The sequence below is a fragment of the Camelus bactrianus genome, unplaced genomic scaffold (assembly GCF_048773025.1).
Source record: "Camelus bactrianus isolate YW-2024 breed Bactrian camel unplaced genomic scaffold, ASM4877302v1 HiC_scaffold_27, whole genome shotgun sequence".
Lineage (NCBI taxonomy): Eukaryota > Metazoa > Chordata > Mammalia > Artiodactyla > Camelidae > Camelus > Camelus bactrianus.
In genome coordinates, this window is record NW_027413941.1 from 386,770 (window position 1) to 447,717 (window position 60,948).

The 60,948-nt window shown below is 40.3% G+C and overlaps 2 long non-coding RNA genes across 2 annotated transcripts; both read right to left on the reverse strand.

Annotated features, from left to right (window-relative positions):
• Positions 1–29,109: 29,109 nt before the first annotated feature.
• On the reverse strand, positions 29,110–35,391 carry LOC141576729 (uncharacterized). The gene is made up of 3 exons (XR_012505133.1): positions 34,831–35,391; positions 31,484–31,556; positions 29,110–30,112 (listed from the first exon to the last, which is right to left on the reverse strand). It is a non-coding gene; the product is annotated as an uncharacterized LOC141576729 (long non-coding RNA).
• Positions 35,392–36,770: 1,379 nt separating this feature from the next.
• On the reverse strand, positions 36,771–45,932 carry LOC141576727 (uncharacterized). The gene is made up of 4 exons (XR_012505132.1): positions 45,382–45,932; positions 42,046–42,118; positions 40,107–40,674; positions 36,771–36,843 (listed from the first exon to the last, which is right to left on the reverse strand). It is a non-coding gene; the product is annotated as an uncharacterized LOC141576727 (long non-coding RNA).
• Between the last annotated feature and the right edge of the window lie 15,016 nt (positions 45,933–60,948).

A 60,948-nucleotide genomic window follows, 5' to 3' on the forward strand; every position in this document is an offset into this window, starting at 1 on the left:
TATGCTAAAGGAAATAATGAAAGGTTTACTCTAAATAGAAAATAAGCAGAGGACAAGGGCAAAGATGGTGGAGTAGAAGGACACTTGTAGCTCACCCTCTCCCACAAATACACCAAGACTGATATCCATGAACCCACCCATCCAATCAGAACAATTGCTGAACTTTGACAGAACATTGCCTTCTTCAAAAGACAAAATACATTGCAAATTGAGTACGAGAAAAGAAAAAAAAAAAAGAAGAGAAAGGAAAATATTGGGGAACTGGTCCTGCAGGGAGAGAGTGACAAAAGAGAAATAGCATTCATTTGCTAGGTCTCCTTCACTCCAAAGGAGAGGTCAGTGGGATGGAGGGGAAGCTTCCAAGGTTTGGATCTGGATGGAATGGCCTTTGACTGACAGAACTAAGTTAAGTGGGCACAAAGGATCCCTGTAATCCCCAGGCATAGACATCAACCAGCAGGGTTGGGACAGGACAGGCTGCCCGAGCCAGGAAAAGGACATGGGCCAACTCTACAGAGGCAAGCTTGGGGGACTTCAGTGAGCTATGTGCCATAGCTAGGGGGATATACAGATCAGAAAAGCCTGGGTCCCTCATAAAATACACACACACACACACACACACACACACACACACACACACACACACACACACAGCAACACTGCAGGTGTGCCCTAGGGAGAGGGGCACTGTAGCATTTGTCTCTGCAGACCCATGGAACCATTATTGGTGTATCCTTGGGAGAAGAGAGGCAGGGCTTAATGACAACCACCATATTCTCCAGTGTGCAGCTCCCAAGTGAAAGTGAGGTTGAAACCTGAAGTTATACCTAGGGTTTGGCAACCTCATAGGTGAGAGTGAGATTTGTTTACAGCCCCAGACAGAGGGAAACTTTCTGCAAAGGTGCCTCGGTGGACTCATGCTTCTAAGATAAATGAATAAGAAGCAGAAATTTGGCACAGAGCAGGGGCAAGGGCTAGTGAGGCCATTTTCCCTGATCCAGGGACATGACTGTTGGGCCTCTAGAACCAGTGAGTCGAATTCAGGCAGCAGGGTGAGGATAGGGTCGGTGACAACAACAGAACAAAAAGTAGGGCCCAGTAAATAGCCAGGGCATGCTCTTGCCACCAGAACGCTGGCCACAACCCCAACCAAAGTGATAACAGGCAAAAGGGAATGAAGGAAGACTTGGCAACTACCCATAAGTAAGAAAGAACTCTCAACAAAATTATAAGGGCACACAGTCTATAGAGAAATATATCAATATTTTTTAAATTTTTACTTTAATTTATTTATATTTTATTCATTAACAAAATTTTTCTTTAAAATATTTTTATTAATTTTTAAAATTGATTTCAATTTCATTTTTATTTGTTTTGTTCTTCTGTTATTGATTATACACTGTTTTCAATGTTTCATTTTGCATTTCTTTTTCATAGTTTTATTTCTGCATCCACTTCAGATAAATAAATGAATAAATAAAACCTTTCAGGACCAGAGTAGATAACTGATACTTCATAATCCATAGTGCCAAAGAAAGATAAGCAAGATAAAGAAGCAAAGAATCACTCCCAATTAAAAGAACAAGAGAAATTCCCTGAAAGAATAATCAATAAAACAGAATTTGATAGTCTGCTACATCATTATTTCAAAAAATGACTGATCACAGTACTGAAGGAACTAAAACAAATTGTGCATAGAGACAGAGAATATGTCAAAAAAAAGAAATTAACACTATAAAAAAGAGCCACATAAAATTGGAAAACCCATTTATTGAAATGAGAGCTAGTGGGCTAGATAATGCAGAGGAACAAATAAGTGACTTAGAAGACAGGAAAACAAAATCACCTAATCAGAACAGCAGAGAGAGAGAAAAAAACAATGTAAACGATATAAGTGACCTATGGTATAATATAAAGTGTGTCAATCTATGCATAATTGGGGTCTCAGAAGGAGAAGAAAGAGCAAAAGGGATTGAAAAGGCATTTAAAGAAAAAATAACTGAAAACTCCCCAAACCTAAAGAAGCAATCAGATATCCAAGTACAGGAAGCACAGAGGGTCCAAAACAAGAAGAAACCAAACATAACCACACCAAGACATATTATAATCAGGATGACCAGTTTTCTACTGAAAGGAAAACAAAGTAATTGGAAAGGTGATAACTACAATGAATAACAACAGGATAAACATGAAATTGTAAGAGAGACGTCTAAATCATTAAGAATGGGAGAGGGAAGCAAGAAAATTAAGAGTATTTTTCTTTTTTTCTTTTTCTATTTCTTTTGGCAGGATGGTTTGAACTTATATCACTATCTGTTTAAAACAAACAGACATAGTAATGGGTTAGTATATGTAAAAACCAGAGTAACCACATGACAAACACTTACAACGGAGACACACACAAAATAAAACAGAGATAATACAAGGAAAATTATCAAACCACAAAAAGAAAAAGAAAGAAACAAAGAGGAAATACCAGATCAACTGCAAAACCAAGTTCAAAATGGCAATAAATACAAGTCTATCAATGATTACTGTAAATGTCAATGGACTAAATGATCCAATAAAAAGACAGAGTGGTATATTGGAAAATAAAACAACAACATACCATATGCTGTATACAAGAGACACACTTTAGGGAGAAGAAGAGACATAGAGTGAGAATGAGAGGATTGAAAATGATATTCCATGCAAATGGAAAAAAAAAAACAAAGTAGGAGTAGCAATACTGATTACAGAAAAAATAACTTAAAAACTAAAGCCATAAAGATAAACAGGGCACTATATAATGATTGAAGGCAAAATGCAAGATGAGGATAATATACATGTTAACATAGAAGAACAAAACATAAGAGAACCTAAATACATAAAGTGAATACTAACAAATATAAAGAGAGAAATCTATGGGAATACAATCATGGTAGGAGATTATAACACCCCATTCACATCACTTGACAGGTTCTTCTGACAGAAAGATAAAAGTAACACAGCAACTAAATGATACAATGGAACAATTAGACTTGGTTGATATTTTCAGAATATCACATCCCCCGAAATTACAATATACATTCTTTCCAGTGCACATGGAACACTTTCTAGGATGGACCATGCACTTGGGCACAAAAGAAGACTCAACAATTTTAAGAAGATAGTAATTATTTTAAGCATTTTTTTCTGAACACAATGCCATGAAACTAGAAATCAACTACAGCAAAACAAAGGAGAAAAAAACAACAGCATGATGATTAAACAACATGATACTAAGAAACCAATGGGTCAATGATAAAATCAAAGAAGAAATTAAAAAATACTTTGAGACAAATGACAAAAATCACAACCACACAAAATCTATGGGATGCAGCAAAAGCAGTCCTAAGAAGAAAGTTCATTGCAATAAAGGCATTCTTCAAAAAAGATAAACAATCTGAAATAAGCAACCTAACCAACCAACTAAAAGAATTAGAAAAAGAAGAGCAAACAAAACCTAAAGTCAGCAGAAGGAAGAAAACAATAAAGATCAAGGAGGAAATAAAATAGAGATTTAAAAAAATAGAAAAAGTCAATCAAACAAAGAGATGGTTTTTTGAAAGAGTAAATAAAATTGACAAACCTCAGGCTTAGCTCACAAAGAAGAGAAAAGACAGAGCACAAATTATCAAAATAAGAAAGGAAAATGGAGAAATTACAACCAATACCACAGAAATTCAAAATATCATATGAGAATACTGTGAACAACTTTATGGAAAATAAATGAATAACCTTGAAGAAATGGACAAGTTTCTGGAAACACACAGTCCACATGACTGAATCAAGAAGAAATTGACCACTAGAACAAACCGATCAATAGAAATGAAATTGAATAAGTATTAAAAAAAGAACAGAATATTTACATAAACTCAGAATATTTACATAATCTCAAATTAATAGATGCTTAAAAATAGTGGGTGAAATTTTGATGAAGAACAGAATATTTACATAATCTCAAGTTACTGGTTAGTCAGAAAGGAAAAAAGAACTTTATAGGGAAGAAACCTAATAGACACCACCTAATGCAGTGATGAACTTAGCATCACCCATAAGTGGAAAAACTGACATCTTGTGCCATCTAAAGTAACACTTTGGGAAGAACATAGCATCACTGATGCCTGTTGTGCTCCTGCTAACAATACATGACATGGAACTAGTCATGAGGTAATATCAGAAAACTATAAAATGGACACTATAAAATTAATGACATGTGTTCTTCAAAAATCATAAGATCATGAAAGAAAGGAAATGCTGAAAATTGTTCCATACTAAAGGATAATAAAAGTACAAATCAAATGAATACTATTTTTCAATATCTGAGCACAGATATTAGATATTATAGATATAATATTAGACATTATAACTCCTATAAGAATAAAAAGTCATGATTAAAATTTTAAAGGAAGATATGCAAATGTCTCATCCAATAGAAAATAATAAGAAAGAACTTACTTTAAAAAAAAAGGAATGGAAAACCTGAAGTTGAAAAGTATAACTGAATTTAAAAATTTGCCAGAGAAATGATAATGTTAAGAGAATGACAGAGAAGACATTTGGAGAAAATCTTTTCAAAAGGCACATCTGATAAAGGACTGTTATCTTCAATATACACAAAACACTTAAAACTCAACAGTGAAACAAAAATACCTGATTAAATGTAGCCAAAAGTCATTAACAGACATCTCAACAAAGAAAATACACAGAGGGCAAATAAACATATCAAAAAATGTTCCGCATCATATGTCAGTAGGAAAAAGGAAACAAACCTATTAGAACACCCGAAATTCAGGACACTGACAACACCAAATCCTGGTGAGGATGTGGATCTATAGCACTTCTTATTCACTGCTGATGGGAATGCAAGATGGTAGGGAATCTGTGGAAGACAGTTTGGCATCTTCTTAAAAAGCTAAACACTCATGCACAATATAATCCAGCAGTTGCACTCCTTGGTATTTACCAGAAGGAGTTGAAAACTTATGTCCACACAAAAAACAATATATAGATGTTTAGAGCAACTTTATCCATCATATCCAAATCTTGGAAGCAACCAAGATGCTCTTCATTAGGTAATGCATAAACAAACTGTGGTACAGCTGGAAAACAGAACAATATTCTATGCTAAAAACAAATGAGCCATCAAGGTATGAAAAGACATGGAAGAAATTTGAATGCCTTTGTTTTTTTTTTTTTTTTTTTTTTTGAATGGCTCTTACTAAGTGAAAGAAGCCAATTGGAAAAGGCTACATATTGTATGATTTCAACTATGTGATATCTTAGAAAAGGCAAAACCATATGGACAGTAAAAAGACTGATGGTTGCCAGGGATTTTGGATGGGAGAGCTGAATCGGCAAGCAATGAAGATTTTGAAGCTGGTGAAAATAAACCATTTGATACTATAATAATGCATGTATGTCATTACACATTTGTCCAAATCCACAGAATGCACACCAAGAGTGAAACTTAATAAAAACCATGAGCTTCAGGTGATAAAGATGTGTCATTATTGGTTCATCAACAGTAACAGATAGAAACGTCCCCCATCAGAGTGGCCTAATAGGGAAGGTTGTGCAAGTATGGGGACAGGGCATATGGGCAATCTCTGTACCTTCCTCTCAGTTTTGATGTGAGTGTAAAACTGCTCTTGGAAAACATCTATTTAAAGTTTTACTAGTCATAACCACAGAGAATATATGCTTTACAGGAAAAGGAGTCCTAGGAGGGAAGCTCATACTAATACAGGACTTCCTCAAAAAAGAAGAACAATCTCAAATAAACATTCTAACCTACTAGCTAAAAGAATCAGAAAAACCAAGAGCAAACAAAAGCAAGTCAGCAGAAGAAAGAAAATAAGAAAGATCACGGAGGAAATAAATAAAGATTAAAAAACAATGGAAAAAATCAATATACCAAGAGCTGGTTTTCTGAAAGAGTAAACAAAATTGACACATCTCTGGCCAAGCTCATGAAGAAGAGAAAAGAGGGAGCAGAAATAAACAAAATAAGAGAGGAAAATGGAGAAATTACAAACAATACCACAAAATACAAAATGTCATATGAGAATACTATGAACAACTATGAGGAAATAAAATGGATAATCTAGAAGAAATGGACAAGTTTCTGGAACCATAGAGTCTACCAAGACTGAATGAAGAAGAAATTGACCACTTGAACAAACCAATCAGGAGAAATCAAATTGTATTAGAAATAAAAGGCTTACCTAGAAACAAAAGTCCAGGACCAGAAGGCTTCACTGAGGAATTCGACCAAACATACAGAGAACTCATAACAGTCCTTCTTGAACACTTCCAGTAGACTGAAAAAGAGAGAGTACCCCCAAACTCATTCTATGAAGCCACTATTAGCCTGATACCAAAAACAAAGGTACTACCAAAAAACAACATTATGTACTAATATCACTGGTGATCATAGATGCAAAACTCCTCAACAAAATATTAGCAGAGTTCAACAGCACATAAAAGAGATCATACACCATGATCAATTTGGATTCATCCCAGGAACACAAGGATGCTGCAACATACATGAATCAATCAATGTAATGCATCTCAACAAGAGAAAGAAAAAAACACACACACACAATCATCTCAATAGATGCAGAAAAATCATTTGATAAAATTCAACACTAATTTATGATAAAACACATTACCAAAGTGGTTATAGAGGGAACATATCTCAACATAATAAAAGTTTTTTTTAAACTTTTTAAAATTGTTATAGTCATTTTACAATGTTGTGTCACATTCCAGTTTAGAGCACAATTTTTCAGTTGTACATGAACATACATATATTCATTGTCACATTGTTTTTTGCTGTGAGCTTCCACAAGATCTTGTATATATTTTCCTGTGCTTTATAGTGTAATCTTCATAAAGGACAAGGTTGTCACTCTCACCACTTGTATTCAACATAGTCTTGGAAGCCCTAGCCACAGCAATCAGGTAAGAAGAAAGAAATAAAAGGGATCCAAATAGGAAAAGGAAGAGGTAAAATTGTGACTATATGCAGATGACATGATACTGTATACAGAAAAATTTGAAAGTTTCACACAAAACTTCTAAAACTAATAAAAGAATTTGGCAAGGTAACAGATACAATCTTAATGGACAAGAATTGGTTGCATTTTTTATCCTAATAATGAATCATCAGGCAAAGAATTTAAAGAAACATTCCCTTTTAAAATAGCACCCAAAGTAATAAAATATCTAATAATAAATTTAATCAAGTAGATGAAAGTTTTATAAATGAAGGACAATGAAACTTTGATTAAGGAGATTAAAGAAAACCTGAAAAAATGGAAAGATATCCCATGCACCTGGATTGGAAGAAAAATATTGTTAAAATGCTCATACTGCCCAAGGCAATTTACAGATTTAATGCAACCTGTATTAAATTAACTAGGACATACTGCACAGAAATAGAACAAATCATATTAAATTTTATATGGAATCACAAAAGACACAAAATTGCCAAAGCATAGCTGAAGGAAAAGAATAAGGCTGGAGAAATAACCCTCCCAGATTTCAGAAAATACTACAAGCTACAGTAATCAAAACAGCATAGTATTAGTACAAAAACAGAAAAATGGATCAATGGAACAGGATAGAAAGCCCAGAAATAAACCCAGAAAATTTTGGTCAATTAATCTTCAACAAAGGTGGCAAGAACATACAATGGAATAAACAGAGTCTTTTCAGCAAATGGTGTTGGAGAAACTGGAGAGCAGCATGTAAATCAATGAAGTTAGAATACTCCCTTACACCATACACAATAATAAATGCAAAATGGATTAAAGACTAAAACATAAGACAAGACACAGTAAATTTCCTAGAAGTAATCATAGGCAAAACATTATCTCACATGCATCTCAACAATGTTCTACTAGGGCAATCTACCCAAACAATAGAAATAAAAGCAAAACTAAGCAAGTGGGATATAATTAAACTTACAAGCTTTTGCACAGCAAAGAAAGCCATAAACAAAACAAATCGGCAACCTATGGAATGGGAGAAAATATTTGCAAAAGATGAAACTGAATGGCTTGGTCTCCAGAATATATAAACAGCTCATATGACTTAATAAGAAAAACAAACAACTCAATCCCAAAATGAGCAGAAGACCTAAACAAGCAATTCTCCAATGAAGACATATAAATGCCCAATAGGCTCATGAAAAAATGCTTAAAATAACTAATTATCAGAGAAATGTAAATCAAAACTACAATGAGATATTATCTCACACTAGTCAGAATGGCCATCATTCTAAAGTCTACAAATGAAAAATGCTGGAGGTGGTGTGGAGAAAGGGCACCCTAATACACTGTCGGTGTCAATGCAGTTTGGTGCAGCCACTGTGGAAAACAGTATGGAGATTCCTAAAAAGACTAAAAATGCAAATAACTTATGATGCAACAATCCCACTCCTGGGCAATTGTACAAAGGGAATGCTAAATCAAAAATACGTCTACACATCCTACAGCCAGCATAGTACTCAATGGTGAAAAACTCAAAATCTTCCCACTAAAATCTGGAACAAGACATGGTTACCCACTATCACCACTCCTATTCAACATAGTCTTGAAAGTCCTAGCCACAGCAATCAGGCAAGAGAGAGAAATAAAAGGGATCCAAATTGCAAAAGAAGAGGTAAAATTGTCACTATATGCAGATGACATGATATTATATATAGAAAACCCAAAAACTACTAGATATTATCGCAGAATTCAGCAAGGTAGCAGGTTACAAGATTAGCATTCAAAAATAAATTTCATTTCTTTACACTAATGATGAATCAACAGAAAAAGAATGTAAAGAATCAATCCCCTTTAAAATAGCCCCCAAAGTAATAAAATACCTAGGAGTAAATCTAACCAAGGCAGTGAAAGACTTCTACCCAGAAAACTATAAAATACTGATGGAGGAAATTAAATAAGACAAAAAAAATGGAAAGATATCCCATGCTCCTGGATTGGAAGAATCAATATTGTTGAAATGGTCATATGCCCAAGGCAATCTACAGATTTAAGGTGATCCTTATCAATTTACCCAGGACATATTTCACAGAAGTAGAACAAATCATAATAAAATTTACATAACGTTGTTTAATAAAAGCTATTTTTGACAAACCTACAGCCAGCACAATACTCAATGGTAAAAAACTGAAAACTCTCCCACAAATATCTGGATTGCAGTTGGACCAAAAAAAAAAAATTATTAAGAAGAACATGATTAGAACAGCTGGTACAATTTGAATATGAACTGTGGCATACATAATAATACTGAATCAGTATTAAGTATCCTGATTTTGATAAATATATTGTGATTGCATAAGAGAAATCTATATCTTAAAAAATAGTCACTGAATTTGAGACACGATTTCTATAAATTATACTCAGATCATTCAGAAATAGATATGCCCAGGAGTGGATCATGCGGAAAGTCTATTTTTAGTTTTTTGAGACATATCCATAATGTTTTCCATAGTGGCTGTACCAAGCATATGATCTAGCAATCCCACTCCTGGGTATATATCAAGAGGGAACTCTAAATTGAAAAGATATATGCACCCCAATGTCCATAGCAGCACAATATACAATAGCCAAGATGTGGAAACATCCTAAATGTCCATTGACATATGACACTATAAAGAAGCAGTGTTATATTTATACAACGGAATACTATTCAGCCATAAAAAAGAATAATATAATAACATGGATGGATATAGAGATCATCATTCTTAAGTGAAGGAAGCCAGAAAGAGAAAGAATATATATGGTATCACTTATATGTGAAATCTAAGAAATGAAAGAAAAGGAACACAGTAATGAACTCATCTACAAAGTAGAAACAGACTTGCAAGCAAAGTAAATATTCTTATGGTTACTGGGGGAAAGCGAGTGGGAAGGGATAAATTTGGGAGTTTGTGATTTGCAAATGTGGGCCACAATATATAAAAACTGGATTGAAAAAAACAAATTTCTTCCATATAGCACAGGGATCTTTATCTCCTTCTGCTTCTTTTCCAATTTGGATCTCTTTTATTTCTTTTTCTTGCCTGAGTGCAGTGGCTAGGCCTTCCAAGATTAAGTTGAATAGAAATGGGGAGAGTGGACAACTTTGCCTTTTCCCAGATTTTAGTAGGAAGGTTTTCAGCATTTCACAATTGAGTTCTAGGCTGGCTGTAGGTTTGTCATAAATAGCTTTTATCATGTTGAAATATGCTCCCTATAAGCCCACTTTGGTGAGAATTTTTATCATAAATTGGCATTGAATTTTATCAAATGCTTTTTCTGCATCTATTAAATTCAAATAAGAAATTATATGGAATCATAAAGACCTAGAATTGCCAAAGAATTGCTGAAGGAAAAGAAAAGAGGCTGGAGGAATAACTCTCCGAGACTTCAGACAATACTACAGAGCTACACTAATCAAGATATTATGGTATTGGTACAAAAACAGACATATGGAATACTGGAACAGAATAGAGAGCCCTGAAATGAACCCACAAAATTTTGGTCTACTAATCTTCAACAAAGGAAGCAAGAATATTCAGTGGAGTCAAGAGAGTCTCTTCAGCAAATGGGGTTGTTAAAACTGGACAGCAGCATGTAAAGCAATGAAGCTAGAACACTCCCTTACATCATACAAAAAAATAAACTCAAAATGAATCAAAGACTTAAACATATAACATGATACAATAAACCTCCTAGAGGAAAATATAGGCAAAACATTATCTGACATACAGCTCAAAAATATTCTCCTAGAACAGTCAACCCAAGCAATAGGCATAAATGAAAGAATAAACAAATGGGACCTAATAAAATTTACAAGCTTCTGCACAGCAAAAAAAACCATAAGTAAAACAAAATGACAACCTAGTGAATGGGAAAAAAATTTTGCAAATGAAATTGACAAATGCTTGATCTCCAGAATATATAAGCATCTCACACAATTTAATAAGAATAAAAACAAACAACCCAATCCAAAATGGATAGGAGACCCAAAATAAGCAATTCTCTAAGGAAGGCATGCAAATGATCAATAGGCACATGAAAAAAAGCTCAATATCACAAATTATCAGAGAAATGCAAATCAAAACTAAAATGAGGTATCACCCCAAACAAGTCGGAATGGCCATCATTCAAAAGTTCACAAATGACAAATGCTGGAAAGGCTGTGGATAAAAGGGAACCCTCCTACACTGCTGGAGAGAATGCAGTTTGGTGCAGCCACTGTGGAAAACAGTATGGAGATTCCTAAAAAGATTAGGATTAGACAACATATGACCCAGGGTACCACACTTGGGCATATATACAGAAGGAACCCTACTTCAAAATGACACTTGCACCCCAATGTTCATAGCAGAACTATTTACAATAGCCAAGACACAGGAAGAGCCTAAACGTCCATCAACAGATGACTGGATAAAGCAGATGTGATATATTTATAAAATGGAAAACTATTCAGACATAAAATCTGACAAAATAATACCAATTGAAGCAACATGGATGTTACTGGAGAATACTATTCTGAGCGGATTAAGCCAGAAAGAAAAAGAAAAATACCATATGAGATCACTTATATGTGGAAATATATGTATATATATATATAACAGAGACAGACTCATTGACATAGAATAAAAACTTCTGATCAAAGGGGAATGGGGGTGGGAAAGGACTGGGATATCAAAATGTAGAAAATATACACAAGACTGTACTGTGTAGCACAGGGAAATATATACAAGATTTTGTGTTGGTTAAAACAGAAGAGAAATGTCAATGAATGTATATATGCACATGCATAAGAGAAAAATGGTGCTCTACACTGGAATTTGAAACAAAATTGTAAAATGATTATGAATCAATAAACAGTTAAAAACAAAAAGAAAATTTAGTGGATGAGATAATAGCATGGCTAAAGACAGGAATTGGCAGACTAGATAATGAAGAAGGACTTAAAAGTGTTTGAGAAGACATGAGGACACAAAACTGTCAGTAAAAAGATGACATATAAATTCAAGCGTAAACCAATGCAAACATTGCTGTTGAAACATGGGAAAAGACAAAGAATGCAAGGTTAGGACATATAGGATTCCCAGATGAAAAAGAAAGATTATAAAAGAATAAGAAAAAAAAAAAACAAAAAAAAAGGGCTGAAAATGTATTAGAAAAATATCAGACTGAAATTTGCTGAAAGCCAAGAAACAATCATCTATACGAAATCAGGAAGCAAACAGCTTCCAAAGCAGGCGGAATCCCAATAGACTTACAAGCAGCTGTATTATCATTGAAATCATCAAAGTTCATGATCAACCCAATGATTTTAAATACACCTAGAGTAAAGCAACTTAGTCACAACAGAACCTCCAGAGGGGTTTTAGCTGATATCCCGACAGAAATATTGAAGGACAGGAAGGAGTGCCAAGAAATAGACCAAATCCTGAATGAGAAAAAGCTGCAAACTAGCGTAGCCTATGCCACAAGACCACGCTTTAAAATAATGGCAGAAGTAGAGAAATTCACAGACCAGCAAAACTTAAAACAATTCAGCAGTTCTAACCTTATCCTAAAAGAAAGATTGAGATTTCTACCCTGAATAGAAAAGAAGCAAGACGAAATGGAAATAAGAAAACCGTCATTGGAAATGCAAGAAGAGCTATGACTTGCAGAGAATAAACAAAAAGAAGGCAAGGAGGACATCAAAACCCTAAAGATGGGATAGGGTAGCAGGAAAACATTGGTGAGATTCAGCACTATACTAAGTGAATCAGCTTATATGACCCTCTGTTTGAAGCAAACGGAGAGATGCATGGCCTAATGTGTTTGCAAAACAAAGAACAAGCAAACAGACAATCAAACAAACAAACACCAAAACAGTACGGTTGGATGATATATATCCAAAGAACCATGATAATTCAAAAGAAAATACTCAAAGGGATGTCAAAGAGCTTTCAGCACGCATCAACGCAGTATTGCTGCTTGCATGTACTCAACAGACTTGTATTCAGAAAACAGATGCGTGCAATAATATTCAAAAATACTGATTCATAAGAGGACATCGTGACCTAAACCAAATGCCTATTTTGAATAAAATCGATTCGTATTCCATGATATAGATTTACTAGTCTTCCAATAGGAAGAATGAATGCCCTATTCGACCCTACATAGAGAATAAATGGCATATGCCTTTAACAAAGACAAGTAGCTCTACAAAACTGCACTAAGAGCAAAAGAGACAGACAGTAAAGTGTACATTATGATTGGATTAATTTCTAGGAATTTCAGCCGCCATGAATCAAATGGATCCATTTTCTGGGACTGTGGGTGTTTCAGCCGAAAAGCAACAGACGGATGTGTATTCTGGGTGAAAGGCTATTACACAAACATAAGATTCCTTTAGTGGGGTCTTTTTGTACTTTTAACTGTGAGAAAAGTTAAAGATGTGTGGAACCATAAAATTAACATGAACACACTTCCCTATTTTGTACTGTGTATAGAGTTCTGAACTAAAGGAAAGAGGGTAGGAAAAAAAGGACCATGGGACGCTATTGGAGAGAATCACTTTTATCTTAGGAATCTCTCGTCTGATGCAGCCCCTCCCCCAACACTGGAAAGATGCAGCAAATATTGGAGATGGCAGTTACCGGTTGATTTCCAGATGGAATATTGGTGTGTTCAACCAGGCTTGTTGTGGCTGTTGGATCCAAGATAACTGGACAGAGCTCTGTGGGTGGATCAGTGTCATGAAGGGACTGCCACCCTCTGTGGAGCTTGGCTTAGGTCTAATTTTGGAAAGATTTGTAAGTTCGAGATACTGCTGCTTCCCAATGGCCTGAGATCACGGGTCAGTTTCAAGAAACTGAAAAGACAGACTGTGGAAGATCTGCCCATCATCAGCATACCGGTGAGGCTGTGAGGTACTTTCAGACTTGCCCAGTGCTGTAGAAGTCGACTTTAATGGAGACACGAAGAGAAGCTTGCAGAAAACCTGGCTGCACAGATTGAGGAGACGTGCAAACACATTGATGAGAGTTGTTCTGCTACAATGGAGAATATTGGCATGAAGACTTCTTTAGAGAATACCAGGCTTGAAAGACTTTCATGAGTCATGTTGAGCCTCACTGATACTAGCAGAAACCTGTGGAGGGTCAACGTTTACTTGAGGAAGGTACTCAATTCTCTGCTCCAAGAAGTGGTCCAAGATTCCTGACGTCTAAAAGAGAAGAAATGGCAGGGATGATAAAACCGCTCATGTTCTTGGAAGGGTTTGTGAGAATCCACATATCCCAAGGGGCATTTAAAAATCACACAGACCACAGAGCATGAGGCCCTGGTAAGCTTTCCCCGGGGTTGGGCCTAGATATCAAGAAATTGCTCTTTCCTCCCCTCCACTCAGGCATCCATTTCAAAGGATCAGCACTTGAGTTGCAATGAAGCCAGTAGGAGAAAAGCAAGCCACTCCTACGTACAGTGTTCCTCCAACTTCACACTTTGTGCACAACACTTAATTCCTCAAAGATCAAATACTGTAGGCTATAATAGATAGGAATAGAATACACAGCTCATAAAAAGAAATGATGAACTTAGCCTAGTTTCAGCAAATGCTGGGGTTACGTCTACCTTGGGGTGAAGGGAGTGTGGTAAGTGAGGGGAATCTTTGACTGAATTTGATATATATTAGGCCTCAGTTTTTCTAGACAGTATAGGTAACAGTTATGTCAGTTAGTGAAGTGAACTGTAAAAGTCACCATAGACATGTAAGGACACATGATATGTGGACCATCTTTTCACTTCATTGAAGCCCCAGGTGCAGTATATCATGTTGGTGCATAATTTGTTGGGTTAAACTGCTTTACCCAACATGATCAACCGTTTGTTCTCATGGTTGATAGAAGAGCACCTTGTTCTCAATAGCAGAGCAAAACTGCAGCAGTTTTCTCATAGCTATAACTCCTCTAGGAGTTTTGGAACCAAGAATACACATAAATATGGTGTTTTAGTTTAATTGGGTTTCCCTAGAGAGAAATGTTCCCCCTTGAAATGACAACATTGGCCTGTATGTGTCATTGGGAGGAAAGTGCAGCACATGCAGAAGGGAAACCCAGGATGGGGGTTATTTCATGGTTCCAATAGTTATTTCATGGTTCCTGTTGATGTTGTAGTTATCAACAGTAAAGATTTGACCTGTCCCCTTCATCATTTTGGACTGCTACTGTACATTCTATCTGTCTATTTTTCCCTTAGACCTGACAAAATTGTAAAAGAACTTCACAAGTCTGGCTTGTAATTAGATTTAGTATGTTTCAAAATCTAACTTCATTTTCATATGAATCCCAAAATATGTAAATAAATTCTATTAACCTTTTGAAAGACTGCAACTGAGGTATTAACACAATGTCAAAACTGTAGTCTTCGGACAAACCCTCCCACCATGGCTGTATAGAAAACAGAGATAAGCAAGAATCACATTTCTGTGAGTTATATATAGAATGTGTTGATTTCTCGATGCCCAGTTGGCAGGGTATTAGTGCCAACTATGCTCACTCGTTCCCATGTACACAGCAAGATAAACATCCACTCACGAAGCCCTTGGTTCAGGACACATGCTGAAGAGTGGTCCCTTAGTTCCAAAAGAGAATGAGGCCTCAGAAAACCTGGGAGGAGGAGAAGGCAAAGTAGAGAATGGAAATCAGTGCAGTACCTGACGTCTGGTGATGGAACAGCAAAGGTGAAACTCTGTTTTACTTGGACACACAATCTCAAGCGGAAAGGACACATGGGATTGAAAGCGATGCGCTGAGTTTTAGAAGCATGCACAGAAAATACTTGGCTGACAGAACTCAAGGAAATCAGCACAAAATATCCCCACAATTGATTCTGAGACCAAGATCCGAGCTGCCAAGTTTGAGCTAGCATTGGCTGTGGAAAATGAGGTATAAGGCTATGTATGATGTCACACGCTGTGTCTCAGGGATCCGGAGTGTGTTGTGGATTGTGGTTTGCCCTACCAAGAGAGGAAACTGACCTTAGACCCCAATGTGAAAGCAACCAACCTGTGCGCAAAGTTGAGTTTATCGAAATGTCCTATGGCCACATTCACTGCATCTGCAGGCCAAGGGAACAATTTGACATTTGCCAATAGAGCACGAGTGGGGCTCAATTAGAGAAATCATGCATCTGGTCTGAGGGATCCAGGGGTCCTTGGGGTTGAAATCAGATTGCAAAGTGTTAGGATCAGCTAGTTTCCTAGCCTGGACTGGGATTAAGTTTTGGTATGAGGCAGAGGATGCAGGACATCGCTGTGTTTGCCTTTGTGGTCCCAAGCCACAAGTATGAGAGAACAAAGGTTAGTTGTCTAGGTCCACAGCATGAGAAGATGAAGCATTTCATTCACCATTACCTCCCAAATGCAGATGCTACATTTTGGATAGTACTGAAATTGTACGGCACCGAGGACAACTTGGTGGGGCTGTGGGATAATGGCAGCAGGCCCTGATGCATGACATCCTTAGATATGTTTCCACAGGTTTTTCTGTAGACAGAGAAGCTCTGGGAAGAACTGGTAAAATTGGGACATTCCCATAGAACTAGAAAGGACAAGTGCACTAACAATATTCTGTTTTGAAAACACTCCAAAATGACATACAAAAGCCTACAGAGCTGAAAACATTTAGATGCTCCATTTCCACAAGAGGAAGGGTCCTGTGCACTTTCAGAAAAGTGACATAAGCATAATAAAAGGAGATTATTCTAAATGATGCGTGTATGGTGTGTTCATCACAAGAAAGGTATCACCAGTAAATAGAGGTATACCAGACAACACACACAGGAAGACGAAATGGCTTCAATGTCAAGGAAAATTTGTCTTCAGGGAAATATCATGGGATTGGGTACACCAAATAGACTAAAAGTTTCACTTAACCAAGCCTTACAAGTCTGCATTAGATACCTGATAGTACTTGACCAATAGAGATAAAGATATGGTAAAAGAAACAGGAAGTAACAATTTCAGTTCCAAAGAGATTGAAGGCCAAAAAAAAAGCTTTGAAACAACTAGATTTTGAAACATTACTAGAGAAATTATTGAAAATGGAGGTGAGAGAAACAATAAAGAACAACAATGTCTCAGAATCACAAAAGGCAGAATATCAGAAAAGGGGAAGAGAACCTCTAAGATGAGCCAAATAAAATAAGTAAACTCAATGTATAAGATAATAGCAGGTTAAAAGACAGTCCTGAGCAGTCTAGATAATGCAGAGCGACTCGTGAATGTCTGTGAACAAAGGGGAACAGAAATCCCTCTATCAGAAGATGACACAGAAAAGCTAGTGTAAACCAATGCAAATATTGCTGTTGAATCCTGGGGTAAGACAAAGCATGAAAGACTAGGATTCTTAAGAGTCTCAGAAGGAAAAGCTGGGTATACAAAACAAAAAAAAAAAACCTCTGAAAAGATATTTGGAGAAAAATCTGACTGAAATTTGCTGAAAGCCAAGAAACAATCATCTATACGAAACCAGGAGCAAACAGCATCCAAATTATGTGGAATCCCTATAAACCTACAAGCAGCTGTATTATTCAAATCATCAAATTTCATGATCAACCCAGTGATTTTAAATGCACCTAGAGGAAAGCAACGTAGTTACAACAGAAAGACCATAGGGGTTTCAGCTTATACCTCGACAGAAATATTGCAGGACAGGAAGGAGTGCCAGGACATAGACCAAAACCTGAATGAGAAAAATCTGCATTCTAGGGTAGCCTATGCCACAAGACTGCCATTTCTGATAACGGCAGATCTAAAAATTTCATAGACCGGCAAAACGTAAAAGAATTCAGCAGCTCGAACCTTATCATTAAACAAAGATTGAGAATTCTACCCTTAATAGAAAAGTAGCAAAATGAAATTGAAATAAGAAAACCATCATTGGAAATGCAAGAAGAGCAAAGAGTTGCAGAGAATAAACAAGAAGAAGGGAAGGAGGACATTAAAACCCTAAAGATGGGAGAGGGATGCAGGTAAACATAGGTGATTTTCAGCACTATACAAAGTTAATCAGCTTATATGACTCTCTGCTTCAAACGGAGAGATGCGTGGCCTAATGTGTTTGCCAAACAAAGAACAAGCAAACAAAAAATCAAACAAACAAACAAACACCAAATACTATGGTTGGCTGACATATACCCAAAGAAACCATGATAATTCAAAAGAAAATACTCAAACGGGTGTCAAGAATCATTCAGCACGCATCGATACATTATCGCTGCTGGCATGTACTCAAAACACTTGTATTCAGAAAACAGATGCGTGCATTAATATTCAAAAAGTTGATTCATTAGAGCATATCGTGACCTAAACCAAATGCCTATTTTGAATAACATTGATTCGTATTTCATTATATAGATTTACTAGACATCCTACAGGATGAATGAATCTCCTATTCAACCCTACTTAAGAATAAATGGCATATGCCTATAACAAAGAAAAGTAGCTATACAAAACTGTACTAAGAGCAAAAGAGACAAACATTAAAGTGTACATTAGGATGGGCTTCATTTCTAGGAATTTCAGCCCCCATGAATCAAATGAATCCATGATCTGAGAGTGTGAGAGTTTCAGCCAAAAAGCAAGAGACAGATATGTATTCTGGGTGAATGGCTATTACACAAACTTAAGATTCCTATAGTGGGGTCTTTGTGAACTGTTAACTTTTAGAAAGGTTAAAGACGTGTGGAACCATAAACTTAACATGGACACACTTCCCTCGGTTTGTACTGTGTATAGAGATCTGAACTAAAGCAAAGAGGGTAGGGAAAAAAGGACCATGGGATGCTAATGGAGAGAATCATATTTACCTTAGGAAACTCTCGTCTGATGCAGCCCCTCCCCCAACACTGACAAGATGTAGCAAATATTGTGGATTGCAGGTACCGGTTTGATTCCAGGTGGAATGTCAGTGTGTTCTGTGAGTCTTGGTGTAGCTGGTGGATCCAAGGTAACTGGGCAGAGCTCTGTGAGTGGATCAGGGTCATGGAGGGGCTGCCACCCTATGTGGAACATGGCTTAGGTCTATTTTTCAGGAAGCTGTGTAATTTCGAGATACTGATGCTGCCCAAAGACTTGAGATCACGGGTCAGTTTCTAGAAATTGAAACAGCAGACAGTGGAAGATCTGCCTGTCATCAGCTTACTGGTGACGCTCCGAGGGACTTTCAGACTTGCCCAGTCCTGTAGAAGTCGACTACATGGGAGACACCAAGAGAAGCTGTCAGAAGGATGAGTGCACGGATTGAGGAGAGATGTGAACACATTGATGAGTGTTCTTCTGCTACAATGGAGAATACTGGCATGCAGACTTCTGTAGAGAATACCAGGCTCAAAAGACATTCATGAGAAATATTGAGCCTTGCTGATACTGACAGAAACCTGTGGAGGGTCAACGTGCACTTGTGGAAGGTACTCAATTCTCTGCTACAAGAACTGGTCCAAGAATCCTGACGTCTAATAGAGAAGAGAAGGCAGAGTTGATAAAATGCCTCTTGTTCTTTTAAGAGGTCATGAGAATCCACACGTCCCAAGGGGCATTTATAAATCACTCAGACCTCAGGGCACGAATCCCTGGTAAGCCTTTTCCCAGGGTTGGTCCTAGCTATCAAGCACTTGCTCTTCCCTCCCCTACACTCAGCCATCCATTTCAGAGGATCAGCACCTGAGATGCATTGAAGCCAGTAGGAGTATAGCAAGCCCCTCCTAGAATCAGTGTTCTTCCAACTTTACTCTCCATGCACAACACTATACTCCTCAATGGTCAAATACTCCCGACAAAAATAGGTAGGAATTGAATATTAACTCACACAAAGAAATGATGACCTTCCCCTAGATTCAGCAAATACTGTGGTTACATCTTCTTTGGGGTGAAGTGAGTGTGGTAAGTGAGGGGAATCTTTGACTGAACTTGTATATGTATATGTCCTCAGTTTTTCAATACAGTCCAGGTAACTAGTATAAGTCAGTTAGTGAACTGAATTGTAAAAGTCGCCATAGACATGTAAGGACACATGATATGTTGATAGTCTTTTCCTTCACTGAAGCCCCTGTTGCAGTATATCATATGGGTGCAGACATGGTTGTGTTTAATTACTTTACACAACATAATTGGAAGATTAAGCATTCTCATCTTTGATAAAAGGGCACCTGGTTCTCAATAGCCTATCAAAGCTGCAGCAGTTTTCTCATAGTTTTAATGCCTGTAGTTGCTTTTGGATCCAAGCGTATATATAAATAAGTAGTTTGGGTTACCTTGTGTCTTCCTACAGTGAAATGTTACCCATAGAAATGACAACATTGGCCAGTACAATTCACTGGGTGAAAAGGGCAATACATGCAAATGGGAAACATTTTGTGAAGGTAATTTCATGGGACCAATATTTATTTCATGGTTCCTGTTTGTGTTGGAGGCATCAACATTTAACATTTGACCTGTCCCCTTCATCATTTTGGACTGCTTTTTTACATTCTGTCTTCTTTTCCCTTAGAGCTGACAAAATGGTACCTCAATGTGACAAGTCTGGCTTGTAGGCAGATTTAGTATGTTTCAAAATCTATCTTCATATTCATATAAATCCCCAAAAACATAAATCAATTCTACTAAATTTTTGAAAGACAGCAACTGAGGTATCAACACAATTTCAAAACTGTAGTCTTCAGAAAAACCCTCCCACCATGGCTGTATAGAAAATGGAGATAAACAAGAATCACATTTCTGTGAGTTATACATGGAAAGTGTTGATTTATTGATGTCCAGTTTTCAGGGTAGCAGTGCAACCTACACTCACTCACTCCCATCTACACAGCAAGATAAACATCCACTCACCCAGTGCGTGGTCCACGACACTTGCCAAACAGTGATCTCTTATTTCCAAGGACAGAATGAGGCCTCAGAATACATGGAAGGGGGAGAAGTCAAATTAGAGAATGGAAATCAGTGCAGGACCTGATCTCTGTTAATGCAGAAGCAAAGGTGAATCCCTGTTTTACTTTGAAGCACACTCTCAAGCGGACAGAATGCATGGGATTGAAAGCGATGTGCTGAGTGTTAGAAGAGTGCACAGCAGATGCTTGGCTGACAGAACTCAAAGAAATCAGCACAAAACATCACTACAATTGATTCTGAGACCAAGATTGGTGCTGCCATATTTGGGCTCACAGTGCCTGCGAACAATGAGGGATAGGGCAATGGATGATGACACATGCTGAACCTCAGGGATCTGGAGTGTGTTGTGGATTGTGGTTCTCCCTATCCAGAATGGAAGCTGACTTGGGACACCAATGAGAAAGCTATAAACCTGGTGCATGAGGTTGAGTTTCTTGAAATGTCCCATGGCCACATACACTGCATCTGTAAGCCCAGGGACCAATTTGGTATTTTGCCAATACAGCACATGTGGGGCTCAATCAGAGATATCATGCATATGGTCTGAGTGATCCAGGGGGCCTTGTGGTTGAAATCATTTTCCAAAGGCTTAGGATCTGCTACATACATAGCGTGGACTGAGATTACGTTTGGTATGAGGCAGATTATGAGGGACAGTTCTGTGGTTGCATTCGTGGTCCCAAGCCACAAGGATGAGAGAACAAAGAACAGTGGTCTAGGTACACAGCATGAGTAGATGAAGCATTTCCTTCATCATTATCTCCCAAATGCAGATGCTACATTTTGAATGGCACTGAAAGTTTACGGCACCGAGGACACCTAGCTGGGGCTGCCCAAAAATGGCAGCAGGCCCTGATGCATGACATCTTTATATATGTTTCCACAGTTTTTTCTGTAGACAGAGAAGCTCTGGAAAGAACTCGTTACATTGGGAAATTCCCATGGAAATAGAAAGGACAAGCTCACTGTCATGATGCTGCTTTTGAAACACACACACAAAAAATGACATTAAAGAGCCTGCAAAGCTCAAAACCTTTACATGCTTCATTTCCACAGGAGGAAGGGTCCTGTGCACTTTCAGAACAGTGATATAAGAGTAGTAAAAATGACATTATACTAAACGACAAGAGTATGTTGTGTTCATCACAACAAAGGCATCACCAGCAATTAGAGATATACATGACAACACACACAGGAAAACGACATGGCATCAATGTGTAGGAAAAATTGTCCTCACACAAATATCATGGAATTGCGTACATCCAATGGTATAAAATTTTCACTTAACAAAACCCTATAAGTCTGCATTAGATACCTGAAAGTACTTGACCAGTAAAGATAAAGAAGTATAGTAAAAGAAACAGGAAGTACTATTTTAAGTACAAAAGAGTTTGAAGGCCCAAAATATAAGCTTTCAAACAACTAGATGGCAAAACGCTACCAGAGAATGTATTGAAAACTGAGGTGAGGAAAACACTGTAGAACAACAGTGTCTCAGAATCACAAAAGACAGAATACCAGAAAAGGGGAAGAGAACCTCTAAAGATGAGCGAAAGAATATCAGAAAACTCAATGGATGAGATAATACCAGGGCTAAAGTCATTCCCAAGCAGAATAGATAATGCAGAGGGACTCTTGAATGACTGTGATGACAGAGGAATAGAAATCCCTCGATTACAAGATGACATAGAAAAGCAAGTGAAAATCAATGCAATCATCGCTGTTGAATCACAGGGTAATACAAAGCATGAAAGATTATGATTCATAAGTGTCCCAGATGAATTAGCAAGAGATAAAGAAGAAAAGTCTGAAATATATTTGCAGAAAAATCAGACAGAAACTTCCTTAAAGCCAAGAAGCAGTCATCTATACGAATTCAGGAAGTACAAGTGTCCAAAGGAGGTGGAATTAAAATAGACCTACAAGAAGCTGTATTATTCAAAGCAACAAAGTTCATGGTCAACCAAGTGATTCTTAATGCACGTAGAGGAAAGCAACTTAGTCACAACAGAATCTCCAGAGGGTTTTCAGCTGATATCTCGACACAAATAGTACAGGAGATGTAATAGTGCCAGGACATATACCAAACCTTGAATGAGTAAAAGCTGCAATCTAGGGTAGCCTATGCCACAAGACTACCATTTCTAATAATGGCAGAACTAGAGAATTTCACAGACCGACAATACTTAAAAGATTACAGCAGTTCGAAACTAATATTAAAAAAAGGATTGAGAATTCTAAACAGAATAGAAAAGTAGCAAGACGAAATGGATATAAGAATACCATTATTGGAAATGCAATTAGAGCAATGAGTTTCAAAGAATAAACAAGAAGAAGGCAAGGAGGACATCAAAATCCTAAAGATGGGAGAGGGAAGCAGGAAAACATAGGTGATTTTCAGCACTATACTAAGTTAATCATCATATATGACTCTCTGAATCAAACGGAGAGATGCATGGCCAAATGAGTTTGCAAAACAAAGAATAAGCAAACAAACAATTGAACAAAGAAACAAACATCAAAAGAGTACGCTTGGCAGACATCTATCCAAAGGAACCATGATAAATTAAATAAAAATACTCAAAGTAATGTCAAGGATCATTCAGTACGCATTGACAAAGTTTCGAGGCATGCAAGTACTCAAAAGACTTGTATTCAGAAAACAGATGCGTGCATTAATATTCATAAATTTTGATTCATAATAGCACATTGTCTCCTAACCCAAATCTCTATTTTGATTAAAATGGATTCCTAGTCCGTGGTATAGATTTAGAAGTCTTTCAACATGATGAATGAATGGCATATTCTACCCTACATACAGAAGAAATGGCATAAGCCTAAAACAAAGGAAAGTAGCTCTGCAGAACTGTACTAAGAGCAAAAGAGTCAGTCAGTAAAGTGCACAATGGGATTGGTTTCATTTCTAGGAATTTCAGCCCCGATGGAACAAATGGATACATGTTCTTAGAGTGTGGGTGTTTCAGCAGAAAAGCAACAAACAGATATGTATTCTGGGTGAATGGATATTACACAAACATAAGATTCCTTTAGTGGGTCTTTTTGTACTGTTAACAGTTAGAAAGTTTAAAGACGTATGAAACCATAAACTAAAAATGGACACACTTCCCTCCGTTTGTACTGTGTATAGGGATGAGAACAAAAGGAAAGAAGGAAGAAAAAAAGGACCATGGGATGCTACCGGAGAGATTCACATTTACCTTAGGAACCTCTCATCTGATGCAGCCCCTCCCAAACACTGACAAGATGTAGCAACCATTCGGGATGGCAGGTACTGTTTGGATTCCAGGTGGGATTTTGGTGTGTACAGTGCAGCTTGTTGTGGCTGGTGGGCCCAAGGTAACTGGGCAGAGTTCCGTGGGTGGATCGGTGTGATGGAAGGGCTGCCACCCTCTGTGGAGCTTGTCTTAGGTCTTTAGTTCGGGAAGCTGGGTAAGTTCGAGATACTGCTTCTGCCCAAATACCTGAGTTCACTGGTCAGGTTCCAGAAACTGAAAGGGCTGACAGTGGAACATCTGCCAGTCATCAGCATACTGGTTACGTTCCGAGGATCTTTCAGACTTGCCCAGTCATGTAGAAGTCTAATTTATGGGAGATTTAAAGAGAAGCTGGAAGAAAACCTGGCTACATGGATTGAGGAGATATGAGAACACATTGATGAGAGTTGTCCTGCTACAACTGAGGACACAGGCATGGATACTTCTGTAGAGAATACCAGGCTCAAAAGACATTCATGAGACATATTGAGCCTCGTTGATACTGGCAGAAATTATGGAGTATCAACATGCACTTGAGGAAGTTACTCAGTTCTCTGCTCCAAGAATGGATCCAAGATTCTTGACGTCTAAAGAGAAGAGATGGCAGAGATGATAAAATCGCTCATGTTGGTGGAATAATTTGTGAGAATCCCCATGTCCCAAGGGGCATTTACAAACCATTCAGACCAAAATGCACCAAGCCCAGGTAAGCCTTTTCACAGGCTTGGGCCTTGCTATCAAGCACTTGCTCTTCCCTCCCCTCCACTCAGGCATCCATTTTAAAGGATCAGAACCTGAGCTGCAATGAAGCCAGTAGGAGAAGAGCAAGCCCCTCCTAGAATCAGAGTTCCTACAACTTCACACTCTGTGAACAACTGTGAAATCTTCAAAGGTCAAATACTCTCAACTAAAATAGCTAGGATTTGAATATTTAGCTAACACAAAGAAATGATGACCTTCCCCAAGATTCAGCAAATGCTCTGGTTATGTCTTTTTGGGGTGAAGGGAGTGTGGTAAGTGAGGAGAATCTTTGACTGAACTTGAATAGGTATTATGCCTCAGTATTTCAAGACAGTATAGGTAAATATTATGTCAGTTATTGAACTGAACTGTAAAAGTCACCAAGGACATTAAAGGACATAATTTATGTGTACCGTCTTTTCCCTTCATTCAAGCACCGGGTGCACTATATCATGGGATGCAGACAATGTTATGTTAAATTGCTTTACCAACATGATCAGACGATTAATCTTTGTCATCACTGATAAAAGAACACCTGATTCTCGATAGCCTCGCATAGCTACAGCAGGATTCTCATAGATATAATGCCTCTAGGTGCTTTTGAAATGAAGCCAAAATGTACATATTTTATTTGGTTTTTCTTGTGTTTTCCTCTAGAAGAATGATACCCCTTGAAATGAAAACATTGGCCAATATGTGCCATTGGGAAGAAAAGGCAACACATTCACAATGGAATCCCAGGTTGGGGGTTATTTCTTGTTTCCAATAGTTAGTTCATCCTTTCTGTCAGTGTTGGAGGATTCAACATTAAAGGGTTGACATGCCCCGTCAAAATATTGGACTGCTATTTTATATTCTATCTGTCTATTTTTTCCTTAGAGCTGACAAAAGTAACAAAAATTGACAAGTCTTTCCTCTAGGCAGATTTAGTATGTTTTGAAAACTAACTTCATATTCATATAAATTTCAAACATGTAAATCAATTATTCTAACATTTTTAAAGACTGCAACTGAGTTATCAACACAATGTCAAAACTAATGTGTTCGGACAAACACTTCCACCATGGCTTTATAGAAAACAGAGCTAAGTAAACATCATATTTCTGTGAATTATATGTGGAAAGTGTTGATTTATCACTGCCCAGTTGGCAGGGAACAAGTGCATCATGTGCTCACTCGCTCCTATGTACACAGCAATGTAAACATCCACTCAACCAGCCCTTGGAAAAGGACATTGCTGAAGAGTGGTCTGTTAATTCCAAAGACAGGATGAGGCCTCAGAAACCTGGAAGGAGGAGAAGACAATGTAGAGAATGGAAACCACTACAGGATCTGACATCTGGTAATGGAGCAGCAAAGGTGAAACTCTGCTTTACTTGGATGCACACTCTCTAGCAGACAGCACACATGGGATTGAGGGTGATGAGTGGAGTGTTAGAAGAGTGCACAGCAGATGCTTGGCTGACAGGACTCAAAGAAATCAGCACCAAATATCCCCAGAATTTAATCTGAGACCAAGACCCGAGCTGCCAAATTTGTGCTGGCAGAGGCAGCAGTAAATGAGGGATAGGGCTACGGATGACGGCACACGCTTACTCTCAGGGATCTGGATTGCGTTGTGGGTTGTGGTGGGTCCTATCAAGAGAGCAAACTGACTTGTGACCCCAATGAGAAAGCAACCACACTAGCTTGCGAGTTTGAGTTTATCAATAAGTCCCATGGCCACATCCACTGCATCTGCAGGACCAGGGACCAATTTGGCATTTTGCCAAGAGAGCACATGTTGGGCTCAATCAGAGGTACTGTGCATCAGGTCTGGGGGAACCAGAGGCCTTGGGTTTGAAATCAGTATTAAAAGCATTAGGATCTGCTACATTCAATGTCTGGAGTGGGATTACATTTTGGTTTGAGGCAGAGGATGCAGAACAGCTGTTCTTCCCTTCGTGCACACATGACAAAAGGATGAGAGAACAAGGAAGAGTGGTCAAACTCCGCAGTGTGAGAAGATGAAGAATTTCATTGAGCATTTTCCCAAATGCAGATGGTACATTTTCGATGGCACTGAAATTTTACTGAACCGAGAACACATACATCGGTCTGCAGGATCATTCCAGCAGGCCCTGTTGTATGACATCCATAGATAAGTTTCCACTGGTGTTTCTGTAGACAGAGAAGCTCTGGGAAGATCTGGTAATATTGGGACATTCCCATGGCAATAGAAAGCACAAACTCACTGTCAGTTTCCTGTTTTGGAAACACTCCAAAATGACATACAGCAAAATGCAGAGCTGAAAATGTTTAGAAGCTTCATTTCCACAAGAGGAAGTATCCTGTGCACTACCAGAATTCTGAGATAAGCATAATAAAAATGAGGATATAATACTCGAAATATTATAGTGTGTTCACCACAACAAAGCAACACCAGCAATTACAGATATAACAGACAACACACACAGGAACATGACTTGGCATCAAAGACTAGGAAAAATTGTCCTCACAGAAATATGGAATTGCGTACACCCAAGAGTCTATAATATTCAATTAAAAAAGCCGTATAAGTCTACAAATAATACCTGATAGTAGTAGAACAGTAGAGATAAAGAAGCATAGGAAAAGAAATAGGAAGTACAATTTTCTGATCCAAAGTGATTGAAGGCCCAAAAAATAAGCTTCCAAACAACTAGAATGCAAAACGCTATGAGAGCAAGTATTGAAAGAAGAGGTGAGGAAAACATGAAGTACAACATTGTCTCAGAATCACAAAAGGCAGTATACCTGGAAAGGGGAAGAGAAACTCTCAAAACGAGCCAAATAATATCAGAAAACCCAAGGATGAGACAATACCAGGGCTAAAGTCAGTACAAAGCAGACTTGATAATGCAGACGGACTCGTGAAAGACTGTGAAGACAGGTGAACAGAAATTCCTCGATCAGAAGAAGACATAGAAAAACAAGTGCAAACCAATGCAAACATTGCTGTTGAAGCCTGGGGTAAGACAAAGAATGAAAGAGTATGATTCGTAAGAGTCCCAGATGGAAAAGCAAGATTAACACAAAAAAGCCTGAAAAGATAATTGCAGAAAAGTCAGACTGAAACTTGTTGAAAGACAAGAAAGAATCATCTATATGAATTCAGGAACTAAACAGCGTCCAAAGGAGGTGGAATCCCAATAGACCTACTTGCAGCTGTATAATTCAAATCAACAAAGTTCATGATAACCACAGTGATTTAAAATGCATCTAGAGGAAAGTAATTTAGTCAAAACAGAACCTCCAGAGGGGTTTCAGCACATATCTCGGCAGAAAAATTGCAGAACAGGGAGGAGTGCAAGGACATAGGCCATATCCTGAATGAGAACAAGCTGTAATCATGGGTAGCCTATGCCAGATGACTGCCATTTCTAATAACGGCAGAGCTAGGGAAATTCACAGACCAGCAAACCTTAAAAGAATTCAGCAGTTCAAAACTTATCCTAAAAGAAAGATTGAGAATTCTACCCTGAATAGAAAAGTAGCAAGATGAAATGGAAATAAGAAAAACCATTATTGGAAATGCAAGAAGAGCGTGAGTTACAAACAAGAAACAATAAGAAGGCAAGGAAGACATCAAAGCCATAAGATGGGAGAGGGTAGCAGGAAATCATAGGTGATTTTAAGCACTATCTGAAGTGATTCAAACATATGAATCTCTGATTGAAGCAAACGGAGTGATGCATGGCCTAATGTGTTTGCAAAACCAACAACAAGCAAACAAACAAACAATCAAACAAACAGACACCAAAAGGGTACTGTTGGATGACATATACCTAAGAAACCATGAGTATTCAAAATAAAATACTCAAAGTGATGTCAAGGATAATTCAGCACGCACCGATTCAGTATCGCAGCTTAAATGTACTCAACACACTTGTATTCAGAACACAGATGCGTGCCTTAATATACATAAATATTGATTCAAAAGAGCATATCGTGACCTAACCCAAAAGTCGATTTTGAATAAGATTTGGTCATAGTCCGTGATATAGATTTACAATTCTTCCAACAGCAAGAATGAATGCCATATTCTACCCTAAGTAGAGAAGAAACGGCATAAGCCATTAACAAAGACAAGTAGCTCTGCAAAAGTGTACTAAGAGCAAACGAGCCAGATAGTAAAGTGCACATTGGGATTGGTTTTATTTCTCGGAATTTCAGCCCCCATGAAACTAATGGATCCGTTCTCTGAGAGCGTGGGTGTTTCAGCAGAAATCAACAAAAGGATATGTATTCTGGGTGAATGGATATTACACAAACATGAGTTTCCTTTAGTGGGGTCTCTGTGTACTGTGAGCTGTTAGAAAGTTTCAAGACGTGTGAAACCATAAACTAAAAATGGACACACTTCCCTCCGTTTGTACTGTATATACAGATCTGAACCAAAGGAAAGAGGGAAGATAAAAGGACAGTGGCACGCTAGTGGATAGAATCACATTTAACTTAGGAACCTCTCGTTTGATGCAGCCCCTCCCCCAACACTGACAATATTCAGCAACCATTGGGGATGGCAGATACCGGTTGGATTCTAGGTGGTATCTTGGTGTGTACAGCGAGGCTTGTTTTGGCTGGTGGATCCAAGGTAACTGGGCAGAATTCTGTGGGTGGATCAGTGTGATGGAAGGGCTGCCGCCTTTGTGGAGATGGGCTTATATCTTTTTTTCGGGACGATGTGTAATTTCGAGATAATGCTGCTGCCCAAAGACCTAAGTTCACGGGCAAGTTTCCAGAACCTGAAAGGGCAGACAGTGGAAGATCTGCCTGTCATCAGCTTACTGGTGAGGCTCCGAGGTACTTTCAGACTTGCCCAGTCCTGTTGAAGTCGACTTTATGGGAGACACGAAGATAAGCTGTCAGAAAAGCTGGCTGCACGGATTGAAGAGAGATGCGAACATATTGATGAGAGTTGTTCCGCTACAATGGAGAATACCGGCATGGAGACATCTCTAGAGAATACCAGGCTCGAAAATCATTCATGAGACCTACTGAACCTCTGTGATACTGGCAGAAATATTCGGAGTGTCAACGTGCACTTGACAAAGTCACTCCATTCTCTGCTCCAAGAACGGCTCCAAGATTCCTGACGTCTAAAAGAGAAGAGATGGCAGAGATGATAAAAGCGCTCATGTTCTTGGAAGAGGTCATGAGAATCCACACGTCCCAAGGGGCATTTACAAACCATTCAGACCAAAATGCACCAAGCCCAGGTAAGCCTTTTCCCAGGTTTGGGCCTTGCTATCAAGCACATGCTCTTCCCTCCCCTCCACTCAGGCATCCATTTTAAAGGATCAGAACCTGAGCTGCAATGAAGCCAGTAGGAGAAGAGCAAGCCCCTCCTAGAATCAGAATTCCTCCATCTTCACACTCTGTGAAGAACAGTGAAATCCTGAACGGTCAAATAATATCGCCTAAAATATTTGGGTATTGAATACTTAGCTCACACAAAGAAATGATGACCTTCCCCTAGATTCAGCAAATGATGGGATTATGTCTTGTCTGGGGTGAAGCTAGTGTGGTAAGTGAGAGGAATCTTTGACTGAACTTGAATATGTACTAAGCCTCAGTTTTTCAAGAAATTATAAGTAAATATTATGTCAGATACTGACCTGATCTCTAAAAGTCGTGAAAGCCTTTAAAGACACAGGTTTGTGGACCGTCTTTCTCTTCAGCCAAGCACCGGGTGCATGATATATTGGGGGTGCAGACTTGGTTGTGTTAAATTGCTTTACCCAACATGATCGGATGATTAAGGCTTCTCATCACTGATAGAATTACACCTGTTTTCAGTAGCCTAGCATAGCTGCAGCAGGGTTCTCATAGCTAAAATGCCTGTATGTGCCTTTGGAATCAAGCCTAAATGTATATATTTTGTTTGGTTTTTCTTGTACTTTCCTAGAGAGGAATGTTACCCCTTGAAATGCCAACATTGGCCAGTATGTGTCATTGGCAATATAGGGCACCACATGCACAACGGAATCCCAGGTTCTCGGTTATTTCATGGTTTCAATAGGTATTTCATGGTTCCTGTTGGTATTGGAGGCTTCAACAGTAAAGGGTTGACATGTCCCCTTCAACATTTTGGACTGCGATTTTACTTTCTATCTGTCTACATTTTTTTTAGAGCTGACATAATGCTACAAAAATTGACAAGTCTGACTTCTAGGTAAATTTAGTACGTTTCAAACACTAACTTCATTTTCATATAAATCCCAAAACAGGTAAATCAATTCTATTAACATTCTTAAAAACTGCAAATGTGTTATCAACACAATGTCAAAATTGGAGTCTTCGGACAATCACTCCAACCATGGCTTTATAGAAAACAGAGCTAAACAAACATCACATTTCTGTGAATTACATCTGGAAAGTGTTGATTTATCGATGCCCAGTTGGCAGAGAACCAGTGCAACCTGCGCTCACTCCCTCCCATGTACACAGCAATGTAAACTTCCACTCACCCAGCCCTTGGCACAGGACACATTCCGAAGAGTGGTCTGTTACTTCCAAAGTCAGGCTGAGGCCTCAGAAAATCTGGAAGCAGGAGAAGGCAAAGTAAAGAATGGAAATCTGTGCAGGATCTGACCTCTGCTGATGGAGCAGCAAAGGTGAATCTCTGTTTTACTTGGACGCACACTCTCAAGCGGACAGCACACATGCGACTGTAGGTAATGCGCTGAGTGTTAGAAGAGTGCACAGCAGATGCTTGGCTGACATAACTCATAGAAATCAGCACAAAATATCCCCACAATTGATTCTGAGACCAAGATCCGATCTGCCAAATTTGAGCTAGTAGAGGCAGCGGGAAATGAGTTATAGAGCTACAGATAATGGCACACGCTGAGTCTCAGGGATCTGGAGTGCGTTGTGGGTTGTGGTGGGTTCTATCAAGAGAGCAAACCGACCTGTTACCCCAGTAAGAAAGCAACCACATTGGCGTGTGAGGTTGAGGTTTTTGATATGTGCCATGGCCACAACCACTGCATTTGCAGGCCCAGGATCAATTTGGCATTTTGCCAATAGAGCATGTGTGGGGCTCAACTAGAGAAGCCGTGATTCTGGTCTGAGGGATTCAGTGGCCCTTGGGTTTGAAATCAGTATCAAAAGCTTTAGGATCTGCTACAGTCATAACCAGGACAGGGATTAAGGATTGGTTTGAGGAAGAGAATTTGGTACAGCTCTGTGGTTGCATTCGGTCACCCATGACCCAAGGATGAGGGATCAAGGGAGAGTGGTCAAAGTCCACAACGTGAGAAGTTGAAGCATTTCCTTCAGCATTATCTCCCAAAACAGATGCTATATTTTAGATGGTACTGACATGGTACTGCCCAGTGGACACAAAGATCGGTCTGTGGGATCATTCCTGCAGTCCCTGATGTATGACATCCATACATATGTTTCCACTGGTGTTTCGGTAGACAGAGAAGCTCTGGGAAGAACTGGTAACATTGGGAAATTTCCATGGCAATAGAAAGCACAAGCACACTCTCAGCTTGCTGTTTTGTAAAGATTCCAAGATTACGTACAGAAGAATGCCGAGCTGAAAAGATTTAAGCTTCATTTCCAGAAGAGGAAGTGTACTCTGCACTTTCAGAATTGTGAGGTAAGTGCAATAAAACGAAGATTTTCTGATTGAAATAATATGGTGTGCTCATCACAAAAAAGGCAACACCAGCAATTAGAGAAATACCAGACAACACACAAAGGAACAGGACATGGCATTAATGCCTAGGGAAAATTGTCCTCACAGAAATATCATGGAACTTTGTACACCCAATGGTCTAAAATTTTCACTTAACAAAGCCCTATAAATCTATATTTGATACCTGATATTACTTGAAAAGTAGAGATAAAGAAGTATAGTAAAAGAAACAGGAAGTACCATTTTCAGTTCCAAAGAGCTTGAAGGCCCAAAAAATAAGCTTTCAAACATCTAGACAGCAAAACGCTACCAGAGCAAGTATTGAAAACTGAGGTGAGGAAAACATGAAGTACAACAGTGTCTCAGAATCACAAAAGGCAGTATACCGGGAAAGGGGAAGAGAAACTCTAAAAACGAGCCAAATAATATCAGAAAACTCAAGGATGAGACAATACCAGGGCTAAAGTCAGTCCAAAGCAGACTTGATAATGCAGATGGACTCTTGAAAGCCTGTGAAGACAGGGGAACAGAAATACTTCGAACAGAAGAAGACATAGAAAAAGAAGTGCAAAGCAATGCAAACATTGCTGTTGAAGCCTGGGGTAAGACAAAGCATGAAAGAGTATGATTCGTAAGAGTCCCAGATGGAAAAGCAAGATTAACACAAAAAAGCCTGAAATGATAATTGTAGAAAAGTCAGAGTGAAAATTGCTGAAATACAAGAAACAATCATCTATACGATTTCAAGAACTACACAGCATCCAAAGGAGGTGGAATCCCAATAGACATACTTGCAGCTGTTTAATTCAAATCAACAAAGTTCATGATCACCACAGTGATTTAAAATGCATCTGGAGGAAAGCAATTTAATCACAACAGAACCTCCAGAGGGGTTTCAGCTCATATCTCGGAAGAAATATTGCAGAACAGGGAGGAGTGCAAGGACATAGGCCATAACCTGAAAGAGAACAAGCTGTAATCATGAGTAGCCTATGCCACATGACTGCCATTTCTAATAACGGCAGAGCTAGGGAAATTCACAGACCAGCAAAGCTTAAAAGAATTCAGCAGTTCAAAACTTATCCTAAAAAAAAGATTGAGAATTCTACCCTGAATAGAAAAGTAGCAAGATGAAATGGAAATAAGAAAAACCATTATTGGAAATGCAAGAAGAGCGTGAGTTACAAACAAGAAACAAGAAGAAGGCAAGGAGGACATCAAAGCCATAAGATGGGAGAGGGTAGCAGGAAATCATAGGTGATTTTAAGCACTATCTGAAGTGATTCACATATATGACTCTCTGATTGAAGCAAACGGAGTGATGCATGGCCTAATGTGTTTGCAAAACCAACAACAAGCAAACAAACAAACAATCAAACAAAAATACAGACACCAAAAGGGTACGGTTGGCTGACATATACCAAAGAGACCATGAGTATTCAAAACAACATACTCAAAGTGATGTCAAGGATCATTCAGCACGCACTGAACCATTATCGCAGCTTAAATGTACTCAACACACTTGTATTCATAACACAGACGCGTGCCTTAATATTCATAAATATTGATTCAAAAGAGCATATCGTGACCTAACCCAAATGCCGATTTTGAATAAGATTTGGTCATAGTCCGTGATATAGATTTACAATTTTTCCAACAGCAAGAATGAATGCCATATTCTACCCTAAGTAGAGAAGAAACAGCATAAGCCTATAACAAAGACAAGTAGCTCTGCAAAAGTGTACTAAGAGCAAACGAGCCAGATAGTAAAGTGCACATTGGGATTGGTTTCATTTCTCGGAATTTCAGCCCCCATGAAGCAATTGGATCCGTTTACTGAGAGCGTGGGTGTTTCAGCAGAAAGCAACAGACGGATATGTATTCTGGGTGAATGGATATTACACAAACATGAGTTTCCTTTAGTGGGGTCTCTGTGTACTGTGAGCTGTTAGAAAGATTCAAGACGTGTGAAACCATAAACTAAAAATGGACACATTTCCCTCCGTTTGTACTGTATATACCGATGTGAACCAAAGGAACGAGGGAAGATAAAAGGACAGTGGCACGCTAGTGGATAGAATCACATTTAACTTAGGAACCTCTCGTTTGATGCAGCCCCTCCCCCAACACTGACAATATTCAGCAACATTTGGGGATGGCAGGTACCGTTTGGATTCTAGGTGGAATCTTGTTGTGTACCACGAGGCTTGTTTTGGCTGGTGGATCCAAGGTAACTGGGCAGAATTCTGTGGGTGGATCAGTGTGATGGAGGGGCTGTCGCCCTTTGTGGAGATTGGCTTAGTCTTTTGTTCGGGACACTGTGTAAGTTCGAGATAAAGCTGCTGCCCAAATACCTAAGTTCAAAGGTAAGTTTCCAGAACCTGAAAGGGCAGACAGTGGAAGATCTGCCTGTCATCAGCTTACTGGTGAGGCTCCGAGGTACTTTCAGACTTGCCCAGTCCTGTTGAAGTCGACTTTATGGGAGACATGAAGAGAAGCTGTCAGAAAAGTTGGCTGCACGGATTGAGGAGAGATGCAAACATATTGATGAGAGTTGTTCCGCTACAATGGAGAATACTGGCATAGAGACATCTCTAGAGAATACCAGGCTCGAAAATCATTCATGAGACCTACTGAACCTCTGTGATACTGGCAGAAACATTCAGAGTGTCAACGTGAACTTGAGAAAGTCACTCAATTCCCTGCTCCAAGTACGGCTCCAAGATATCTGACGTCTAAAAGAGAAGAGATGGCAGGGATGATAAAAGCGCTCATGTTCTTGGAAGAGGTCATGAGAATCCACACGTCCCAAGGGGCATTTACAAACCATTCAGACCAAAATGCACCAAGCCCAGGTAAGCCTTTTCCCAGGTTTGGGCCTTGCTATCAAGCACATGATCTTCCCTTCCCTCCACTCAGGCATCCATTTTAAAGGATCAGAACCTGAGCTGCAACGAAGACAGTAGGAGAAGAGCAAGCCCCTCCTAGAATCAGAATTCCTCCATTTTCATTTTCTGTGAACAACAGTGAACTCCTGAAAGGTCAAATACTCTCGCCAAAAATAGTTGGGAATTGAATAATTAGCTCACACAAAGAAATGATGGCCTTCCCCTAGATTCAGCAAATGATGGGATTATGTCTTGTCTGGGGTGAAGGGAGTGTGGTAAGTGAGAGGAATCTTTGACTGAACTTGAATATGTACTAAGCCTCAGTTTTTCAAGAAATTATAAGTAAATATTATGTCAGATACTGACCTGATCTCTAAAAGTCGTGAAAGCCTTTAAAGACACAGGTTTGTGGACCGTCTTTCTCTTCAGCCAAGCACCGGGTGCATGATATATTGGGGGTGCAGACTTGGTTGTGTTAAATTGCTTTACCCAACATGATCGGATGATTAAGGCTTCTCATCACTGATAGAAGTACACCTGTTTTCAGTAGCCTAGCATAGCTGCAGCAGGGTTCTCATAGCTAAAATGCCTGTATGTGCTTTTGGAATCAAGCCTAAATGTATATATTTTGTTTGGTTTTTCTTGTACTTTCCTAGAGAGGAATGTTACCCCTTGAAATGCCAACATTGGCCAGTATGTGTCATTGGAAATATAGGGCACCACATGAACAACGGAAACCCAGTTTCACGGTTATTTCATGGTTTCAATAGGTACTTCATGGTTAATGTTGGTGTTGGAGGCTTCTACAGTAAAGAGATGACATGTAACCTTCAACATTTTGGACTGCGATTTTACTTTCTATCTGTCTACATTTTTCTTACAGCTGACATAATGTTACAAAAATTGACAAGTCTGACTTCTAGGTAAATTTAGTGCGTTTCAAACACTAACTTCATTTTCATATAAATCCCAAAACAGGTAAATCAATCCTATTGACCTTCTTAAAAACTGCAACTGTGTTATCAACACAATGTCAAAATTGGAGTCTTCGGACAATCCCTCCAACCATGGCTTTATAGAAAACAGAGCTAAACAAACATCACATTTCTGTGAATTACATCTGGAAAGTGTTGATTTATCGATGCCCAGTTGGCAGAGAACCAGTGCAACCTGCGCTCACTCCTTCCCATGTACACAGCAATGTAAACTTCCACTCACCCAGCCCTTGGCACAGGACACTTTCCGAAGAGTGGTCTGTTACTTCCAAAGACAAGCTGAGGCCTCAGAAAACCTGGAAGCAGGAGAAGGTAAAGTAGAGAATGGAAATCTGTGCAGGATCTAACCTCTGCTGATGGAGCAGCAAAGGTGAAACTCTGTTTTACTTGGACGCACACTCTCAAGCGGACAGCACACATGGGACTTTAGGTAATGCGCTGAGTGTTAGAAGAGTGCACAGCAGATGCTTGGCTGACATAACTCATAGAAATCAGCACAAAATATCCCCACAATTGATTCTGAGACCAAGATCCGATCTGCCAAACTTGAGCTAGATGAGGCAGCGGAAAATTAGGTATAGTGCTACAGATAATGGCACACGCTGAGTCTCAGGGATCTGGAGTGCGTTGTGGGTTGTGGTGGGTTCTATCAAGAGAGCAAAACGACCTGTTACCCCAGTAAGAAATCAACCACATTGGCGTGTGTGGTTGAGGTTTTCGATATGTGACATGGCCACATCCACTGTATCTTGCAGGCCCAGGATCAATTTGGCATTTTGCCAATAGAGCACGTGTGGGTCTCAACTAGAGAAGCCGTGCATCTGGTCTGAGGGATTCAGTGGCCCTTTAGTTTGAAATCAGTATTCAAACTTTAGGATCTGCTACAGTCATAACCTGGACAGGGATTAAGGATTGGTTTGAGGAAGAGAATTCGGTACAGCTCTGTGGTTACATTCGTGAACCCATGCCCCCAGGATGAAGGATCAAGGGAGAGTGGTCAAAGTCCACAACGTGAGAAGTTGAAGCATTTCCTTCAGCATTATCTCCCAAATGCAGATGCTACATTTTGGATGGCACTGACATGCTACTGCCCAGAGGACACAAAGTTCGGTCTGCGGGATCATTCCAGCAGGCCCTGATGTATGACATCCATACATATGTTTCCATTGGTGTTTCTGTAGACAGAGAAGCTCTGGGAAAAACTGGTATCATTGGGACATTCCCATGGCAATAGAAAGCACAAGCGCACTCTCAGTTTGCTGTGTTGGAAAGACTCGATTAAGACGTACAGCAGAATGCTGAGCTGAAATGCTTTAAGCTTCATTTCCAGAAGAGGAAGTGAACTCTGCATTTTCAGAATTGTGAGGCAAGTGCAATAAAATGAAGTTTTATTAATTGAAATAATATGGTGTGCTCATCACAACAAAGGCAACACCAGCAAATTGAGATGTACCAGACAACACACACAGGAAGAGGACATGGCATCAATGCCTAGGGAAAATTGTCCTCACAGAAATATCATGGAACTTTGTACACCAAATGGTCTAAAACTTTCACTTAAAAACCCGTATAAATCTATATTAGATACCTGATATTATTTGACCAGTAGAGATAAAGAATTATAGTAAAACAAACAGGAAGTACAATTTTCAGTTCCAAAGAGTTTGAAGGCCCAAAAAATAAGTTTTCAAACACCTAGACTGCAAAACGCTACCAGAGCAAGTTTTGAAATCTGAGGTGAGGAATACTGGTAGTACAACAGTGTCTCAGAATCACAAAAGGCATTATACCGTGAAAGGGGAAGAGAAACTCTAAAAACGAGACAAATAATATCAGAAAACCCAAGGATGAGACAATACAAGGGCTAAAGTCAGTCCAAAGCAGACTTGATAATGCAGACGGACTCGTGAAAGACTGTGAAGGCAGGGGAACAGAAATCCCTCGATCAGAAGAAGACATAGAAAAAGAAGTGCAAAGCAATGCAAACATTGCTGTTGAAGCCTGGGGTAAGACAAAGCATGAAAGACTATGATTCGTAAGAGTCCCAGATGGAAAAGCAAGATTAAAAAAGAAAGCCTGAAAAGATATTTGTAGAAAAGACAGACTGAAACTTGCTGAAAGACAAGAAAGAATCATCTATACGGATTCAGGAACGACACAGCGTCCAAAGGAGGTGGAATCCAAATAGACCTACTTGCAGCTGTATAATTCAAATCAACAAAGTTCATGATAACCACAGTGATTTAAAATGCATCTAGAGGAAAGCAATTTAGTCACAACAGAAACTCCAGAGGGGTTTCAGCTCATATCTCGGCAGAAAAATTGCAGAACAGGGAGGAGTGCAAGGACATAGGCCATATCCTGAATGAGAACAAGCTGTAATCATGGGTAGCCTATGCCACATGACTGCCATTTCTAATAACGGCAGAGCTAGGGAAATTCACATACCAGCAAAGCTTAAAAGAATTCAGCAGTTCAAAACTTATCCTAAAAGAAAGATTGAGAATTCTACCCTGAGTAGAAAAGTAGCAACATGAAATAGATAAAAGAAAAACCATTATTGGAAATGCAAGAAGAGTGTGAGTTACAAACAAGAAACAAGAAGAAGGCAAGGAGGACATCAAAGCCATAAGATGGGAGAGGGTAGCAGGAAATCATAGGTGATTTTAAGCACTATCTGAAGTGATTCACATATATGACTCTCTGATTGAAGCAAACGGAGTGATGCATGGCCTAATGTGTTTGCAAAACCAACAACAAGCAAACAAACAAACAATCAAACAAACACACACCAAAAGGCTACGGTTGGTTGACATATACAAAAGAAACCATGAGTATTCAAAACAAAATACTCAAAGTGATGTGAAGGATCATTCAGCACGCACCGACAGTGTATCGCAGCTTAAATGTACTCAACAAACTTGTATTCAGAACACAGATGCGTGCCTTAATATTCATAAATATTGATTCAAAAGAGCATATCGTGACCTAACCCAAATGCCGATTTTGAAAAAGATTGGGTCATAGTCCGTGATATAGACTTACAATTCTTCCATCAGCAAGAATGAATGCCATATTCTACCCTAAGTAGAGAAGAAATGGCATAAGCCTATAACAAAGACAAGTAGCTCTGCAAAACTGTACTAAGAGCAAACGGGACAGACAGTAAAGTGCACATTGGGATTGGTTTAATTTCTCGGAATTTCAGCCCCCATGAAAAATTGGATCCGTTTACTGAGAGCGTGGGTGTTTCAGCAGAAAGCAACAGACCGATATGTATTCTGGGTGAATGGATATTACACAAACATGAGTTTCCTTTAGTGGGGTCTCTGTGTACTGTGAGCTGTTAGAAAGTTTCAAGACGTGTGAAACCATAAACTAAAAATGGACACACTTCCCTCCGTTTGTACTGTATATACAGATCTGAACCAAAGAGGGAAGATAAAAGGACAGTGGCACGCTAGTGGATAGAATCACATTTAGCTTAGGAACCTCTCGTTTGATGCAGCCCCTCCCCCAACACTGATAATATTCAGCAACCATTGGGGATGGCAGGTACCTGTTGGATTCTAGGTGGAATCTTGGTGTGTACCGCGAGGCATGTTGTGGCTGGTGGATCCAAGGTAACTGGGCAGAATTCTGTGGGTGGATCAGTGTGATGGAGGGGCTGCCGCCATGTGGAGATTGGCTTAGGTCTTTTGTTCGGGACGCTGTGTAAGTTCGAGATAATGCTGCTGCCCAAAGACCTAAGTTCACGGGTAAGTTTCTAGAACCTGAAAGGGCAGACAGTGGAAGATCTGCCTGTCATCAGCTTACTGGTGAGGCTCCGAGGTTCTTTCAGATTTGCCCAGTCCTGTTGAAGTCGACGTTATGGGAGACACGAAGAGAAGCTGTCAGAAAAGCTGGCTGCACGGATTGAGGAGAGATGCGAACAAATTGATGAGAGTTGTTCCGCTACAATGGAGAATACCAGCATGGAGACTTCTCTATAGAATACCAGGCTCGAAAATCATTCATGAGACCTACTGAACCTCTGTGATTCTGGCAGAAACATTTGGAGTGTCAACGTGCACTTGAGAATGTCACTCAATTCTCTGATCCAAGAACGGCTCCAAGATTCCTGACGTCTAAAAGAGAAGAGATGGCAGAGATGATAAAAGCGCTCATGTTCTTGGAAGAGGTCATGAGAAACCACACGTCCCAAGGGGCATTTACAAACCATTCAGACCAAAATGCACCAAGCCCAGGTAAGCCTTTTCCCAGGTTTGGGCCTTGCTATCAAGCACATGCTGTTCCCTCTCCTCCACTCAGTCATCCATTTTAAAGGATCAGAACCTGAGCTGCAATGAAGCCAGTAGGAGAAGAGCAAGTCCCTCCTAGAATCAGAGTTCCTCCATCTTCACATTCTGTGAACAACAGTGAATTCTTGAAAGGTCAAATACTCTCGCCTAAAATATTTGGGAATTCAATACTTAGCTCACACAAAGAAATGATGACCTTCCCCTAGATTCAGCAAATCCTGGGTTTATGTCTTGTCTGGGGTGAAGGGAGTGTGGTAAGTGAGAGGAATCTTTGACTGAACTTGAATATGTACTAGGCCTCAGTTTTTCAAGATAGTATAGGTAAATATTATGTCAGATAGTGACCTGAACTGTAAAAGTCGTGAAAGAATTTAAAGACACAGTTTTGGTGGACCGTCTTTCTCTTCAGCCAAGCACCGGGTGCACGATATATTGGGGGTGCAGACTTGGTTGTGTTAAATTGCTTTACCCAACATGATCGGATGATTAAGTGTTCTCATCACTGATAGAAGAATACCTGCTTTTCAGTAGCCTTGCATAGCTGCAGCAGGGTTCTCATAGCTTAAATGCCTGTATGTGCTTTTGGAATCAAGCCTAAATGTATATATTTTGTTTGGTTTTTCTTGTACTTTCCTAGAGAGGAATGTTACCCCTTGAAATGCCAACATTGGCCAGTATGTGTCATTGGCAATATAGGGCACCACATGCACAATTGAATCCCAGGTTCTCGGTAATTTCATGGTTTCAATAGGTACTTCATGGTTCCTGTTGGTGTTGGAGGCTTCAACAGTAAAGAGTTGATTTGTCCCCTTCAACATTTTGGACTGCGATTTTACTTTCTATCTGTCTAAATTTTTTTTAGAGCTGACATAATGTTACAAAAATTGACAAGTCTGACTTCTAGGTAAATTTAGTACGTTCCAAACACTAACTTCATTTTCATATAAATCCCAAAACATGTAAATCAATTCTATTAACCTTCATAAAAACTGCAACTCTGTTATCACCCAATGTCAAAATTGGGTCTTCGGACAATCCCTCCAACCATGGCTTTATAGAAAACAGAGCTAAACAAACATCACATTTCTGTGAATTACATCTGGAAAGTGTTGATTTATCGATGCCCAGTTGGCAGAGAACCAGTGCAACCTGCGCTCACTCCTTCCCATGTACACAGCAATGTAAACTTCCACTCACCCAGCCCTTGGCACAGGACACTTTCCGAAGAGTGGTCTGTTACTTCCAAAGACAGGCTGAGGCCTCAGAAAACCTGGAAGCAGGAGAAGGTAAAGTAGAGAATGGAAATCTGTGCAGGATCTGACCTCTGCTGATGGAGCAGCAAAGGTGAAACTCTGTTTTACTTGGACGCACACTCTCAAGCGGACAGCACTCATGGGACTGAAAGTAATGCGCTGAGTGTTAGAAGAGTGCACAGCAGATGCTTGGCTGACATAACTCATAGAACTCAGCACAAAATATCCCCACAATTGATTCTGAGACCAAGATCTGATCTGCCAAATTTGAGCTAGTAGAGGCAGCGGAAAACGAGGTATAGAGCTACAGATAATGGCACACGCTGAGTCTCAGGGATCTGGACTGTGTTGTGGGTTGTGGTGGGTTCTATCAAGAGAGCAAAACGACCTGTTACCCCAGTAAGAAATCAACCACATTGGCGTGTGTGGTTGAGGTTTTCGATATGTGACATGGCCACATCCACTGTATCTTGCAGGCCCAGGATCAATTTGGCATTTTGCCAATAGAGCACGTGTGGGTCTCAACTAGAGAAGCCGTGCATCTGGTCTGAGGGATTCAGTGGCCCTTTAGTTTGAAATCAGTATTCAAACTTTAGGATCTGCTACAGTCATAACCTGGACAGGGATTAAGGATTGGTTTGAGGAAGAGAATTCGGTACAGCTCTGTGGTTACATTCGTGAACCCATGCCCCCAGGATGAAGGATCAAGGGAGAGTGGTCAAAGTCCACAACGTGAGAAGTTGAAGCATTTCCTTCAGCATTATCTCCCAAATGCAGATGCTACATTTTGGATGGCACTGACATGCTACTGCCCAGAGGACACAAAGTTCGGTCTGCGGGATCATTCCAGCAGGCCCTGATGTATGACATCCATACATATGTTTCCATTGGTGTTTCTGTAGACAGAGAAGCTCTGGGAAAAACTGGTATCATTGGGACATTCCCATGGCAATAGAAAGCACAAGCGCACTCTCAGTTTGCTGTGTTGGAAAGACTCGATTAAGACGTACAGCAGAATGCTGAGCTGAAATGCTTTAAGCTTCATTTCCAGAAGAGGAAGTGAACTCTGCATTTTCAGAATTGTGAGGCAAGTGCAATAAAATGAAGTTTTATTAATTGAAATAATATGGTGTGCTCATCACAACAAAGGCAACACCAGCAAATTGAGATGTACCAGACAACACACACAGGAAGAGGACATGGCATCAATGCCTAGGGAAAATTGTCCTCACAGAAATATCATGGAACTTTGTACACCAAATGGTCTAAAACTTTCACTTAAAAACCCGTATAAATCTATATTAGATACCTGATATTATTTGACCAGTAGAGATAAAGAATTATAGTAAAACAAACAGGAAGTACAATTTTCAGTTCCAAAGAGTTTGAAGGCCCAAAAAATAAGTTTTCAAACACCTAGACTGCAAAACGCTACCAGAGCAAGTTTTGAAATCTGAGGTGAGGAATACTGGTAGTACAACAGTGTCTCAGAATCACAAAAGGCATTATACCGTGAAAGGGGAAGAGAAACTCTAAAAACGAGACAAATAATATCAGAAAACCCAAGGATGAGACAATACAAGGGCTAAAGTCAGTCCAAAGCAGACTTGATAATGCAGACGGACTCGTGAAAGACTGTGAAGGCAGGGGAACAGAAATCCCTCGATCAGAAGAAGACATAGAAAAAGAAGTGCAAAGCAATGCAAACATTGCTGTTGAAGCCTGGGGTAAGACAAAGCATGAAAGACTATGATTCGTAAGAGTCCCAGATGGAAAAGCAAGATTAAAAAAGAAAGCCTGAAAAGATATTTGTAGAAAAGACAGACTGAAACTTGCTGAAAGACAAGAAAGAATCATCTATACGGATTCAGGAACGACACAGCGTCCAAAGGAGGTGGAATCCAAATAGACCTACTTGCAGCTGTATAATTCAAATCAACAAAGTTCATGATAACCACAGTGATTTAAAATGCATCTAGAGGAAAGCAATTTAGTCACAACAGAAACTCCAGAGGGGTTTCAGCTCATATCTCGGCAGAAAAATTGCAGAACAGGGAGGAGTGCAAGGACATAGGCCATATCCTGAATGAGAACAAGCTGTAATCATGGGTAGCCTATGCCACATGACTGCCATTTCTAATAACGGCAGAGCTAGGGAAATTCACATACCAGCAAAGCTTAAAAGAATTCAGCAGTTCAAAACTTATCCTAAAAGAAAGATTGAGAATTCTACCCTGAGTAGAAAAGTAGCAACATGAAATAGATAAAAGAAAAACCATTATTGGAAATGCAAGAAGAGTGTGAGTTACAAACAAGAAACAAGAAGAAGGCAAGGAGGACATCAAAGCCATAAGATGGGAGAGGGTAGCAGGAAATCATAGGTGATTTTAAGCACTATCTGAAGTGATTCACATATATGACTCTCTGATTGAAGCAAACGGAGTGATGCATGGCCTAATGTGTTTGCAAAACCAACAACAAGCAAACAAACAAACAATCAAACAAACACACACCAAAAGGCTACGGTTGGTTGACATATACAAAAGAAACCATGAGTATTCAAAACAAAATACTCAAAGTGATGTGAAGGATCATTCAGCACGCACCGACAGTGTATCGCAGCTTAAATGTACTCAACAAACTTGTATTCAGAACACAGATGCGTGCCTTAATATTCATAAATATTGATTCAAAAGAGCATATCGTGACCTAACCCAAATGCCGATTTTGAAAAAGATTGGGTCATAGTCCGTGATATAGACTTACAATTCTTCCATCAGCAAGAATGAATGCCATATTCTACCCTAAGTAGAGAAGAAATGGCATAAGCCTATAACAAAGACAAGTAGCTCTGCAAAACTGTACTAAGAGCAAACGGGACAGACAGTAAAGTGCACATTGGGATTGGTTTAATTTCTCGGAATTTCAGCCCCCATGAAAAATTGGATCCGTTTACTGAGAGCGTGGGTGTTTCAGCAGAAAGCAACAGACCGATATGTATTCTGGGTGAATGGATATTACACAAACATGAGTTTCCTTTAGTGGGGTCTCTGTGTACTGTGAGCTGTTAGAAAGTTTCAAGACGTGTGAAACCATAAACTAAAAATGGACACACTTCCCTCCGTTTGTACTGTATATACAGATCTGAACCAAAGAGGGAAGATAAAAGGACAGTGGCACGCTAGTGGATAGAATCACATTTAGCTTAGGAACCTCTCGTTTGATGCAGCCCCTCCCCCAACACTGATAATATTCAGCAACCATTGGGGATGGCAGGTACCTGTTGGATTCTAGGTGGAATCTTGGTGTGTACCGCGAGGCATGTTGTGGCTGGTGGATCCAAGGTAACTGGGCAGAATTCTGTGGGTGGATCAGTGTGATGGAGGGGCTGCCGCCATGTGGAGATTGGCTTAGGTCTTTTGTTCGGGACGCTGTGTAAGTTCGAGATAATGCTGCTGCCCAAAGACCTAAGTTCACGGGTAAGTTTCTAGAACCTGAAAGGGCAGACAGTGGAAGATCTGCCTGTCATCAGCTTACTGGTGAGGCTCCGAGGTTCTTTCAGATTTGCCCAGTCCTGTTGAAGTCGACGTTATGGGAGACACGAAGAGAAGCTGTCAGAAAAGCTGGCTGCACGGATTGAGGAGAGATGCGAACAAATTGATGAGAGTTGTTCCGCTACAATGGAGAATACCAGCATGGAGACTTCTCTATAGAATACCAGGCTCGAAAATCATTCATGAGACCTACTGAACCTCTGTGATTCTGGCAGAAACATTTGGAGTGTCAACGTGCACTTGAGAATGTCACTCAATTCTCTGATCCAAGAACGGCTCCAAGATTCCTGACGTCTAAAAGAGAAGAGATGGCAGAGATGATAAAAGCGCTCATGTTCTTGGAAGAGGTCATGAGAAACCACACGTCCCAAGGGGCATTTACAAACCATTCAGACCAAAATGCACCAAGCCCAGGTAAGCCTTTTCCCAGGTTTGGGCCTTGCTATCAAGCACATGCTGTTCCCTCTCCTCCACTCAGTCATCCATTTTAAAGGATCAGAACCTGAGCTGCAATGAAGCCAGTAGGAGAAGAGCAAGTCCCTCCTAGAATCAGAGTTCCTCCATCTTCACATTCTGTGAACAACAGTGAATTCTTGAAAGGTCAAATACTCTCGCCTAAAATATTTGGGAATTCAATACTTAGCTCACACAAAGAAATGATGACCTTCCCCTAGATTCAGCAAATCCTGGGTTTATGTCTTGTCTGGGGTGAAGGGAGTGTGGTAAGTGAGAGGAATCTTTGACTGAACTTGAATATGTACTAGGCCTCAGTTTTTCAAGATAGTATAGGTAAATATTATGTCAGATAGTGACCTGAACTGTAAAAGTCGTGAAAGAATTTAAAGACACAGTTTTGGTGGACCGTCTTTCTCTTCAGCCAAGCACCGGGTGCACGATATATTGGGGGTGCAGACTTGGTTGTGTTAAATTGCTTTACCCAACATGATCGGATGATTAAGTGTTCTCATCACTGATAGAAGAATACCTGCTTTTCAGTAGCCTTGCATAGCTGCAGCAGGGTTCTCATAGCTTAAATGCCTGTATGTGCTTTTGGAATCAAGCCTAAATGTATATATTTTGTTTGGTTTTTCTTGTACTTTCCTAGAGAGGAATGTTACCCCTTGAAATGCCAACATTGGCCAGTATGTGTCATTGGCAATATAGGGCACCACATGCACAATTGAATCCCAGGTTCTCGGTAATTTCATGGTTTCAATAGGTACTTCATGGTTCCTGTTGGTGTTGGAGGCTTCAACAGTAAAGAGTTGATTTGTCCCCTTCAACATTTTGGACTGCGATTTTACTTTCTATCTGTCTAAATTTTTTTTAGAGCTGACATAATGTTACAAAAATTGACAAGTCTGACTTCTAGGTAAATTTAGTACGTTCCAAACACTAACTTCATTTTCATATAAATCCCAAAACATGTAAATCAATTCTATTAACCTTCATAAAAACTGCAACTCTGTTATCACCCAATGTCAAAATTGGGTCTTCGGACAATCCCTCCAACCATGGCTTTATAGAAAACAGAGCTAAACAAACATCACATTTCTGTGAATTACATCTGGAAAGTGTTGATTTATCGATGCCCAGTTGGCAGAGAACCAGTGCAACCTGCGCTCACTCCTTCCCATGTACACAGCAATGTAAACTTCCACTCACCCAGCCCTTGGCACAGGACACTTTCCGAAGAGTGGTCTGTTACTTCCAAAGACAGGCTGAGGCCTCAGAAAACCTGGAAGCAGGAGAAGGTAAAGTAGAGAATGGAAATCTGTGCAGGATCTGACCTCTGCTGATGGAGCAGCAAAGGTGAAACTCTGTTTTACTTGGACGCACACTCTCAAGCGGACAGCACTCATGGGACTGAAAGTAATGCGCTGAGTGTTAGAAGAGTGCACAGCAGATGCTTGGCTGACATAACTCATAGAACTCAGCACAAAATATCCCCACAATTGATTCTGAGACCAAGATCTGATCTGCCAAATTTGAGCTAGTAGAGGCAGCGGAAAACGAGGTATAGAGCTACAGATAATGGCACACGCTGAGTCTCAGGGATCTGGACTGTGTTGTGGGTTGTGGTGGGTTCTATCAAGAGAGCAAAACGACCTGTTACCCCAGTAAGAAAGCAACCACATTGGTGTGTGTGGTTGAGGTTTTCGATATGTGCCATGGCCACATCCACTGCATCTTGTAGGCCCAGGATCAATTTGGCGTTTTGCTAATAGAGCACTTGTGGGGCTCAAATAGAGAAGCCGTGCATCTGGTCTGAGGGATTCAGTGGCCCATTGGTTGGAAATCAGTATTCAAAGTTTAGGATCTGCTACAGTCATAACCTGGACAGGGATTAAGGATTGGTTTGAGGAAGAGAATTCGGTACAACTCTGTAGTTACATTCGTGCACCCATGACCCAAGTATGAGGGATCAAGGGAGAGTGGTCAAAGTCCGCAACGTGAGAAGTTAAAGCATTTTCTTCAGCATTATCTCCCAAATGCAAATGCTACATTTTGGATGGCACTGACATGCTACTGCCCAGAGGACACAAAGATCGGTCTGTGGGATCACTCCAGCAGGCCCTGATGTATGACATCCATACATATGTTTCCACTGGTGTTTCTGTAGACAGAGAAGCTCTGGGAAGAACTGGTATCATTGGGACATTCCCATGGCAATAGAAAGCTCAAGCGCACTCTCAATTTGCTCTTTTGGAAAGATTCCAAGATGACGTAAAGCAGAATATCGAGCTGAAAAGCTTTAAGCTTCATTTCCAGAAGACGAAATGTACTCTGCTCTTTCAGAATTGTGAGGTATGTGCAATAAAACGAAGTTCAACTGATAGAAATATTAAGGTGTGCTCATCACAACAAGGCAACACCAGCAAATATATATGTACCGGACAACACACACAGGAACAGAACATGGCATCAATGCCTAAGGAAAATTGTCCTCACAGAAATATCATGGAACTTTGTACACCCAATTGTCTAAAATTTTCACTTAACAAAGCCCTATAAATCTATATTAGATACCTGATATTACTGGACCAGTAGAGATAAAGAAGTATAGTAAAAGAAACAGGAAGTACCATTTTCAGTTCCAAAGAGTTTGAAGGCCCAAAAAATAAGTTTTCAAACACCTAGACTGCAAAACGCTACCAGAGCATGTATTGAAAACTGAGGTGAGGAAAACATGAAGTACAACAGTGTCTCAGAATCACAAAAGGCAGTATACCGGGTAAGGAGAATAGATACAATAAAAACGAGCCAAATAATATCAGAAAACCCAAGGATGAGACAATACCAGGGCTAAAGCCATTTCAAAGCAGACTTGTTAATGCAGACGGACTCGTGAAATACTGTGAAGACAGGGGAACAGAAATCCCTCGATCAGAAGAAGACATAGAAAAAGAAGTGCAAAGCAATGCAAACATTGCTGTTGAAGCCTGTGGTAAGACAAAGCATGAAAAAGTATGATTCGTAAGAGTCCCAGATGGAAAACCAAGATTAATAAAAAAAAGCCTGAAAAGATATTTGTAGAAAAGTCAAACCGAAACTTACTGAAAGACAAGAAAGAATCATCTATACGGATTCAGGAACTACACAGCATCCAAAGGAGTTGGAATCCCAATAGACCTACTTGCACCTGTATAATTCAAATCAACAAAGTTCATGACCACCCCAGTGATTTAAAATGCATCTAGAGGAAAGCAATTTAGTCACAACAGAAACTCCAGAGGGGTTTCAGCTCATATCTCGGCAGAAAAATTGCAGAACAGGGAGGAGTGCAAAGACATAGGACATAACCTGAATGAGAACAAGCTGTAATCATGGGTAGCCTATGCCACATGACTGCCATTTCTAATAACGGCAGAGCTAGGGAAATTCACATACCAGCAAAGCTTAAAAGAATTCAGCAGTTCAAAACTTATCCTAAAAGAAAGATTGAGAATTCTACCCTGAATAGAAAAGTAGCAAGATGAAATGGAAATAAGAAAAACCATTATTGGAAATGCAAGACGAGCGTGATTTACAAACAAGAAACAAGAAGAAGGCAAGGAGGACATCAAAGCCATAAATGGGAGAGGGTAGCAGGAAATCATGTGTGAATTTAAGCACTATCTGAAGTGATTCACATATATGACTCTCTGATTGAAGCAAACGGAGTGATGCATGGCCTAATTTGTTTGGAAAACCAACAACAAGCAAACAAACAAACAATCAAACAAACAAACAGACACCAAAAAGTTACGGTTGGCTGACATATACCAAAGAAACCATGAGTATTCAAAACAAAATACGCAAAGTGATGTCAAGAATCATTCAGCACGCACCGACCCAGTATCCCAGCTTAAATGTACCCAACACACTTGTATTCAGAACACAGACGCTTGCGTTAATATTCATAAATTTTGATTCAAAAGAGCATATCGTGACCGAAACCAAATGCCGATTTTGAATAAGATTTGGTCATAGTCCATGATATAGAATTACAATTTTTCCAACAGCAAGAATGAATGCCATATTCTACCCTAAGTAGAGAAGAAACGGCATAAGCCTATAACAAAGACAAGTAGCTCTGCAAAACTGTACTAAGAGCAAACGAGACAGACAGTAAAGTGCACATTGGGATTGGTTTCATTTCTCGGAATTTCAGCCCCCATGAAGCAATTTTATCCGTTTTCTGAGAGCGTGGGTGTTTCAGCAGAAAGCAACAGACGGATATGTATTCTGGGTGAATGGATATTACACAAACATGAGTTTCCTTTAGTGGGGTCTCTGTGTACTGTGAGCTGTTAGAAAGATTCAAGACGTGTGAAACCATAAACTAAAAATGGACACATTTCACTCCGTTTGTACTGTATATACAAATCTGAACCAAAGGAAAGAGGGAAGATAAAAGGACAGTGGCACGCTAGTGGATAGAATCACATTTAGCTTAGGAACCTCTCGTTTGATGCAGCCCCTCCCCCAACACTGATAATATTCAGCAACCATTTGGGATGGCAGGTACCGGTTGGATTCTAGGTGGAATCTTGGTGTGTACCGCGAGGCTTGTTTTGGCTGGTGGATCCAAGGTAACTGGGCAGAATTCTGTGGGTGGATCAGTGTGATGGAGGGGCTGCCGCCCTTTGTGGAGATTGGTTTAGGTCTTTTGTTCGGGACGCTGTGTAAGTTCGAGACAATGCTGCTGCCCAAAGACCTAAGTTCACGGGTAAGTTTCTAGAACCTGAAAGGGCAGACAGTGGAAGATCTGCCTGTCATCAACTTACTGGTGAGGCTCCGAGGTTCTTTCAGACTTGCCCAGTCCTTTTGAAGCCGACTTTATGGGAGACACGAAGAGAAGCTCTCAGAAAAGCTGGCTGCAGGGATTGAGGGGAGATGCGAACAAATTGATGAGAGTTGTTCCGCTACAATGGAGAATACCAGCATAGAGACATCTCTAGAGAATACCAGGCTCGAAAGGCATTCATGAGACCTACTGAACTCTGTGATACTGGCAGAATCATTCGGAGTGTCAACGTGCACTTGAGGAATTCACTCAATTCTCTGATCCAAGAACGGCTCCAAGATTCCTGACGTCTAAAAGAGAAGAGTTGGCAGAGATGATAAAAGCGCTCATGTTCTTGGAAGGGGTCATGAGAATCCACAGGTCCCAAAGGGCATTTACAAACCATACATACCAAAATGCACCAAGCCCATGTAAGCCTTTTCCCAGGTTTGGGCCTTGCTATCAAGTACATGCTGTTCCCTCTCCTCGACTCAGGCATCCATTTTAAAGGATCAGAACCTGAGTTGCAATGAAGCCAGTAGGAGAAGAGCAAGCCCCTCCTAGAAACAGATTTCCTCCATCTTCACACTCTGTGAACAACAGTGAACTCCTGAAAGTTCAAATACTCTCGCCTAATATAGTTGGGTATTGAATACTTATCTCACACAAAGAAATGATGACCTTCCCCTAGATTCAGCAAATGCTGGGTTTATGTCGTTTGTGGGGTGAGGGGAGTGTGGTAATTGAGAGGAATCTTTGAACTTGAATATGTACTAGGCCTCAGTTTTTCAAGACAGTATAGGTAAACATTTTGTCAGATAGTGACCTGAACTGTAAAAGTTGTGAAAGCCTTTAAAGACACAGATATGTTGGACCGTCTTTCTCTTCAGCCAAGCACCGGGTGCATGATATATTGGGGGTGCAGACTTGGTTGTGTTAAATTGCTTTACCCAACATGATCGGATGATTAAGGGTTCTCATTACTGATAGAAGGACACCTGCTTTTCAGTAGCCTAGCATAGCTGCAGCAGGTTTCTCATAGCTAAAATGCCTGTATGTGCTTTTGGAACCAAGCCTAAATGTATATATTTTGTTTGGTTATTCTTGTACTTTCCTAGAGAAGAATGTTACCCCTTGAAATGCCAACATTGGCCAGTATGTGTCTTTGGGAATATAGGGCACCACATACACAACGGAAACCCAGGTTCTCGGTAATTTCATGGTTTCAATAGGTACTTCATGGTTCCTGTTGTTGTTGGAGGCTTCAAAGGTAAGGAGTTGACATGTTCCCTTCAACATTTTGGACTGCGATTTTACTTTCTATCTGTCTACATTTTTCTTAGAGCTGACATAATGTAAAAAATTGACAAGTCTGTCTTCTAGGTAAATTTAGTACGTTTCAAACACTAAATTCATTTTCATATAAATCCCAAAACAGGTAAATCAATCCTATTGACCTTCTTAAAAACTGCAACTGTGTTATCAACACAATTTCAAAATTGGAGTCTTCGGACAATCCCTCCAACCATGGCTTTATAGAAAGCAGAGCTAATCAAACATCACATTTATGTGAATTACATCTGGAAAGTGTTGATTTATCGATGCCCAGTTGGCAGAGAACCAGTGCACCCTGCACTCACTCCCTCCCATTTACACAGCAATGTAAACTTCCAGTCACCCAGCCCTTGGCACAGGACACTTTCCGAAGAGTGGTCTGTTACTTCCAAAGACAGGCTGAGGCCTCAGAAAACCTGGAAGCAGTAGAAGGCAAAGTAGAGAATCAAAATCTGTGCAGGATCTGACCTCTGCTGTTGGAGCAGCAAAGGTGAAACTCTGTTTTAAGTGGACGCACACTCTTAAGCGGACAGCACACATGGGAATGTAGGTAATGCGCTGAGTGTTAGAAGAGTGCACAGCAGATGCTTGGCTGACATAACTCATAGAAATCAGCACAAAATATCCCCACAATTGATTCTGAGACCAAGATCTGATCTGCCAAACTTGAGATAGCAGAGGCAGCGGAAAATTAGGTATAGTGCTACAGATAATGGCACACGCTTAGTCTCAGGGATCTGGAGTGCGTTGTGGGTTGTGGTGGGTTCTATCAAGAGAGCAAAACGACCTGTTACCCCAGTAAGAAAGCAACAACATTGGCGTGTGTGGTTGAGTTTTTCGATATGTTCCATGGCCACATCCACTGCATTTTGCAGGCCCAGGATCAATTTGGCATTTTGCCAATAGAGCACGTGTGGGTCTCAACTAGAGAAGCCGTGCATCTGGTCTGAGGGATTCAGTGGCCCTCGGGTTTGAAATCAGTATTAAAACTTTAGGATCTGCTAAAGTAAAGGGGAAACTGTGTTTTCCTGGAATGCACACTGTAAAGTGGACAGGTCATTTGAGATTGAAGACAATGTGCTGAGGGTTAAAAGAGTGCATAGTGGACGTTTGGTTGACATATCTGAAAGCAATAATCACAAAATTTCTCTGCAATTCATTTCCAGACCAATACTCAACCTGTTAATTTTGAGCTAGTATTGCCTGTGGAATCTGTGTGTTAGTGCTGTGGCTGATGTCACAAATTTATTCCCAGGGGTTTGGAGATTGTTTTGGGCTGTGGTTGGTACTATCTAGAGAACAGATCTGCCTGGGTCCTCTCTTAATATTAAATCTGCTGGCATATGTGTTGTGGATTAGATTAGTAACCCAGGGCCTTAGTCACAGTCTTTCCACATTCACGGTATAATTGTTCATTTTCTCCATAAAGGAGAAATCGTTCTCATTCAGAGCCATCTTCATCTAGTTTCTAGAATTCAGGGCAATTTTTTGTTGAAATCAGATTCTATAGCCCAAGGATCTGCAACTTTCATAGGCAGGATTGAAATTTCTTATTGTCCAAAGCAGAGGTTTTTGAAATGCCTCATGCTTGCCTTTGAGTTCCAATGCCTTATTGCAAGAGTTCTTGGAGCAGAGATCTGCTGAACAATAGGTGAATTTGAAGCCTTTCCATCAGCCCTGACTACCACATGCTAATGCAACAATAGTTGTGGTGCTGACCCAGTACTACACTAAGGACCCAACTGTGGCACTGCATGCTTCAACAGGTTCTAATGTGTGACATCATTAGATTTGTTTCCACTTATGTTTTTGTTTGCAGAGAACCTGAGGGAACCCATTATAAAATTTTGACTTTTCCGTGGCAATAGTAAGGATGAATGCACTTTCATGAGTGTGTATTGGAAACATTCCCTATACACATATCCAGCCGGCAGCCCAGAAACCATTTGGAAGCCTCTATTCCAGCAAAAATTACTAGTCCCAGCACTGTCAGAGCTATGATAAGCATTTAACCAAAATGACACTCTGCTAACTTTACTAAAATAGGTTGTATTCACCACAACAAAAACCACACTAGCAATCATAGATATAACAGGCAACAGACACAGAAGGAATGCATGGCATCATTACATACCAAAAACAATCCTCACAGCATTAATACTAAATGTGCACAGAAATGATTTCACTTACAATAGCTGTTCAAGTCTATAATAGATAACTGATAATCCTTAACCCATAACGATAGAGAGATATAATAAAGTTAAAAGAACCATTCCAAATTTTCAAAAGACAGGAGTCTCCTGAAAGAACATCCAATGTATTAGAGCACCAAAATTTACTAGAACATGACTTGAAAAGGGAGGACATAAAAACACTGAAGGAAATCTTGAATCTATGAATACAAATGCAGGCTAGTATAAATGGAAAGAGAAACACTTTAGATGAGCCAAATAGAATCAGAAAACTCAATGGTGAGAATAGCTAAGCTAAAGACAGTCCAAATCAGACTAGATAATGCAGAGGAACAAATAAGTGACTTCGAAAGCAGGATAACCACAATCACTCAGTCAGAACATGACTTAGAAAAGCAAGTGAAAACCAATGTAAGCAATGCAACTGAAACCTGGGATAAGAGAAAACATACCAGTCTATGACTCATAGGGATCCCACATGGAAAAGAAGAAAGACAAATGGTTTGAAAAGATATTTGAAGAAATCAGACTGAAATTTTCTTAAACCAAAGATAGAACCAGCTATCTCAACACAGGAAGCACAGAGGGTCCAAGCATAATGAACCCCAGTAGGCCTACAACAATATATATTCTAATTTAAATGGCCAAAGTTGATAATAAGAAATGATTCTAAATGCACCAAAATAGAAACAAGTGCATTGCAAGAGAACTTTCTTATGTCTTCAGCTGATTTCTTAATAGATAGATTGGTAATTTTTTCTTCCCTCTTTCATTTTGTGTTGATCTCTATTCCAAGAACTGATGAAAGGCAGATTCCTTCAGTCTAAACAAGATGAGTTGGCAGAGATTCTAAAAGTGTTCAAGTTCTTGGAAGAGGTCATCAGAATCAACACATCTCAAGGGGCTTTTTCAGACAATACAAGAGACCATGCACCAAGCCCTGTTTATACTTTTCCCAGTAGTGGGCCAATGTATTAAGACTTGCTGTTCCTTCACACTAAACCAGCCATGCAGGTATACCCTCAGTCTGCTACTGCAGTTGAATTAGAGCCAGGTCCAATTTTACCAACACTGTAGGGAGAACCTGAGCCTGCTACTGCAGGAGACACAGCACTGTGTCCCATTTCACCAATCTTTCAAGGAGACCCTGAGCCTATTCCTGCAGGAGACTCAGAGCCAAATCACATTCCACCAGCTGTGTAGGAAGACCCCCAAGCCTTCACTTGCAATGGATCCAGGAATGTGTCCAATTCCACTAGCCTTGTAGGGAGACCTTGAGCCTATTCCTGCAGGAGAACCAGATCTCTGTCATATTCCACCATCCCTCCAGGAAGATGCAGGGCCTCCTCCTGCAGGAGACTCAGGAATGGGTCCAATTTCACCAGTCCTGCAGGGAGACTCTGAGCCAATTCCTGCAGGAGACCCAGGACTGGGTCCAATTCCATCAACCATGCACTAAGACCTTGAAGTGGGTCCAATTCCACTAGCCTTGCTGGGTGACCCACAAGCCTGATCCTGCAGGAAAATTAGAGATATGTCATATTCCAGAAGCCCTGCAGGAAGACTGAAAACCTGCTCCTGCAGGAGACCCAGGAATAGGTCCAAATCCACCAGCCTTGCTGGGAGAGCACAAACCTGATTCTGCAGGTGATACAGAGCAAGGTACAATTCCAACAGCCCTGCAGGGATATCCTGAGGCCACTTCAGCAGGAAACACATGACTGGGTCACATTCCAATTCCCCAGAAGGGAGACTTTGAGCCTACTACTCCAGGAAACCCAGGACTTCGTCCCATTCCACCAAACCTGCAGTCAAACACTGAGACTGCATCTGCAGAAAACACAGAGCGGGTCACATAACACCAGCCCTGTAGTGAGACTACAAACCTGCTCCTGGGGGAGACCAAGACCTTCACAGAGAACATGAGCCAGCTCCTGCAGAAGAACAAGAGTTGTGTGACATTCTACCAGCTCTGCAGGTAATCCCTAGGCTTGCTCCTGCAGGAGACAGACATCCCAGTCCAATTCCATCAGCCTTTCCAGGGAGAACCCCAGCTTCCTCCTGTAGAAGAGCCAAAACTAGATCTCATTCCACCAACCCTGCACGGAAACACTGAGCTTGCTCCTGCAGGATACCCACAGCCAAGTCATATTCCACAAATCCTGCAGGGAGACACTGAGTCTGCAATTGCAAGAGACCGAGGACTGGGACGAATTCCACCAGCTCTGCAGGGAATCCCTCACCTGCTCCCATAGAAGACTAAGAGCCATCAGTTCTGGTGGGGTCCCTAAGACTGCATCTGCAAAAAATACTACAGAGTGGAGTCACATTCCACCAGCCCTGCAAAGAGAACAGAACCTGCTGCTGCAGGAGACACAGGACTAGGTCCCATTCCACCAACCTTGCAGGGATACCCTGAGCCTTGGACCAAGGAATGGGGCAAATTCTGCTAACCTTCTAGGGAGACCATGAGCCTCTCCTGCAAGAGAACCAGAGGTGGGTCATATTACAGTATTCTTCCAGGAAGACCCAAGGCCTGTTCCTGTAGGAAATGCAAGAACAGGCCCAATTCCTCCAGCCTGAAGGTAGAGTCCAAATCTGTTTTGGCAGGTGACCCAGAGATGGGTCCCATTCCATCAGCCCTGCAGGGAGACTCTGAGCCTACTTCTACAGGAGACCCAGGAATGGGTCCCATTAAACCAACCCTGAAGGGAGACACAGAACCTACACTTGCAGGAACCACAGAGCCAGGTCACATTCCATCAGCCCTGTAGTGACCCCTGAGCTGGGTCCAATTACACTATCCTTGCAAGGAGACCCTGTGCCTATTCCTGAAGCAGAACAAGTGATGGGGTCATGTTCAAACAGCCCTGCAGGAAGACCTGGAGCCTGCTTCTGCAGAAGACCCAGGATAGGGTCTGATTCCACCATCCCTGCAGGGAGAAAACTAGCCTGCTCCTGCAAGTGACCAAGGTCTGAGTCATATTCCACTAGCCCTGTAGGAAGAACATAAGACTGCTGTTACAGGAAACTCAGAGCCATGTGCCATTCCAGCAACACTGCAAGGAGAGTCTGAGCCTGCCCCTGAAGGAAACACAAACCCAGTCACATTCCACAAGCCCTGCAGGGATACCTGAGCCTGCACATGCAGGAGACCCAGGCCTGGGGCCAATTCTACCAGCCCCGTGGAAAGACCCTGAATCAGCTCTGGCAGGAGACTAAGAGCCATGTCACATTCCACCAGCCCTACAGGTAATTTATCAGCCTGCTCCTGCAGAAGACCCAGAGCCAGGTCACATTCCATGAGCAATGCAGGGAGTCTTAGGACCTACACCTTCAAAAGACCCAAGAATTGGACCAATTCCAATGGCACTGCAGGGAGACCATGAGCCGTGTCCAATTCCACTAGCCCTGCAGGAAGGCCCCGAGCCTACTCCTGCAGGAGAACCTGAGATTGGTCATATTGCAACAGTTCTAAAATGACACAGAGCCTGCTCCTCCAGGAGACCCAGGACTATGTCCCATCCACCAGCCCTGCAGGGAAACCCTGAGACTGTTCCTTCAGGAGAACCACAACTGGCTCACATTTCACAAGCAATGCAGGGAGATTTAGAGCCTGCACCTTCAAGACACCCAAGAATTGGACCAATTCCAACAGCACTGCAGGGAGACCATTAGCCAGGTCCAATTCCACTAGCCCTGCATAGAGACCCCGAGCATGCTCCTGTAGGAGACCCAGCACTGGGTCTCATTCCACAAGGCTTGCAGGGAGAAACTCTGCCTGTTTCTGCAGGAGACCAACAGCTGAGTCACATTTCACCAGCCCTGAAAGAAGACTCCAATCCTGCACCTGCAAGGGACCAGGGACTGGAACAAAATTGACTAGCCCTGTAGAGGGACCCTGAGCCTGCTTCTGCAAGAGAATCAGAGATGGGTCATATTCCATCAACCCAGCAGGGACAGTCTGAGCCTGCTCCTGCAGGTGATACAGAGTAAGGTGAAATTGCAAAACCATGCAGGGACACCATGAATCTGCTGCTGCAGGAGAAAAAGGATGGGGTCTCATTCCACAAGCCTTACAAGGAGACCCTGAGCCTGGTCTTGCATGAGATCCTGAGCTGGATCCTGCATGAGACACAGGACTGGGTCCCATTCTACCAACCCTGCAGGGGAACCCGAACCTGCACCTGCAAAAAACACAGAACCGTGTCACATCCCACCAGCTCTGCAGGGAGACTGTAAGACTAGCCCTACAGGAGACCTAGAGACAGGTTACTTTACCAGTCCTGCAGGGAGACCCTGAGCCTGATATTGTAGCTCCTCCTGCACCTACACACACACTTCTATGAGACCCAGAGCCAATTCAGGCATCACCACCCCTACGGGCTGAGATGCCTCTGCAAACAACAACACTGTCATCTAATTCTCAGAATCAACCCACTCCCAGACCCAAACTTTACTTCCCTTCTCCTGGCATCATTTTTGTTTGTTTTTTCTGTAATTTCCTTGTTTTCTTTCATGTCATTTAGAGTATCATCTATTTTTATGTTTTAAGTTTACAATAATAAAATTTAGATGTTTTTCCATTTTAAATTGTGCAATTCAGGAGCATTAAGTGCATTCAAAATGCTGTGTAACCATCATCACTGTCTAGTTTCAGACTGTTTCTTTCCTCATAATAAAACCCTGTATCCAAAGCACACATTCTCTTTTCTCCCTCCCCCAGCCCCTGACAAGCCCTAATCCTATTTCTTTCTGTGTGTCTTTCCCTACCCTGGATGTTCCCTATCAATGAAATCATACAAAAGATGGCTGTTTGTGTCTGCTCTCATATTTTAACAAGGGACTGGTTTTTTTTTTTTTTTTTTACTTGAAGTAGCATTTTGGTTATTTGAAAGGGAAACCCAGGTGGATTAAACATGAGATGTACAAAATGAAAATTTTTAGTAACTATGTGCATAATCTCGAGATAGGCACTGCTATTCTATGTGTGAAACCAGAGCCAGAAGGGAGATGCTTAGCTCTTCCTGTGGCAAAACATAACCTACAAAATAAAAAATAATAATATTCAAATCCATGAAAGACAAACCACAACCTGGAAAAATCATTTTTCATAACCTAAAGTCAGAGAAAGGTTTCACATCCCTGTGGTCCAAAAACTTCTTGAAACACTGTGTTCTAAACAGAAACAGAACAAACACATGCAATTCCAACAGGAGGCAATGCAGGTGGCCAGTGTATATTAGAGGTGCTTGACTTCTCAAGTGAGGATGCACACAGATGTACACACTTTGGAGACAGCATTGGTCACCATCACACTGGCAGGACTTTAGCCTGGTGACAACCAGCTCTAGTGACAACATGAGGAGGCAGAGGCCACAGTAGATCCCCTGGAGGGAAGAGTGAGCAGACACTCCTCTCTGGGAGAACATTATGCAGGATGAATTACAGTTCCACAAGTTCACCCCTTTCCGAGTAGTGCTGATGCTTAGTGCTGATCATACTAAAATTCTTGCACAATTTTTCAAAGACGTCTTTTCAAGGATTTTCATCACAGTTCTGGTTTAACTAGTAGGAGATTGGAAGCAACACTAATGTTCATGGAGAGGGGGTGGGAATCATCAGTTCTGGTTCACATGGAGGAATGATTGTTGTTTAGCTGGAAAAATGAGTGCTAGGTCTTTACCTGATGTCAAGGAAGCCCTCAGTTTGGATGCTTGTTAATCCATCATCTACATCCCAGATGCCATCTATGACCACATATGTGTCAAATCATCATAGATGTAAATGAATCTTGTGGTGTGTGAGAGACAGAGGCAGAGAGAATAAGAGAGATAGAGACTGAGAGATGTTCACCAAGCCATTCATGACTGTCACTTCTGGGGGTGGGATTTGCAAATCTCTGCACTTTTCCTTTAGGCAACATTTCAAGTGTTCATAAGGTATCTATATTGCTTTTCTAATACTAAGGTATTTAAAGCATATGTTACTTGAGATTCATTCATATTGAATCCACAGCATAAAGTTTATTATTTTTATTTTAAAGTATTTGTTACAAGTACAATCAGCATTTATGAGAGTAAAATGATAAATTCTAAAGAATTAAGAATGAGATAAAGAACAAAACCTTTTGGTGACTCAGACACAGGCCAGCTAGTTGGCAGCAAATGGCAGGGTGGGACAGGCTTCTCTAGAAGGTTGTGTATGTTCTGAATCAGCATCCAATAGAGGCAAGGAAAAATTACAAGACATGTACGCTGGAAACTACAACAGCTTGTTGAGAGTAATTAAGAAAGACCTAGCCCTATTTTAAAATTTGAAGGAGCCAAAGTGACAGAGTAGACAGACTCACAGCTTGACCTCTCCCACAAATACACAAAGAATTACATCTACAAAAACATTGAATTGCACAGAAACCTCCTGAACTCTGGCAGAGTGTCTCTCATTTTGAAATACAGGAAGATTCTCACAAAATATGGTAAAGAATAAAAAGAAAA